Source organism: Ixodes scapularis, unplaced genomic scaffold, assembly GCF_016920785.2.
Source record: "Ixodes scapularis isolate PalLabHiFi unplaced genomic scaffold, ASM1692078v2 PGA_scaffold0__279_contigs__length_252992795, whole genome shotgun sequence".
Classification (NCBI taxonomy): Eukaryota; Metazoa; Arthropoda; class Arachnida; order Ixodida; family Ixodidae; genus Ixodes; species Ixodes scapularis.
Genome location: NW_024609835.1, coordinates 192,100,131 through 192,172,219, shown reverse-complemented (window position 1 = coordinate 192,172,219; position 72,089 = coordinate 192,100,131). Strand labels below are relative to the sequence as shown.

The window sequence follows — 72,089 nt, the reverse complement described above, 5'->3', positions numbered from 1 at the left end:
TGAAACTAATGTAGGAAATAGTGACTGCGATGTCATTATTTCTGTCCTCGCATAGCATCACAGTAAAAGCTTCGTCAGTGATGGGGGCACCCCTGCCGGCACTATCGCAGTATGTTTATCTTTTTTTTTGCGTTTTGTGTAAGGTTTAAAGTTCGGCGCCTGCTCTCAGCCTTTTATGTTATCCTCGTCGGCTCATTCCGCAGGCACCGCGTTGCGTCGCTTGCGTTTTTATCGATACGATAAGAGCTTTTCGGCAATATTGTGCAAATAGCGTGATGCATCGGTAAACGCAAAGTCATCGGCAGGTTCTGCCCAAGAAAACACAACAGGAACGGCGCCGACAGGAGGCGACAACATCCAACGCCAAGATTTATAGCTTACAACGAATGCTGACACTCACATCACATGTAAGATCGTTACTCTGACGCTACGTAAGGAGAGGTAGGGACGTTATCTTTTGACTAAATTAGTTTAGGTTTAAAGAAACTTAAACAACTAAAATATTTTGCCCAATGGCGCGCAAAATGCTTACAAGTTTATTACGACTTGCGGTTGGAGCATACAACCTGAATCTGGGAGATCAATTTTGTAACTGCAATATGCCGTCTAAGGGCCTTATATAAACCGGTATTAAAATCTATTCGTAAATTCTCCGCGTAATTGCACAAAAAACCTCGTTTCTAATGGTCGGCAAGTTAGGCAACCTAATACAAAGAGTAAAGTGTAAAAATGCATTTATTTCTCTTCTTTCTTTCAAATTTGGTGCAACTAATAAACGACATCCGTATACTCTAATTAATTCTGACACAGACTGACACCGCAAATGTGCAGCAACCCGGTAATAAGATAATATATTGCGAGACCTTTCAATAGCAACCTTTCACGATTTATATAAAGTTAGTGTAATTTGTGTTTAAAATGCACGATTTATCTAATAAGTGCATTGACATATGTCCAGATTCAAATAAACATTTATTGTTCATTTCGCGTAACCAAACATATAAATAGGTTATATAGTCTAAACTTTTAAAAAAAGATGAGCAACGTCACGATGGTAAGAATCGTTAACGAGCAATGTTTTTGTCTCTAGAGCAATATTTAAGTGGCGTAGTTTTTAACTTTCTTTTGAAACAAAATGAAAACTGTTTTTTTTTTGTGAAGGCTGAACCACTGCCAGTAGGCCAGTGTAATAAAAACTGAAGTAAAAATTGAAAACAGAGTTATCATTAATGGAACTACTCACTATAACCTTCCTTAAGTTTCGCTTTTTTCAGATTGAGATCTTGCTGGAAAATATTTAACATATGCATTATAAATAGTTGCATTCTTGGAGAACCAGTTCCAATTTTATTAAACAAATAAGAAAGGAAACGGAAATAAATACAGGCAAGAGCCATATCCTTGCCGTCTTGGAGGAGCGGGGATAAGTGCATTTAATGTCACGGAAAGCATCTTGTGTTGAAATGATATTCGCTGGGACTGCCTAAGATGGACAGGTGAACTTAAACATATGACGTTATGTTGACAGTTTAGGGTAACTATGCGTACGTTTGGAGAACTTTACGCCACTTTAACATACTGGAGTCATTCATTAAACCGCATCCCGCGACCTTTAGCATGTGGTCCGTGCTGTAGCGCGTTGATTTGCGTCTTTAACATTTCGTAGCGTCACTGTAAGATTTATTTTCTTCATCGCCGTGTCGCTTCTTTATAGTAAAAATTCAATTTAGGACAAGCCGGCAGGTTCCTTGCGCCGACAAGTTTCTGGTGTTATGAATAATATTGAAAAATAAGAAAGAAGTTGGTGTCTTCAGCATTTCCCTCTTAAGAAATATGACGTACGAAAGCGAATCCCAGTGCAAAAATAATAAAAAAAAAATCTTGAATACGTCAAGTTCTGAATAATTCTGTGGTGGCGTAGCCTTTTCCAACTTTAATGAAGGAAAGACATCACAGGTTATTAAGACATTTAAGTATTGCATAAATATCCGCAAAGTTCGCAGAATATTTTTCTGGCAGCAGCCGTTCGCTTCATAATGTCTGAATGCGTGTGGTTTGTACTTACAGTAATGCTAACAGCATGCTTTGAAGGTGAGTGCAAATTTGACATGAGTGTGGATGTTCAGATATAAGATGAATTTAATATACGATGTCGACGATTTAATGACAGCTTACGTTCATCCTAATGTTCAATTTTGGAGGCACTCCGTTTTTAGACGACTATTTGCTCTCCATAACATATTTGTACTCAATGAGATTAAGTCTTTTATTGTGGTAAACCATGAAAGTAATCTTGTACGTGCGTTAAATAAAAAAGCTACATTGTTCATTTGAATGTTTATGAATAAATGTCACGCATTTCGCTGATTCTGGAAGTAATTTCTTCTGCCACAATATTCACCCCTACGCTTCACATTTATTGCCCTCATGCACTGAATTTGTGACAGTATTAGGTAATGATTTATGTAAACCAGACATAGAAGAGGCACCCTTTATTGATGAAAGTGAAACGAATCATTTCCACAGTGCTTTCCGCCCTCCTTTTAAAAAGCAGGAATTAGTCGAAAAATTGCGAATACTTGAACGTTGTATTTGTAGCTTGGAATTCCGTCGAGATTTATATATATGTACACATTGTTAACACAATCAAAATGAGGGTTAAACTTTGAAAAAATTTGTTTTACTTTCGTTTATTCAGCTTTCTTCAGTAAGTAATGATTACTAATTGAGTCTAAAGTTTGCATCCAGCAATGTTATGATGCTTGTTTTCAACTAATTATGACTAATGATTGCGTAAATTGCCGAGGTCGGGGTTCATATGTATCGAGCGTTTACAAACGTTTAAAGCGAAGTTTGACCGTTAGGGTGATATGGTGATATGGTATCTATTATCTGATATCAATTATCGGAACATTAAATTAAAATATGATATCTATTATCTGATATCAATTATCGGAACATTAAATTAAAATATTATTTCAATTTGTTTAAAGACATGTCTATTTTCTGTATCAGCTGGCCAACGTACATTCAGGAGACTAATTATTTGGATGTTAGCCAAAGGTTAAAAAAAATGAGAAATCATTCGAGCCTCGAGGTTCAACGTCGAACATCTCTAACTATGACGAAATCGCTTCTCACAGAACCTCTTGCGGAGGAGTTTGTTTTCCCGAGGATTCTCGAAGCGAGGGGTGCAGATTTGGAGAAGATGCTCCACATTCGAGATGGACTGACTCTCAGCTGAGAAAAAAAGCAAATTATTTTCGTAAACCTTTGTTTTCTTCTTGGGAGATGATGTGAAGTAATCCAACAGTTCGGTAAGTTCACATATCTGCCGTGGGTATATATGTAAAAATAGACTCGGGTTACTGCGTTTCAATGCAGTCGGTGAAACTGACAACGACACACTTACCCTGGTACAACTCCCCTCCTCGCTCTATGCTTCTCTGCATTTGGCAATTGCACGTAATGAATGACATTCGTTAAATATACATATGTTTCTTCACAAGAATTCGTTGCTGCCGCCCACCAATTTTTCGGGTAGTTTAAAATGATGTTTTACACAAAAAAGAAACATTGGTGTTTACGCAAAATACACTTTCTACCCAGGTCATGTTCCTGGGGGGATACGGTTATTACAATTTTCCACCCCTTAACTCATGCGAAGTAAGTTAGAGTTACTTGACTCAGATTTTTTTATGGTCATATTTTCGGGAATTGGGCAGAACCTGGAAATTTCAAATTATTCGCGGGTTCTAATTCTCGCGAATCGAGTGCAGCTTTCGTAGCGTTCGCATAATGCCCGAATCGTTTGCGGGACGTCTTTTTCGCGAATTGAAGGCGATTCGTGAAATTCGCGAAAAATAGGTTTCCGCGAATATTTAGTCGTTAACCGTATTCAGAAAATCTGAATTTTCTAAATACGTGTGCAGAAAATCTCTTGTTCGAAATATCATATTTCGAACAAGAGATTTTCTGCAGATGCTAAGGAGGCGTGCAACCTTCCAGTAGGCAAAAAACTCTACAGGGAGATTTAGATTATTGGACTGATCTGTATAAACTTCTCTTGACTTTTGCGCGATTAATATCAATCCCATATAACACTACCCTTTCAGGTTGTAAAAATATCAGTATTTGATGGTATAAACGTAAGACCTGAGCTCTGATCGGTACAGCTGCATGTACAGATGGCTTTCGCTGTGTCCCAGAAATACAATCACCGTGCTGCAGAACGGAGAGTGACGATTGATAAGTACTGGTTTAGTTTATTGTCCGAGATTTAAAAGACAATGGGAGTTACGGCTCCTGAAGGGTGCAAGCTGTGAGCTCTCATTAAAGTTCATAAGATTTTTCTGTGAGTGTTTATATTATATTTTAAACTAAAACTAGACATATATATATATATATATATATATATATATATATATAACGACAAAATATTTAGATACGTATATTTCTGTAAAAATCGTTTTGTACATAAAGCCTTCTGTACACTTACAACGAAATGGTAAGCATGGATCTGAATTCGGCACTGCCAAGAAGGTTGCAATTGATATGCTTCCTACCTTTCTATGATTTTGGTGTATTATACCTATTCAAAGTTTACAGTCATGACTTTTAGGGCTATAATGGTGTGTCGAAATAGCTCATGATGCGGTTATTAGTTCATGAAAGGTTGTTTCTAATGACGTCTGCAGCACTGCAATTAATTATCTCGCCTTGTTGCCAGCTGAATGCCAAGCAAATTGAAGAGAGTTTGTACCAGGACAGAAAATACGGCTCTTTTGTTGTTGGTTCAAGAATCGATTGGATATGTCCAAGTGGTATGATATATTCATGTCATTGCTCATGAAATTTGCTAATAAGATGTCATTACACTCTAAGCCATAAACTTTTTAATATCTTATTTTGAATCTTCCTTTGCAGAGGGGTATACTCGCTGACATCTTATCACTCATGCCAGCATTATCTTATCCCCAATCAAGTGACGGAATTGATGCTCACTTGATATCAACGCTTAATGATACGTCCATCCCAGTGTATGCTGATTATGGTAAGACCCACTTCACACTCTATTCATAAATGATAGCTACAAGAATTAGGCGTAATATTTTCTACCAGGTGAATAAAGCCCTGTTCGTTTTTTTATTGAACCAAATATTATCAAGATAAATATAATATTTTTATTGCGTGAAGTTTTCGGTGCCGCGCAGTTATTTCTCTTTGTTCTCGAATCCTATTTTCCGAAAACTTACAACTCAGGTGGATTATTGCTAGAATTTTTTTTCCTCAATTTTTGTAGCACGTGAACCTGACTTTGGTATTATGGTTACATACAAAATACGTGACGGTGTTAATAGATACTGTAAATCAAATAAATGATTACAAGAAGTCATATATTATGGTAGTAAAATGTTCCTACCAAGCGGAAACAGGCTATTTTGTTTTCACTCCGTTCTGAACGAAATATATGGCGAAAAAATGATTGGTCAGACATATGGAATTTTGTTTCAGTTTAAAGTTGATTAAACAAACGTAACATAACGACAATTTTGGGGCGATATCTACAGAGGTAAGTAAAATTTAAATGAGTTTAATTGACCATTGACGCGACTAAACGCAGGAACATTGTACGGAGCGTTAAACAGAATTAGAATTATTTAGTATTTATAGCGGTCAAAATATTATTACGTACATTGATTAAAATATTTGCTTTGGACGCTACAGTATAGATTATTACAATATTCTTCATTCGGTGCAGTTTCAATAGCAAACGTCAATAAAAACATCTCGAGTGATTATACTCGTGCTATGCCGAGCATGCCATTAAAAAAACGAAGCTCATGCTTCACGAGGAACGCTATCTGACCAATTGCTTTATGATCAATAGCAGTATTTAAAGTCAGCTTGCGTTTGTGCGGCGCAGTATGGAAGTCATCGTTAGGAATATTTATAAGTGATCATCTATACTTTTGGCATTCCGAAATGTATTCACTTATTCACTGAAGTCTTTAAAAACAGAACTACGGGTCATGTGTTTTGTTTCTTTTGAGCCGGTGGGCCCTAGTCAGGATGAGGTAAAACATACGAAGTTTTTTTTTCCGTATTTTAGTTCTATAATTTTGAACCGGTGTTTTATTTTCTTAATCAAATCCGGAATAAAAACAAAACGTGCAGAGGTATGGGCAAAGATTGAACATTTGTCTGGTTGTTAAAGTCCTTGAGAAGCCCAGCAAGCCAAAGTCGAGCTAAACGTTGCCATTCTCCAGGAACAGCTGGCATCTTGGCCCTAATTCACCAAACAAATGGCATAGTTAAGACTCACTCTGTGGTAGTTTGGATGTTATCTCGAATCGTTGGCCCTAAATCGCCAGTTAAGTGCAAGAGCTATGTACACTCTCACGTTATTCTACTCTCATCTGGCAACTTTGGGCCCACATCTACAAATACTTCTAAAGTGAGGTTTCACTTCCTTAAGGTTCCGCGGTCATCTGGCCGGTCTTCGCTAAAGTAGCCGAACAAGTATTAGAGTTAAGCATTCTGCCTGGTTGTTTTAATATTATCTGTGACCATTGGACCTAGATAGCTGAGCAATTGTCAAAGTTAGGAATAATTACTTCACAGTTCGTCTGGCCATCTTTGGGCCCAAATTGCCGCACAAATAACAGACTAATTCGGCACTCCAGTGGCTAACAAAGAAAGGTCGATATTTGGCAATCTGCTAAATCCCTCAATTAAGAATGATTAAAAAGCGCGACAGGACAACGGACACAGAAGGAGGCACAGACACAGCGCCACTTACAACTGAACTTTATTTCAGCAGTAGCTCAGTATATATTACCGGCAACAACACAAACAAGTTAGGAAGATATAAGATGCACATTGTAAAAATTTAAAAACAACATAAAAAACTAAAATTCCTGCATCACTCATAGGCACCCAGCCGAAACTAGTCGTGCATGGTCATGAAACTGCAATTCTTTTTCGGATAACGATAAAGAGGGTGCGCTGACAGATTGCAGCCCTAATCTAGCACTTTCTAAAGCCTCGAGTATTTCCCTTGTTGTTTTGTTTTTGTTCTTGTTTAGTACTGTAGAATCTGTAAAAATCGTGGCAATAGTGGGGGGCAGACTGGTCGCTGCCGAAATCAAAGATTGAAGGAACACCGTTACAAAGTTGATGCCGTCATATGAGGACACCTCGGTGTGCATTGCCGGAATTGTGGTTGTACTCCGATTTTCACAGATTCTACAGTATTGAACAAGAACAGAAACAAAACCGCAAGGGAAATACTCGAGGCTCGAGAAATTGCTAGATTACGGCTGCAATGTGTCAGCACCCTCTTTATCCTTATCCGAAAAAGAATTGCAGTTTCTTGACCAAGCATGACTAGTTTCGGGTGGGTGCCGATGAGTGATGCAGGAATTTGAGTCTTTTAATGTTGTTTTTAAGAATTTTACGATGGTGCATTTTATATCTTCCTAACTTGTTTGTGTTGTTGCCGGTAATATATACCGAGCAGCAGCGGAAATAAAGTTCAGTTGTAAGTAGTGCTGTGTCTGTGTCTCCTGTGTCCGTTGTCCTGTCGCACTTTTTAAACATTATGAATCACCAACTCGCCGAACCTTCAACCTTCAATTAAGATATATTTTCTCACTTAGGACTCAAGTATGGTACTTACATTTTCACTCTTGTGGCGGTCCAGACAGAAGTCAAACCTTGACATATCCCAGGATCGCCGAACTAGGGCTATAGTTAGTCAAATTACTCTGCCATAGACAAGCACCGTGAAGCAAAACCTTACAAGGCATAAGTTAGGCCCCTACTCTTCCTTCACTTCTATCAAGTTAGGCGGTTTCTTTCGTCATACCTGGGTAGAATTTAGACTTTTATTATAACGCACTGTGCACGCCCCAATAATGCTTTTGATGTGCAGGTGCGTGTTAGGTTTAGTATATATAAAAATAAAATGATTAAAATCAAGCTTTTTATTACGACGTTCCAATTTCCAATTTTACATTAGGGGGAAGACGGCGCCTGCAAAACATGCGACAAACAGTTCTTATTGAAACAAGAATATACTACGACTATCCTCTTCAAAAACAGAAACGAAGAAATCTCAATCAATATTTGTGAATTGAAATTAATAAGGTAAGCGTTTATGTAATGGAACTTTGGACGTTATGGATGTTATACAAACAAAGTTGCGGGCGTAATGGTTTGAGTTACGTCGTTACTTCCGTCGTGAGTGCACTTATCAATGTCAAGTTGTGAAGATATTGATTACACGACTGAAAAGACTACGCCACTCTTTTATCGCAATTGTGGTGAGGGCTTACGGCTCCCCTTTTGCGCAATCCCCAAGCTTCTTGGACATCTATGCCATGGCGCACGCTGTAAATTAGAATTTTCCTGAACATGCACGAACATCGGAATGTTTTTCAACAATGTTTAATATGGCAGTCAGGAAATTTAAGTAAGCTGTAATTGAACTTTACGACGCGTATGCAGCTTTCTTCCTGGTCTTCACAATTTGTTTGTGCAATGGGTCGTATGAATTACAATAAAAAAATTATTACTTTCTCTTTCCTTTACGATATATCGTAATGTTCCCCAATACCCCAGACCGCATTTACCATTTATTGATAGAGAAAATTTAGATAGAATTTTTATTTTCTTCTTTGAACCAATTTTCTGCAGAATTTCCCCAGAAGTTGGCCGTTAAAATAGTAAAATTGTGCTACGAAAACTGGTGACTGATTGCGAAAGATCTAACAAAGTGCTACATTTTTGTAAAAATTGTTTTTTTTTTTTATTTTAACACCAATTTTGATTTCAGTAATTAATACCGATTTCAACACGGCTCCTAAACCGATAAATAAAATATCGATTGATGTATTTTAATTGCTCAGCAAACTAAACGTGACGATTATCGCCTTATCACTTCTCAGCCGAGACCGATACGGTAAACGCGGCACTCGTATAATTTTCCTCCTAAGAATACATGTTCCTAACAAATAAAATGACCTGTAAACGTCAATGCGGCCGCAGTTTCTGCAGCCACGGGCCCATGCCGGCTCTCTTGGGTGCGTTTCTGACCGACACAAAAATTCAATCGGCAGTTGTTCTGTCTTCTACCTTTCTTGTGCGTGTTAATTTCACCTTCCGCTAGCACAGCTCAGCACAGTTTTATAAGATAACAAAATTCAGTTAAGAATCATTGGTGTATAAGACATGTTGGTGAGAGCAAAAAAAAAGTTGATTGAGTGCAAGTGGTTGATTATGTTAATGCTGAGTATATGCTACAAACGTTTTGATGGACGCTCGTTAAGCATATAGGACGATAACTTGATGTAAGTGATCGGTTACCATGTTTATGAACTGGTACTATTTTCCCAAGTTTCCAATCTTTTGGAGAGCCGCCACAAGACAGGGATTGCTAGAAGATTACTGAAAGATATGAACTGGCGATTACATCGATGTTCTTGAGGATTTTGGAGTTGATATTATCCGACTTGGCTGACGACGAACGCTTCAGTTTGTTAATCAGCGTAGTTATTCCAAGAGATGATATCGTTACAGGTGGCATGATATGCCTAGATACCTGAAGAGGTGTAGGTAGATTGTCAAGGTCTTCAGTCGGTGAACACAGATACAAAGAAGTCGTTTAGGGCCGTTGCACATTCACTGTCGATGATTGGGTCGTTATTGCTGTCGGTTAGTTTCAGTGATTGCGATTGACATTTTGGCGATAAAAATTGCCAAAATCAAGTTGAATTAGACCGAAGGATAGAGGGCATGCAATCAGATAGAAATTTTATATTGGCACGTTTGATATTTGCGGTATATTATTTTGAAATGTTTCCATGGGCATCCCAATCTTGGGTAAGCTCTGTTTGTTTAGCTTTTCGATAGAGTCGTTCCTTTTTGTTATTTAGCGACTTGAGAGTTTTATTAAGCCAGGGGTGGTTTTTGTCCGATTTAACGCAGACAGTCGGAATAAATATGTTGATGAGGTCGTTGAGCTTGGATCGAAATATATTCTAGTTTTCTTCAAAATTTCTGGAGCTAAATTTTCTACTAAAGTCATCGTAATACGCCTGCAATGCATGATTAAAGAATATGAAATCTCCTCTCTTGTAGTCTTTAATAAACGTATGTGTAGGCGCTTTTCTGTTAATGGGAAGCTACAATGTTATGTGCAGCATTTGATGATTGCTTAACCCTGGCGAATGAGTGATGTCCTGAATATGTTCTGGGGTGGTAGAAAATAAAAGATCAAGTATGTTGTCAAGTCTTGTTGGTTGCATGATGACTTGAGTGAACGTAAAATCACGAGTTAGATCGAAACATTTTCTAGATCCATTTTATGCAGATATCTGTGCGACTGTTAGATCTGTTCCATTGATATTTGGGAAGTTAAAATCGCCGAAAAGGAAGAATGACGCTTTACGGCGAGTGTTTCTAAGATTGTAGAGCGCGTTGCGCAGCTTATCAGTAAAGTCATTGTGCTTTCGGGTGCTCTGTAGCAGATTCCGATTATTATTTCGGAAATGGGTGATGTGAAGCATACCCACATTAGCTCAAGATTAGTATCGCGATTGATGCAGATGGAGGATATGTTATCCTTTATGGCAACTAGGACGCCACCGCCCCTTCTTAAGCGCCGGTCATGACGACAGATATTGTAGTTCAAGTGGGGTGGAAATACTCCAGGCGTGTGTTCACTTAACCAGGTGGTTTCTCTGAGGATCATAATGTCGGCTGCGCTATCGTCAATGAGGCTGTGTAGGTCATCCCGCTCGGGCATGACGCTACGTATATTAGTGAAGAAGACAGAGAACTGCAACCGCTTATCAGGTTTCTGTTTTATTGCGCAAGCTGTGAAGTTTTTTCGGGTATTACATAGTTAGCTGCGCGATTCAATGACTAAATCTGAGTTGGTGTCATATTTAGAGCATACGTTGCCTACATAGAGCCTATCGAGCCGTAGTTTGAAGTTTTTTCTGCAGCTTCTCACGATTAATAAAATGTTAGTTTAATTTTGTTTGAGATGCAACATTTATGGAATAGGGGATTTGACAAGTGTCCAAATTCAAACACAGCTTCCATTTGGCCTTTGGCGTCACCAAACATGTAAATAGGTTATATAGTCTGCAGCTTAAAATAAGAGCTTCTTCAAGACGCTTAGAGGTATTAAAAAGCATTATTGCTGTTATTAGGGCAAGATTAAAGTGGCATAGATTCGGTCTTTCTTTTCAAACAAATAAAAATAATTTCGGTGAAGGCTGAGCATAGAGTTATTATAATGTACGCTAGAGGTTCAACTGGCGCTAGAGTCTATGCGACTTCCGTGACGCAAATTGAAGCAGACAGCAACCAGTCTACTTTTCCAGTCTTCCTGTGTATTCCTATGGGAAAGCGCGCGTGCATTTTGTCTCTTCGCCGGAAAATAACACGGAACACTTTGGTTATTTGGGTCGTACCGAATAGTATGTACCTTGATTAACACTGTAAAAGTGTAATTGCTTTAGTTAGCGCATTTTTCTTCATCAGTGAACGATGTTTAACTTCGCTACATTTCAGTCCCCAACATGTGCTCCGCAGCAGGTGTGTAAAAACAAGCGACGATTCGAAGCAAAATTACAATCGAAAGGAATGCAGAGTGCGTTCAAGGCTCGTCAGCAATCCGGTGACGCTTATATATTGCTAATATGCCAGTCCTGTCACTATATAAAAATGACCCCGTCGTGCATGAGCGGATAAAAACATTCAAAACGTAGAGAAATAAAGTCCGTGGGCTATGAAAGGTGTCTTCGTATTGTTTTCTCTGGCGGGCAGCTTTTATCGGGCACTTGTTCTCAATGATTTCGAGCGTGCGAGTGATATTTTGAACGTAAAACAAGCAGCTTCGCTCAGAGCAGGAAGAATAAAACGGTACTTACTTATTTAAATTGGAATAGATTACGTGGCCTTCAATTAATTTTGATCGTATATGCACGTGTATGTTACTGATCCGGTGTTACTGCGTAGTTCTTGCCGTCTTTCTTAATTTTCAGATGTTCTTCGTTCGTTTGGCACGTATATCCCCCACGCTGAAAAGCGCCGACGTCGTGTTCGCGCTAACTGTGTCCGACAGTGCACATAAATACACGTTCGAAGTTGTTTTAGCACCGTTTTTAATGCGATGAATTTGAAAGAAAAACACCGTAACTGACCAATTATTTCGTCGGCATGACCGAGAAATGTTCTAAGCTACCTATTACGCATGAATTATTCAGGATATTTGCTCTTATGATCGAGCGCAGAGAGAAAATGCACTCACTTTTTCCCATAGAAATGTATTACCGGAAGTCAATTTTCGACTGGTTGCTGTCTGCTTCAATTTGCGTCAGCACACTAGCGCCACTTGAACCTCTAGCGTACATTATAATAACTCTATGAGGCTGAGCAGCTGTGAGTTGGCCAATTTAATGAAAACGGAACTAAAACGTTCAATACGAAAATTAACATTAATTTAAGCACTCACGAAAGCCTTACCCTAATTATACATTTTTTTTAAGATTGATATTTTGCGTCAACAAAATTCACGAATGCCTTTTATAATGGTAAGAAAGTAAGCGAAAATAAATAACGCAAAGAGCTACATCATCGCCGTCTAGGAGGGGAGGGGATAAGGCCATTCAAGTTCCCGCAAACCAGCTTGTGTTGAAATAATGTTCGCTGGGACTGCCCGAGACTGACAGTTGAACTTAAAAACGTCACGTCTTGTTGACAGTTTAGGTTTCCTTTGCGTGCATTTGGAGAATCTTATGTCACATTAACTTACCGCAGTCATTCGTTAAACCGCATCCCGCGACCTTTTGCGTATGCTCGGCGGTTTTGCACGTTGTTTGGCGCCTTCCTTTAAAATTTCGTCGCGCCAGTGTAAGATTGATTTTCTTCATCATCATGTCGCAGCATCATACTGAACATTCATTTTAGTGACGAGCAGGCAGGTGCGTTGCGCCGAGAGGCTTCTGGAAGTTTGATAAATATTAGAAAAATATTACGAAAGTGTTGTCCTTACCAACTCGCTCTTAAGAAATATGAGGTAGTGAACAAAATATTCAAACCGAACAAAATATTAAATAGGTCAAGCTCCTAATAAATCAGCGGTGTCGTAGCCTTTTCTAAATTTGGTAATAGAAAGCCTCTCCAGGTTATGAAGACCTTTCAGAAGTGTATAAATACTCGCAAACCTTCCAATATATTTTATCACCAGCAGATGTCCGCTTCACAATGCCTGAAGGTGTCTGCTTTGTACTCACTGTAATGCTAACAGGATGCTTTGGAGGTAAGTGCCAATTAGACGTGAGTGTGTACGTACACATATAGCATGAATTTGGTAGGCTATGTCGACGATGTAATGACAGCTCATGTGCAACCTAATATTCATCCTTGCAGGAACTCTAAATTTAGACTACTATCTGCTCTTTAGAAGATTTCTGGAATCAATGAGTATAATTTTTTGATAGTGGTAAACATTGAAAGTAATCTTGCATGTGCGTTAAAGCAAATAAGGAATACTAAATTGTTTACTTTAATGTTTTTATATAAATATCACGCATTTGCTCATCCTGGAAGTAATTTTCTCCGACACTTCGTTCCCGCATACGCTTGATTTTTTATTGATCTCTTATACTGAATTTGTGATAGGATTACGTAGCAATGTGAGTAAAGCATAAATAAAAGAGGAACCCTTTATTTAAAAAAGGGGAAACAAAACTGTTCCACACTGCTTTTCGCCCGCCTCTAAAGTGAAGTTTGACCGTTAACGACATCGCTAAAACAGTGCTGCTACCACCTTGCAGGTAAGGTTTCAGATTTTCTTGATAATTTTGTTGACCGACTAATACACTCATTCTGCACGTTTGATAGTTTACTGTTATATTAAACTAACAGTGATATATATTAAGTGAACACTAAATCAAAGTGGTATAATAATATTTGAGAAATGTATAGGCTTTTTTTTTTTGGTAGAAGTAGCGCAACGCATATTCAGTAGTCAAACGTTTTAGTAGTTTGCCAGAGGTTTAAGAATTCGAGAAATCATTCGTTCCACGAGGTTCAACGTTCAACATCTCTAACAATGACGAATTCGTTCCTAGCAGAAACGTCTGTGGAGGAGATTGTTTACCCGAGAATTCTCGAAGCGAGGGGTGCAAATGGAGAGAAGATGCTCCACATTCGAGATGGGCTTACCCTGAGCTTAGAAAAGAGCACAGTGTTTTCCGAAAACTTCACTTTCACAAAGGGCGATGATGTGAACTACTCTAACAGTTCTGTAAGTAAATATATTTGACGTATGTTTATCCCTTAAAATAGACTCCGGTAAATGCGATCCTATGCAGTGGTTTAAGATTTCAATGGCACACTTACCAGGGTACAACTCCCCGCCTTTCTCTGGGCTTCTCTGCATTTGTCAATTCTACGTTTTGAATGGCACTCCCATACATATTTATGTCTCTTCGTAATAACTGGTTGGTGCCGCCCACCTATATTTCAGTGCGTTCCAAATTATGTTTTACACATAAAACAACCTTGGCCTTCACGCAAGACATAATTTTCACCCGGGTTAACCTCTCGGGGGGGGGGGGGGGGGAGGGGGGGGAGGGGGGGGGAGGGGGAGGGGGGGGAGGGGGGGAGGGGGAGGGGGGTGCGGTTAGCTACGATTTTTCAACTCTCCAATCATAGGCAATAAATTTTCGGTCACTCGGCTTTAAACACATATGCGGTGTTCAATATTTCGCAGGGGGAGATTTACTGCAAATGCTAAGAAGGCGTGCAACCGTCGAGTAGGCAAAGTATCTACAGGGAGAAGGTGATTATTGGAATAGTGTCTTTTACTTTCGGCTGACTTCTGTGGGATTATTGGCAATCCCATATAACACAGCCCCTTCTGCCCGTAAGAAATTCACATTTTTTGGCATAAACTTTAGATCTTAGCTGTGATCATAACAACTGCATGTGCAGAGGGCTTTCGCAGTATCCGAGAAATGCAATCACCACGTTGCTGCACGAATGCTGACGGTTGATAAGTACTGGTTTAGTTCACTGTCTGAGATTCTATTACAACTGTAGTGACGCCTACTCAAGGACGCTGGCTCTACACTTTAATAAAGTTCTTCCAGCTTTTTTGTGAATGTTAATATTATATTTTTAGCTCAAGATTAACTTTCCTAAATATATATATATATATATATATATATATATATATATATTGTCACGGGTGGTGAGTCGTGACCAATAAACAAGAAATGAACAGAAATAAATAAACGTTTAATGTGGCGAACTTGTGCCATAAATAAAGAAGGAAACAGAAGAAAGCAGAGCGTCGCGGGCGTCGAAGTCGGCGTGTCAGCAGAATCGAGCGCTAGGGCGAGACTGACTCGACAAGGTCGCGGGCGGCCTCTTATCTAGAGTGCGCAGCTATCTCGAAGATTCGGCGAAAGCGGTTCGAGCGTCGCGTGATCGGGGCGAGAATGAACACGCACTTTCTAGAAAACAAAAGCAGGGATAAATGATAGAAGTTACGTGCGGTACATGAATAAACGGGAACTTTCTGGAGGCCCGTGACCGAGCGTTGCTTCCTCAGCCTTGCGCGCGGCATTACTCCCCCCTTTAAAAGTGCATCGCCCCGATGCAGTGTAAAACAAATAAAAATAAAAAAAGAACGATAAACTAAAGAGTCTTTTGGAGCACAAAAGGTCCACAGTCCTATCGAGCGTAGTACGGCTTCAGGCGCACGACGTGGACGACCTCAGGTCGTGGTGGGCGGCGTGACGATGTTCGTGTTCCGTCGGGCATCACCTCGTAGTTCAGCTCGCCGAGGCGACGAAGTACCTTGTATGCTCCAAAGTACCGTTTCAGCAGTTTCTCACTGAGGCCGCGGCGACGGATGGGCGTCCATACCCACACCCTATCTCCGGGCTTGAAGTGGACGTCCCTGCGTCGAAGGTTGTAGCGGCCGGCGTCGACGCGTTGCTGGTCTTGAATCAGGAGTCGGGCGAGCTGGCGAACTTCTTCGGCGCGTTGAGCAACCGCCTGGGCGTCGTCGCTCTCGTTGTCAGATGGCTCATGGGGCAGCATGGCGTCCAGCATGGTCGTTACCTTCCGACCATGTACCAGCTGGAAAGGGGTGAATCCAGTGGTCTCTTGAACCGCCGTATTGTAGGCGAACGTGACGTAGGGCAGCACCTCGTCCCACGTCTTGTGCTCTACGTCGACGTACAGTCGGGGACAAAAGTCTCCAGGACGTGCGAGCTGCGGCTGAAACGCATCGGTCTGCCATCTGCCGGCGGGTGGCCTGGTTTCGAGATCACACAAAAGCGCATGCGCGTCCTACTCTGCCTGGAAACATGTCTGTTTTCCCGCTCTTCTGCGGCACAGTGCCTAACTCGGAATCGGGCGCGTGGTACCGCCTCGTAGATAGCGCTGGCGGCTGACGAGCGTCTGCTACACATTCCGAAACTCGAGATACCGCCTGGGGCATTTCGCCGCATTTCGCCGTGTCAGCGCACCTTGCTTTATAACCCGTTGAGCTTATCGCTCAGTTGAGATGCCGTGACTTCTTGCTTGATAGGTGCCATGTCAGTAAGCGCTATTTCCGAGGCGGTACCACGCGCCCGATTCCGAGTTAGGCGCCGCGCCGCAGAAGAGCGGGAAAGCGCACATGTTGGCAGGCACAGTAGGACGCGCATGCGCTTTTCTGTGATCTCGAAACCAGGCGACCCACCGGCAGATGGCAGAGCAATGCGTTTCAGTCGCAGCTCGCGTGTCCTGGAGACTTTTGTCCCCGACTGTACATAGAGATCATATCGGCGATTGTCTTGTTGAGTCGCTCCGTCAGCCCGTTGGTCTGCGGGTGGTACGCAGTTGTACGACGATGGCTGGTGTGACTGAGTCGGAAGATTTCTTGGGTCAGTTGTGCCATGAACGATGATCCGCGATCTGTAATCAGAACTTCTGGAGCGCCGTGCCGGAGGACGATGGACTCAATGAAAAACTTAGCAACTTCCACAGCAGTCCCCGAAAGAAGAGCTTTCGTTTCGGCGTACCGCGTGAGATAATCTGTGGCGACGATGATCCAGCGGTTCCCCGACGTCGAAGGCGGAAAAGGACCAAGTAGATCCATTCCGATCTGCTGGAAGGGTGCAGTTGGAGGAGAAATAGGCTGCAGGAGTCCGGCCGGCCTCGTCGGAGGTTTCTTGCGTCGCTGGCACTCGTGGCATGATCGTGTGTACAGGTGGACGGTCTTGGGGAGCTTGGGCCAGTAATACTTTTCACGAATACGGGCCAGTGTCCGGCTGTATCCAAGGTCTCCGGACGTCGGGTCGTCGTGACATGCTTGAAAGATCTCCCCTCGAAGGTCGGTCGGGATTACCAGCAGCCACGGCGAGTTGTTGTTCCCGAAGTTCTCTTTGTAGAAGTTGTTGTTGTTCCCGAAGTTCTCCTTGTCGAATGGTGAAGGTCGGCACGGCTCGTGAGAAAACACGGGGTACGGTACCGCCGCGCCCTTCCAGGTGCTCGATTAGGGCTCGCAGCTCCGGATAGTCTCGTTGACGTCGTGCCATGTCATCGGTGTTCACTGCCCCTAGAAAGCACTCGTCATCATCGTCGTCGCTGCTGCCGGAAGGTGTTTCGACAGGGGCCCTGGACAGGCAGTCAGCGTCGCTGTGCTTGTGTCCTGACTTGTAAACCACAGTCATGTTGAACTCTTGTAGCCGGAGGCTCCACCGAGCGAGGCGCCCTGACGGGTCCTTGAGGTTCGCAAGCCAGCAGAGCGAGTGGTGGTCCGTGACTACGCGGAACGGGCTTCCGTACAAGTACGGACGAAACTTCGTGATTGCCCAGACGACCGCAAGGTATTCTTTCTCAGTCGCGGAGTAATTTCTTTCTGCCTTGGACAGTGTACGACTTGCGTAGGCGATGACTCGTTCGGTGCCTTCTTGTACTTGAACTAGTACCGCCCCAAGTCCTGCGTTACTTGCGTCAGTGTGAATCTCGGTGTCCGCATCCTGATCGAAATGTCCAAGAACCGGAGGCGTCTGGAGTCGTCGCTTCAGCTCGTCGAATGCCCGCTGTTGTTTCTCGGCCCATTCCAACCTCTCGGCGTCCTTCGTGAGGTTTGTGAGCGGTGCGGAAATCCGTGCGAAATCCCGAACGAAGCGACGATAGTAGGCGCAAAGTCCAAGGAATCTTCGCACGGCCTCTTTGTCTGTCGGCACTGGAAATGACGCGACGGCGCGAGTCTTCTCAGGGTCTGGGCGTACGCCTTCGTTGCTAACCACGTGACCTAGAAACTTCAGTTCGTCATAGGCGAACCGACATTTTGACGGCTTGAGGGTGAGTCCAGCGGTCCGTATGGCTTGAAGAACAGCTCGGAGTCGTCGCAAGTGCTCGTCGAAGTCGCTGGAAAACACCAGGACGTCATCGAGGTAGACCAGACAGCTCTGCCACTTCAGTCCTGCCAGTACGGTGTCCATAACAGGCTGGAAAGTTGCTGGCGCCGTACATAGTCCGAAGGGCATTACCTTGAACTCGTACAGCCCATCCGGCGTGACGAAAGCTGTCTTCTCTCGGTCCCGTTCGTCGACTTCGATCTGCCAGTAGCCGCTCTTCAGGTCCATCGATGAGAAGTATCGAGAGTGGCGCAGCCGGTCTAACGTGTCGTCGATTCGGGGGAGTGGGTAGACGTCTTTCTTCGTCACCGCGTTCAGCTGCCGGTAGTCCACGCAGAACCGAAGCGTTCCGTCCTTCTTCTTAACCAGTACGACTGGAGAGGCCCACGGACTGCTTGATGGTTGGATTATGTCGTCGTTCAGCATCTCTTGAACTTGCTCCTGGATCACCTCCCTTTCTTTAACGGAGACTCTGTACGGTGATCGATGCACAGGGCGCGCGTCGTCCTCGGTAATGATGCGATGCTTCGCAACGGCTGTCTGGCGTACCTTCGACGACGTCGCAAAGCAGTCACGGTATTCGGCGAGGAGGTTAATCAGCTGCCCCTCGTTTCGGGTCCGGAAGCTTAGGGTCGATGTCGAGTTGCGCTGGCGACGTACTGTCTTGCTGAGGTGGCGAGGATTCATCAGTAATGGCGGCGATTTCGGCGGAGTTTCGGAGATCCTCGATGTGGCCAACGGCTGCACCTTTTGTGAGGTGTTGCGTTTCATTCCGGAAGTTCGTCACGAGGGCCACACTGCGGCCATCCTGAAGCTCAGCTACTCCTCGTGCGACGCCTATTCCTCTTCCCAGGAGCAACTGGAGGTTACCTTCCAGAAGAACTTCGCTACGGGTAGCTGCATCGGTCACGACAGGTACGACAACACTTGATCGCGGCGGCAGATTCACGTGGTCGGCAGCGACTCGGACGGCGGCTGACGCAGTTTGGAGTTTCTCTGAAGGCGGAACAGGTGTCCGCAGCGTCAATCTGTTTTCTCCAAGGTCGATGACGGCGCCGTATTCACACAAAAAGTCCATGCCGAGAATGATGTCTCTGGAACAGTCTTGTAGAATGACGAATTTCACAGGACACGTCTCGCCGTTAATTTCGGCGCGAGCAGTGCACCTTCCGACAGGCGTGATGAGGTGTCCTCCGGCGGTTCGTATCTGCGGTCCATCCCACGGCGTCGTGACTTTTCGAAGGTGACGAGAGAGCCTCCCACTCAATACTGAGTAGTCTGCCCCGGTGTCAACGAGTGCCGATGCGTTTTGGCCATCGATAACAACGTTTACGTTGTTGGACACCGTTGCAGGCGCGTCGGTGCAATGCGGGGCGTCGAGAGAGTGGGAGCGCTCCGGCGTTCTTGGAGGCTGTTTGCTTCCGTCGTTTTCGGCAACGTCACCTCCAGGCGTTGCCGCACTCAGTTTTCCCGACGACGCAGGGGAGACAGGCTCTCTCGGCCGGATCGTGGCGCTGGGGAGGCTGAACGTCGTGGTGATGGGGAGCGGGCTTCACGGCGGAGAGACGACACTGGGGAGGGCGAACGTCGGAGGTACTCCTCGATGTCGTGAGGGCGTTCGCCGTACCTCGGGCGTGGGTCGTTCGGGTGGAACCCACGCAGGCCCATTTGCCGGTAGGGACAACGACGGTAGATATGGTCGGCCTCCCCGCAGTGGTAGCACAACGGGCGTCGATCGGCCGTCCTCCACACGTCGGTCTTTCGTGGAGCAGCTTGTTCTGGGTGGACGTACGACCGATCTTCATGGCGTCGTGAATACTGCGGCGCTAGAGGTTCACGTCGAGGTGGCGCCGTATACGGGTGAGCAGGGGGCGGTGGTCGTCGGGTAGCTGCGGCGTAGCTCAGCTTCGGTGGTTCAGGAGCGGCGCTGGCGAGAACTTCTGGCTGCAGCGCCTGCTGAGGTTCTTCCCGGACAATCTCGGCGACTGAGGGCGTAGTCAGGCTTGTGGCAGCAGGTAGCAACTTCTTCAACTCCTCCTGGATGGCTTCACGGATAAGGTCACGGATGCCGGGGAGGGTGGTGCCCAGGTCGGATCCAGATGTCGCTAGAGTAGTTACGCCAGGGTGTCGTTGGTAGTGTCTGGCGCGGGCTAGCAAGGCCCGTTCCATATTTGTCGCCTCCGTGATGAACTCGTCGACTGTTGTTGGGGGATTCCGGATGAGACCGCCGAAAATCTCGCTTTTCACTCCCCTCATCAGGTGGTGCAGCCTCTTCTCCTCGGTAGTCTGAGGATCGGCGCGGGCGCTTAGGCGGAGAACATCCTCCACGAAGCCGGTAATGCTATCGTTGGGGCCTTGAGTCCTGGTACGAAGTAAGTCTTCGGCTCTCTCTCGGCGGTGCTAGTTGACAAATGTCGCCTTCAGCTGGCTCTTGAAAATGTCCCAGGATGTCAATGAAGACTCGTGATTTTCGTACCAGCTTCTGGCAGTCCCCTCGAGCGAGAAATACACGTTTTGCAGCCGTTGCTCGTTGGTCCAGCTATTGTGGCGGGCGACGCGTTCGAATTGGTCGATCCAATCTTCAACGTCTTCGTACTGCTCGCCTTGGAATGGAGCCGGTGTCCGAGGAGCGACGGGTAGGTAGACGACGGCAGGAGCGGCGGGGGTCTGTGAGTGGTTGGCCATCGTCGGCTGCCTGGTCCTGGGTGGTAGAAGTCCGTACTCCGCGTTTAGCCCTTGGGTGCGGCGACTTGATCGAGTCTTGATCTGGTCTTCGTTGGGTCCTCGGGAGCTTGGATTCGGACTTGTACTGCGGGAACTCGGAGGGCTGCGCTGCACGAACATGCGGTGCCCAGCACCTCCACCAGAATGTCATGGGTGGTGAGTCGTGACCAATAAACAAGAAATAAACAGAAATAAATAAACGTTTAATGTGGCGAACTTGTGCCAAAAGTAAAGAAGGAAACAGAAGAAAGCAGAGCGTCGCGGGCGTCGAAGTCGGCGTGTCAGCAGAATCGAGCGCTAGGGCGAGACTTACTCGACAAGGTCGCGGGCGGCCTCTTATCTAGAGTGCGCCGCTATCTCGAAGATTCGGCGAAAGCGGTTCGAGCGTCGCGTGATCGGGGCGAGAATGAACACGCACTTTCTAGAAAACAAAGGCAGGGATAAATGACAGAAGTTACGTGCGGTACATGAATAAACGGGAACTTTCTGGAGGACCGTGACCGAGCGTTTCTTCCTCAGCCTTGCGCGCGGCAATATATATATATATATATATATATATATATATATATATATATATATATATATATATATATATATATATATATAGATAAAGAAAATATAGCGTAGGATGCCGAAGACTATAAAGTAAGAAAGTCGCACTTCGAAACGTTGTTGGAGTTTTAAAGCATTTAGTGAGTCGACGTTTCGGCCTGAGACAGGCCTTCTTCAAGACTGGTTGCCAGAGTCGGTTACAGGGTTGTTTTCGGTTTCCCCACCCGGGCCACGTCACCTGTCAGATCACGTGTAAAAATGCCCAAGTAAAAGAGCCCAAGTGAAAAAACGCTGCTGTACTCCCCCCCACTCCACGCACGGCCGCAGCAGACGCCGCCAGCCATCGGAGCAAACCAAAGGCCACGTCAGACTTCGTGACCCCAGGAACGTCACGTGCGGAAGGAGCAGTAACGTTCACATAGTTGGATCGGCCCAGATGGCCAGCAACGCACGCCGCGGAAGGACGCAAAGTCAAACAAAACAAAAAAAAGGGGGAGGAATGTAATAAGCGCACACAGTAAATAACGCCAAACGCATAGACAAAACCCCTACATAGAGAAAGAGAAGATGAAATAAGCACACAGAGTAAATCAATGCGCATGGACAAAACCCCTGCAATAAAAAAAAAATAAAAAAAGGCGTACGCATTAAATTAGGCAAGTACTTTCGTAAAAAAACAATATCAACATGTAACATTTTGTATGCTTATAACAAACTCGTTAACATTGATCTGAATTCGGCATTGCCATGGTGTTTGTAATTTATATGGTCATGATGCTGTTATGAGCTCATGAAATATGTTTTTAATGACGTCCATAGCACTGAAATTACTACTATCGTGTTGTTTCCAGCTGAATGTCAAGGAAATTGAGGACAATTTATATCAGGACAGGGAACACGGCTCCTCTGTTGTGCTCCAAGAATCCAATGGATATCTCCAAGTGGTATGCAATAATCGTGTCATTACTGATGAAATTCGTGAATAAAATATTATTGCGCTCTAAGGAATAAGCATTTTAATATCTTATTACGAACTAACCTTTGCAGAGCGGTATCCTCACTTACGCCTTATCTATTGAGCCTGTATTATCTAATCCCCGATCAAAAGAGGGAATCGTTGCTCATTTGATATCCAAGTTTAATGATACTTCAATCCCAATGTATGATGATGCTGGTAAGAACCTCTTCACAATATAATCATAAATGATATCTACAGACATAGGTACATTATTTTCCACCAGGTGAATAAGACCCTGATCAGTTCTTTGATCAGACTGTTTTTTAGTTAAGTATACAACTTTTTTTTGTGTGTAATTTTCGATACTGCGCAGTTGTTTTCATGTGTTGTCGATTTGTTTTTTAAGAATTACAACTCAGGTAGATTATTTTTATATTTTATTTCCTTCAATATTTGGTGCTATATATGTTATTATATATGAAACACGTAAATGGGATGATAAGTATTATAAATCAAGTAAATGAATACAATAGGTAAAAGATTTTTCTTGTGAACTGTTGCTACCAAGCGGAAGCTCGCTATTTTGTTTTTACTACCTCCTCAACAAATAAATGGCTACAAAATGATTCGTCAGATATTGGCAATTTTTTTTTATTTTACAGTTAATTATACAAACTTAGCGGAACGACGATTTGGGGGCAATATCCACAGAGGTGAGTAAAATTGAAAAGTTTTTTAATTCATCGTTGTCGCGACTAAACGCGTTAATTCTATTCAGAAAACTCAACAACATTAGATACCTTGGGAACCAAATATTTTACGAATATTGATTAAAATACCTGCTTTCAACGCTACACTATAGATTATGATGATCTTCTTCATTCGGCGCATTTTCGATACTAATGATCAATAACAGAACTTCAAGTTATTTTGTTCATTCTATGCAGAACAAGTTATGAACAGAACGAAGCTTATACATCTCGAGGAACACTTTTAGACCCTTTGCTTTATCTTCAGTTGCAGTATTTAAAATTCATATAGCGTTTGTGCGGCGCAATATGGGAGCCATCGTTTTGAATATTTATAAGCGATCATTTATGCTTTTTGACGATATATATAGTACTCACTTCTTCACTAAAATCTTGAAAAAGCGCAATTAAGGAGCATTTTTCTTGGTTTCTTTCGAACCGGTGGGTTCTAGCCACGAATGCGTGAAGTATTTAATTTTGTTTTTAATTATTTTTATTACGAATTTTTAAACGCCATTTTTTTGCTTTTGATCGGTTGTTTAATGCTTTGAGACAGCGAACAAGCCCGATACGGGCTAAACGTCACATTTGGAACCAGTCTGGGCATGTTGGCCCTAATTAATAATAATAATAATAATAATAATAATAATAGCTTTATTTACCATGGATAAGCATGGTGGGGGCTGTGGAAAAAAGCTGTCCAAGCAGCTTGACTGGTCCTCAGCCCCCCTCAGGTACACACAGTGGCGACAAAGACATCTAAAAAGAGCACAAGAAATTATATAAAAATACAAGGTACTTTTATCATAACAATGACCAACAGACAACTATCAGCAATGCATCAAGCAAGAATAACACTTGCCTATAAAAGAAATGGGGAAGTTGTACACAAGAAAGGGAAAACTATCCAAAATATTCTAAGATGCTTCAACACAGTATATATATATATACACATACACACATCATATACATGTATATATATACATATACACACGCACACAAACATGCATACACATACATACAAATACACAAACATACGTACATATACACATACATAGATACAAAACAAATGCCTAGTTAGAATTCACTCCGTGGTATTTTGTGTGTCATCCGGTATCTTTTGCCCAAAATCGCCAAACAAGTGCCAGGGTTAGGCTTACTATCATCTAGTTCATTTTACATCTGGCAACTTTGTGCCTAAATATCCAAACAACTTTCAAAGTGAGGTCTTTTTACTGATGGTTTGCGGTCATCTGGCCGTTCTGGACCAAAATAGTCAAGGAAGTGCCAGAGTTAGGCTGTCTCGTTTAAAATTAAGCTTCTCTAGCAGTTAGTTTGGTTGCGATCTGGCATATTCCAACCTAAATCTGTCGAAAACGTGATAGAGTTGGCATATTTTTTTGCAAGTTAGGTGCCAATTTGCCGATTTCGTTCTAAATCACCAAGCACGTGTTAATGTTAGTTTATATTTTCTGGTCGTCCGTTCAACATCTGATACTTCTCCACCTTGTGCAAGCATGTGCTGTCACTTTGACAGACGACTGGGTCAAGATCACTGGGATCGAGACAAATTGGCTAAAAACAACACTCGCGCATGGCCTCTCCCTCCTTTTTCAACATCAAAAACATGGGTTACATTTTGTTGGCCCATTGAGCCGCTGTGACCAAGATACGGCTCCTATGAACCTCGCGCGTGTACATATTGTGGGTTATCTATGATTACGAAGTTGATACAAAGGCACCATCTTGCCTCTCTGCTCGGTATGAAGCAAGAAAGAGGGATGCCAAATCCATTTACTTCCGAACCAGTATTTCTGCAGTGCCAGAGTTAGGCAATCAGGGCGGATCCTGCTGGCACCGGTTCATTTATATGTTGGGATAAACGACGGATGGTCCATTGATAGGGTGAGGGTAGCCTGTCCCGTATTTAAAAAAGAAAAAAAAAAATATTTTTACGTAATTTAAGGTCGACCTCGACATTTTTATATTAGTTTGGGCATCTCTTGATTCTTCTAACCTAAGGTGGGCGAAATATTTTGCCGAAGCTGCTCAAGACATCTCTAATTTGGTAGCTGCAGAATGCACAGGATATTTTTTCCCGCGCGTAGGTACACGTGCCGTTCCACAGGAGATTCACATATTACCCAAAAGACGCCCCGCCCCATGAGACTGGTTCGACGTTACGGCAACTGCTTCCATGCAGTGAGCGCTGCTCGAAACTGACGTAAAGGGGTTTTCTCGACAGCTACCATTATCATGAGACGTGTTGGAAAAGCCAGCATATCTTTCTGCATATCTTGCGTTGTGACTGATCACTGTTAAGACCTTCTGATAAAAAAAAAAACAAGCGGTCGTGGCTATGAGGTTTACGCCTGCTTCACACTCAACGGACCCCAAATCAAATTTTAACGACTGCTTTTTTTTGCATTAGGCGATATTGGGGAGAATGACGGCATTTGTAAATCGTGCGTCGAATGTTTTTTTTTTTTTTTTATTGTTCTTTAAGTGTACTGTAAGTAACACTTTTGTGGCTAACCAAACAAAAGCCAACCTTCAGCGTGTCTCTGGGGTTTCCTTTTATTTGTTCGCACTAATTGGGCACTCCAGTGGCTGACAGGAGAAACGTCAATATTTGGCATTCTCTTGAATTCCGAAATTAGGACTTACCTTTGCAGTTTGTGTCAGTTACAGCACCTTCACTGGCACTCTTGTGGGGGTCCAGAGAAACAACGATCTTTGACATGCCCAGCCATTGCCGTACTAGGGCTATAGCTATTTAAAGTACCTCGCCGTAGGCAAGCGCCATGGAGCATGACCTTAGAAGGCATACGTTAGGCCCCTACGTCTTCCACACTTTAGCCAGATTAGCCGTTTTTTTACATGTATTTGGGCGGAATGTTGATCTTTATTATAATGCATTGTGCACTTCTCAATCATGCTTAAAATCACCTAAAAATGTTTTTAACAGTATGGTGGGGACACGCGTGTCGAGAAATAAATTTTACGAGAAAAAATATTTAGGGCAATATCAACAGTGGCAGATTTATTTTAAATTCTGGGCGCGAAGTCCATGACGTAACGAAGTAGTAATTCGTTCAACAAAATGGTAATTCGCTCTGTCCCTCTCTACGTGAAGGCGAAGGCGATCCACCTCTCCTTTACGCGGCCATAATACCGAGAAAGAAAATTAAAGGAGCGGAGGTGACTACCTACAAAATCACACCTCGCGTGGTCAATATTGCTGAATTTTGTTTGTTTTCGTTCGCGTAGAAATTATTTTCTTGACACGCGTGTCCCAATTATAGTGTTTAAAAAATATTTTTAGAGACCCTTTAAGTTTAGTTTGAAAGTGCAATGTTTATAAAAATATAATAAATGTATTAAAATTAAGTTTTTTTATTATAATTTTCCACTTTCAAATTTTATTTTAGTAGCAAGACGACGCCGGCGCAACTTGCCACCTACAGTTACGATTGAAACGAGAATAGTCTACGATGATGCTCTTCACAAACTGAAAGGAAAATATCTCACTAGATACTTGGCGATTCTAATGAGTACGGTAAGCATCTATATCATGGACCTTGGGACGTTAATGATGTTATTGAAACAAAGTTACAGGAGTAATTTTTTGAGTCTCGTCTTTACTTGCATCATCGGGACACTTACCAATGCCAAGTTGTCTTGATATTGATGACATGACTGAAATGACTGGATCACGTTTTTAAGTTTAGTTGTATAAGTGTGTAAATGTATTGGGTAGTCTCGAAGATTTGTGGACATCAACGCCACGGCTCATTCACTATATTAGAATCTCAACTGAACATCCACGAACATCGCAACGTCCTCTGGGAGTCATTTATATGAGAGCCATAAAATATAAGTAAGCTGTAATTATATTTTACGAAGCGTATAAAGTGTTATTCCTAAGGATTCACATTTTTTCTCCATTGAATTTAATGGGTTACATTTACCAAATTGGTAATTTTGCTTTTCTTGACAAAATATCGTAATGTCCTCCATGACCCGGGACTGTAATCAAATGTGACTTATAGAACTAAATTTAATTAGACTTGAAATTTTTATACCAATTTTCCTCTGAATGTCCCAAGAACTTGGAAAACGCAATATTAAAATCGTTCTACGAAAAGCAGTTATTGCTAAAAGTTTCTTTAATAAATATCTGCTTTCGAACATTTTTTTCTTTCGATTTTAACACTAATTGTAATTTAAGCCGAAACACCCACAATTCCCCAGTTTAGAACAAACGTAATGTATCTGCATCACCCCCAAAAAATATTTTAGGCATCACAGACTGCTCAATATAGTGTGTTTTGCTGTGATGCGGGTTATAATGACTACACTATAGCCCACTGTAACCTTATGAATCATACGATAAAGGAAAGGAGTACGAAGTAAACTTTTTTCCCGGGAAACATACGACTTGAAGCAAAGACACAGCCGAAAAGTGAGCCAGCTGCCAAACATTAGTTTTGCTGAAGACTCATCGGCTAACCTTGCCTCTCAATAATTGTGAGGTTACCACAGCATGAAACCTCTTACAGTATACGCGACAATATACGCGACTGGTTCAGTCGCGTATATTGTCGCGAAATTTTGCTCGCACGAGTGTTTTATTTTATGCTTTTACCTTCTCGAGAGTTCGTTCGTCTCCACGGAACGGCCCTTGTGTCCGACCGGGGTCGGGGATCCCCAAAGGGGGGCAAATCTGAAAGCTGTAACGGTACACTTAGTTCCTAGACCCCCGCGTCGGAGATGTTCTGATTTATGCACGTCTGTTTTTGGAATCTCTACTTTGGAGGTGGTTTTCCTCGGTGAAAGACTTCTCTGCCGTCGTATTGCTTTGTCTTGTTTTAACATATTTTTGAACTTCGTCTGAAATGTGTTTTGTCTTGGGTATGCGCTTGGTTTTGTCATGCTTATGTTGGCTTTGGGCTTTGAGGCTATTGATTGATGCCAAGAAAAAGCCATCTTGATGGGTCCTTCCAAACTTTCTGATTTGGTGGACTGGAGGACCCTGGAATGCCGCTAAACTCAATATAATCGGCCACCGAAGGGCCAAAAGGGACTTGGCGCCAGGGCACCATGCCGTGAACATCAGCCTACCTCTGGTAGCCAACCTGCACGTCCGATCCCCCTTCCTCTGTGGAGTCTTCCGCACGATAGCTCGCAAACTTGGGACCCTTTACGGCTGTGGAGGAGTTCGGCTCGACCGCCCTTGTGTGTATCCTTGTTTGTCGAGTTCGTCTGTGGTAGGGGCACCCGCTAAAGGTGTCTCGAGGAGGATGGCAGGGGAACTCTCCAGAGGTTAGGAGTATGTCTAAATATTTTGTCCCCAAAATTAATTGACGAATTGGCGATATTTGTTACAAAAAAGGATATCACATATTATTTAAATAAGCCATTACTTGTTAGCATCAGTATCTTTCATCAGCAAAGAAGATTCCTATTTTCTTCGTTACAACGTAGTATTGCCGCGCGCGCAGCTGGCCAAGTAGGCAGCGCGCGCGTGGCCTAACGGTTATGGTGCCTGTCTCCCACGCGGAAAGCCAGGGTTCGATTTCCGAAAGAGGCGCATCTTTTGTTAATCCTGCTATTGAGTGTTCTGGGAAATTCGAGAATCGTGTTGCTTGTTCGAAGTCCGAATGGGTTCTATGCGTCGAACCTTCTACGCCGATTATTCCAGAAGCCCACGCATCTACATAAGGGGCTCCGCGCTGCAAGCCGCAGTCCGTTTCGCCCCAGCGTTCGATTCTGCTATTACGCCGACTTCGACGCCCGCGACGCTCTTCTGCTATCGTCTGTTTCTTTTTCATTTCGGGCACAAGTTCGCCCCATTCAAAAGTTAGCTGCCTCAGTTATTCTTTGTTTCATTAACTCTCCATTCGTGACATTTTGGTGGAGGTGCGGGTTACCGCATGTCCGTGCAGCGCTGCCCTCCGAGGTCGCGCAGTGCAAGTCCGAACCCAAGTTCCCAAAGACTTAACGAAGGCCTGACCGAGATCTGATCAAGTCGCCGCCACCTTGGCCCACCCCCAGTATTAGGACTCTTGCCACCCAAGGCCAAGCGAACAAAGAAGACGGCGATGGCCGGCCAGGCCCAGACCCCGGGCGCTTCTGCCGTCGTATACCTGCCCTTCACACCCCGAATTTTGACGCCTTTCCACGTAGACGCCCGCAACGACATCGAGGACTGGCTGCAACACTATGAACGTGTGCCCGCGAAAACGGGTGGTCAGCTGAGCACTGCTTGCAGAACATCTACTTCGCGCTGGAAGGGACTGCGAGGTACTGGCTGGAAAAAACACTAGGCTTCTTTAACTTCGTGGGAGGTGTCTAAGCAACAACTAAAGAAGACGTTCACCAGCCAACACCGGCGCGGCCGAAGACATCCTTCGAACCAGAAACCAAGGCCCAAATGAGAGCAGCACCCGTTGGTCGAGGATGTTCTGCGCCCGAGCTCACGCGCCGACCTTCAGGCTACGGAGGAGAAGGAGCTGCGCCACTTGATGACTGGTGTGAAAAGCGAAATTTTCGTCGGTCTAATTCGCAATCCGCCTACAACAGTCGGAGAGTTTATCACGGAGGCAACAAATATTGAACGGGCTCTACCAGCGCGCGCCAGACGCTACCAGCGACACCCTGGCGTAACTAGCCTGGCGACATCCGTATCCGACTTTGGTTCCAACCTCCCCTGCATCAGAGACATCATCCGTGATCTCATCCAGGAGGAGCTGAAGAAGCTGCTGCCCACAACTGCATGCCCGGCCTCGTTTTTAATCGCCGGATCGTGCGGGAAGAAGTCCTGAGAGCCATCCAACCAAAGGCTCCCATGAGCGTGGCAGCCACCGAGGAACCGACGCTAACCTACGCCGCAATGGTTCGACGAGCACCACCAACCCCACGTCCGTACATGGCGCATCCCCGACGTGAACAGCCAGCGCCGCAGTATCCCCGACACCAAGAAGTTCGGGCGCACGTCCGCCCAGAACATGCTGCGCCGAGAAAAACAAACGTGTGGAGGACGGCCGATCGACGCCCGTTGTGCTACCACTTCGGGGAAGCCGACCATATCTACCGCCGTTGCCCCTGCCGGCAACTTTGGCTACGTGGGTAAAACCCGAACGACTCACGCCCCAGGTACGGCGAACGCCCTCCCGGCATTGAGGAGTACCTCCGACGCTCGTCCACCTCAGCAAAGCCTCTCCGCCGTGAATCCTGCTCCCCATCGCCACGACGTTCGGCGTCTCCAGCGCCACGACCCCGCCGAGAAAGCCTGTGCTCCCCCTGATGAGATTTGGAGGGGGGGGGGAGGGGGAGGGGGGCAGAGCCCCTCCGGGCCCGGGCCATAAACCTTACCGAGGCGCTGTTTACGTGCCATGTAACGAGCATCTATAGTAGTGGCATGTAAACAAGATAGCGCCCACGTTGCCTTTATTGCACGTCAAAAGATCCCCAGGTGGTCGAAATTAATCCTCAGTCCTCCGGTGGGGCGTGCCAGATGCCCGTCGTTGGTTTGGCACGTAAAACCCCCAAATTTGATTGACGTTGCCTTTATTGAAAATATCCATGGGAAATGGAATCCCAGCGTGCTTTCGTTTGCTTCAATCTCCAGTTCTGGCAAAAAGCTGACGCGCAGCTCCCCCCCCCCCCCCCCGGAGAACTTCTCAGCCTGCCCCCCTCCCCCCCCCCCCCCCTGGGAAAATGGAAAGTCTAAGCCGCTGACGCCACCTCCTGACACTTCTTAATAGTCCCGACTATCCATAGAGTAGTATACGTCCTTGATGTCTAAAACTGTCACATCACACCTTCTCCCATGATGCGGATTCAATATATGAATCAATTGCTCAGTGTTTTTTGTCACAATAGACTGCTGAATTCCACTCCTGACAGGCATTTCTGGATAAAAATCGACGACACCTACTGCCAAGCTCAATTTTCGTTCATAACCACTCTAACAATTACACCAGGATGTAATTGCTAGAATTGTACACTAGCCTCCTCTATGCGGAGAAAGCCTGGCACATCGACGACGGAGCCATCCGGCACGCGGTTGCAGCAAAAACGAGAGGAGGAGCTCGCGGATGTGTGACAAATATGGTAGCGCAGAGCAGAAAAGGCAGAGATAGTATGCGAGCGCTTGGGTCAGGAGCGGCCGCTCCCCGAACCACGTTTGTTTTCGTGTTTTCGTCACCGTCGTTTTTGTACATTGGGAGCAACGGCTGCGGTGACTCAGAACGGCACTGACAACAACGCACCATGCCGGTGGCGGCAACGGAGTTGTCGGCGTGCCAGCGGAGTGCGTCGTCGTCGGACCATCGTATCGTGACGCGGAAGAACCATGCAGTTTTGGCGAAACGAAACCGACGGCCGCGATCGTTCAAGGACCGTTGCGGAGATGCGGACCCAGGGAGGAACGGGAAAGGCTTGACGTTGAGTCTCTCCTCCACGATACCGAAAAGAAAAGAGAGAGGGAAAAAAATAGTGTTTTTGTGTTTGGCCGCTCGCTCTTGTGTGGCGCTAGCAGGCAATTTTCCCTCCACTACCGATTGCCCTACTTTCCTTTCCCACTTATGGCGACCGCCTCTTCTCGCGTCGCGCCAGGCTTTCTCCATATAGAGGAGGCTATGGTTGAGGTCAAGCTGTAAGGAAGATTTAACCCGGCTTCTCTGGAAAAACTGGTTGTGAAGAATGTTGTGTGTGTGGTTGACTACTATAGAGAATCTCTCATAGCTTTATATCAGTTGCAAATAGGTTTGGTGTAAATTTAGTCTCCAAAGCGCAGTACAAGTTTGAAAGATTAGCCCTCTATTTTGGGTGGCCCTTAGGGGTGCCAGAAAAAAGTATACAAACCCAGACCTCACTTGTCAGGCAGGAGTGGTGCACGACATTCCGTTGCGGTGTCATACTGACTGTCATCCTCAATGGGTGGGGGGGGGGGGGGGGGGTACCAGATTTTGCACAAAGAGAAAAAAAGTGGTAGGAGAGGTCTGAGGGAGACAATAAGTATTTTTACCTCTCGCAACTGTGTAAGCACACCGCACACCGTCTTTAGCATTGGACAGTCATATGAAGCGTTTTCAGTGCGTCTAAGGTCTTGTTTTGTGGATTTTCTAAGCATAGTAAGGGTTGAGCTGGAGATGCTTGTTATCGCATGTGGTTGGTCCGCCCTCATGCGATAACGAGCTGGAGTTGCCCGTTATCGCATGTGGCTGGTCAGTGTGGCTGGTTGGTATGAAAGGATCGCCATGAATCATTTAGGGCCTGGACGTGTGCATAAGAACTTTCGTGTTCAAATATACTAGAAGCTGTGTTATAGACTTGTTGTTTTGTCTGCTTTTATGGTTTCGTGTGTCCGGTTCCTATAGACCTACTCCATTTATTGAGATATTTACATGAGTAAAATTGAAAGGGAAAAAACGTACAGACACGCCAATATATTTTTATACGCATTGTATTGTAGGTGAGACACATAAGAATCAGAAGAAAAAATAGTGCCAATACTACGCATACATCTCTCCCCGTCTCCCCCCCCTCCCTCAAAAAAATAAATAAAGAAAATAAAATAAAGAAAATATCCGGCGCTGGCGGCGCGCCGCATTTATTGCGTGCCGGCGGCGGCGGCGGCGGCGTGCTGGCTGTGTGCCGCATTTATTGCGTGGCAGCGGCGGCGGCGGCGGCGTGCTGGCTGTGCGAATTTCGGCGGTGGCGCAGAGCGGCGAGAGCAAAACAGGCGGCGGCGGCAACACGGCGAGGCATAGCGGCGCACAGGTCTAGTTTTGCCGCGCTCTACCTCCTATACCATGTTACCACGAATGCTGTAGGCTGATCTGTTTCCAAAGTCGCTGCGGTTGCTTCCTTTACGCTGCGCAGACGGAGACGGTACACGCCGGCTGGTGAAACAGGCACCGCGAAGCATGTTACAGGGTGGCGCCTCTCAATCGCTCCGGCCCATGGGCATTTTTGGGTTGGTTGTAAGAAAATGTATTGCGAATTTTCCCTTCAATTCTACCTTCCACCTGTCTGCTGTCAGTTTGTCTTTTTCTGTCCACCCCGTAGCATTTTGATTTTTGTATCACAAGATTGTCAAGAAATGGTATGTGCACGCCCCATTATGGCAACCATGTTGCGTCAATTTGGCCATATTTTTCGCTTCACAACTTGAAATCCACAGATATATTGTAGTATGTTTTTTTGCAGATTATGTTAGTACACATTAGAAACGTTAATTCGGAAAGTTTAAAAATGGACTTTATTTTAAAAAAAATCACAATACTGCGCATTTAGTTAAAGGCTTCTGTGTAGCCAATTCTTGTTAATTTCTCCCGCTAACCAGGACAACAATATTCCATGCAGAGATGAGCTATACACAAGGCAACACATTGGCAAAGTTTGAAGGCCTTAACTTTTATATATACGGAAACAAATAAGCTTCAGTCCAGAGCGTTATTGCAAATAGTTCAGTATTTGCGATTTTGATTCTCAAACTAACGACCCTAAGAGTCGTTGATTAACACATTTAGTCAATCCCTCCTATGCCTAATTTGTCAAGAAAAGTTTTTAGACCCTTAGCCGAAACAGTTTTTTGGGGAAGCCTCCCGAAATTCCGAAATCGCGCGATACGCAAAACACGCACGTGACTGAGAAGACGCTTATAATTTAGTTTTTTTATATTTTTTCAGGCAAGGATTGGTTTTATTTTTGGGGGCATGGAGCCAACAACGTTTTTCTTTTTTCATCAAAAATAACAGTGGTTACCAGACATGGTTGCTCGATCTCATTTGGAAAACGCCCCATGGTTTGTCAGACAGATTTCTGTCCAACACACACTTTATTAAATTATTTATAGAGCTATTTATAATTAAGTTAATAACAGTATTCATAAAATTCAAGTAAATTTAAAGCATACATCAAAGTAAACCTTAATCAAAAACATTTCTGGTACACTTCACAAAAAAATACTCCAACCGTGGCATTTCATGGCGTCACGAGAAGCAGAAAGTGTTTAAACAATTTTACAAGCGACGGCTCAACATTGATTCGCATCTTTAGGCCAAAGGGCCTGCTCCCCATCGCGAAAGATCTCAAATAATGTAACAACGCGAATTCTTTGCATGAGTGATATGAACCCAAGAACAAAGTTTACTCTTGCATGTCACGTGTACTGTATATTTGCTTTTCTTCTACGAGAAGGCCTAGTCGGTAGTTTCACGCTTTGGCTACGGGAAGTAGACTTGCTGCCGCAAAGACGAGTTCTGATAAAAACATCATAATTTAATAGTTCTCTTAGGTTACAGAACTCTCACAGATACGTAAAAAGCCGGGTGTGCACCATATTTTTGTTAGGTATACCAATGTGGCAGTTTTCATCTTTTAACAGTGCTCTTAGACTGAGTACATAACATTTAGCTTATGGAGAAAATTGAACACATCCAATTACACCAAACGTTACTATTTATATTCAAGGGATAACCTGACACGGAGTAACAAATACGTAATCAACATTTTTTGTCTACTATGGATGTTGATATAAGGAATAATTTCGTCGTCGTTCATTGGAGGGATTTCATAACATTTGCAAAGTGTTTCAATTATAATTTCCGGAACACGTGTAAATATTTTCTGTGAACTCGTAATTATGAGCATACAAATTTGTTTTTCATTTTAATCTGATGTTTTTTTTTACTACTTCAGCATGCGAATTCAAGGAAAGGGAACGTATGAAGAGTTGTTTGCTCGCGTTTTGTCAAAAGCGGAATGGGGTTCCGCAATAATTTCACAGACCGATATGTCTTCCTGGATTGATAGCCTCAAAATAGCCTTGAGACTTGAACCGATTCGGCAAAGTGAAGTTTTCAGCTTGTCATAGTTTATTGTGATCAACAGAATTCTCTATTTTACAGGTAAACCTGCTGTACAGTACGTTGAAAAACCCAAGGCCTCGTTTTGTCATTGTTGGCATCGATAAACTAAAGGTACTTAATATATTGCTATAATATCGATCGGTGACTTAAAATGCTAATTCCAAATGCATTGCAATCTGTTTCAGAGTGAAGCATACTTAAAGTTATCTCCAGGCAGACGTTTGAAGGTTTGCAGCAGTATAAACCCACTTAATTATTATGTATCCCGATCATGGCGGTCTGGTGCTCATGATGTTGTGGCATTTGTCTCAGGGTGAGAACATAAAACCTAACACAATTACACGTCAACACTACTCAAATCATCTTCAAGACAAGTAGTATGCTGACTTCCCAACTTACATGTTTCAAGAACAAGTATAAACATTTTATTTTTGGCCTGTTTATTTAAACTACAGATGGCAGAAAACTGGAGATTTGAGACAATGTGAGGCTCGCTGAGGCTTAGAAAGACAATAATGAGAGTTTATTTTTGTGGAAAAAAATTCTTCACTAACGTTATAGCGACAGGCATCCACAATGAAACTTCTTATGTTGGGTTTTAGCTGAGTAAGTCAAGTGTGATATGAAATAAAACGATCTTTCTTAACATAGGCGTCCCAAGTCACGAGGCACAATATAAAACGAACCGTAAAAATCGACGCCTGCAACTAGCCATCGGAACTCTTCGTCAAAGGTGTATGTAACAGGTCAATGTTCTCTTGTAAAATTACAAAGCGCACCTCCCTTTCTGTAAGCACTTGGGCTAAGCAACTTGACAAGGTAAACGACGCGCGGCGACGCAGAAGACCAAGTCGAGTGGCGGGCGCGCTTGGCGCTCGTATTGATAAACGCCACTATCTCCTTTGCAAAACGGCTCGCGACCGCCGTGCTTTATTAAAACGAAGATGATCTTTTGTAGTTTATCTTTGGTTAAAATATAAATGCAGACAATATAAGCAAAACTTAAAGTCGTGCAGACGGATTTCGTCTGCACGTCGTCTGCTTTCCTTCGCTGGTCGTCTGTACCTTGCGACCCTGCTCCAGACGCTATCAATCAATACGCGCACCAAACACGCCCCGCAAATCGACTTCGTCGTCTGCGTCGCCGCCCGACCTTTACCTTAACAAGTTTCTTGGCCCTATATTTTCGGAAAGGGAGCTACGATTTATAATTTTACAAGAAAGAAACCGACCTGTGAAGTACACCTTTGGCGAAACGTTTAGATTACAACGTACAGGCGACGATTTTTACGATTTATTTTATATCGAGCCTGGTCCTTTAGTGTTCAGTGTGTTCTATTGTTCAGTATGTTCTATTTACCAGCCATTTCTGGATTTTCGATGCTAGACCTAACAGGATATTTCATCATAAGTATATGTGTGTTTCTGTGTTTTACTTTACAATTCAGGTAACACCGTATTCTCAATCTTTCGCAGCATCATATCAAGACAGTGCTCAAGCATTGGGGACGCGTCATTTTTTGCGGGGCGATATTTTTCTAAACTGAAAAGTCATTTTTAAAATAAGCGCAGTAGTAACTTCTCGGTTTATTTTCAACAATAAAATGGCGTGTCAATCAGTTCAACCGCACTACTGTTTTTATATTATGTATAGATAGAAGAATGCGACAGGAGAATTTTTTAATCTACATATATATGATGACACATTTTAATGCGCTTTTTTGCAAGGATTAAGTGCGTCTAGATTTAGGAGGATCGTTTGTATTGTAAAATGGAAGATAAAATAAATTCTTGGATATCTTAACGTCGGTTTCGTTTTCCCTGCGGAATCGTCATAGCCGTATATCCTCACAATATAAGGGTGGTTATCTTCTCATCTCATTTTAAAACACACAAAATATACAATTCGCCTCATCATTTGTCACGAATGACAAATGATGAGGCGAAGAATAACTAAAGAAACCAAACGTTTAATGAGGCGAACTTGTGCCCAAATAATAGAACAGAAAAAGGATAGCGTCGCAGGCGTCGATGGCGGCGAAACAGCAGAATCGAACGCTAAGGCGAGACTGACTCGACAAGGTCGTAGGCGGCCTCTTATCTAGAGTGAGTCACTATCTCGAAGATTCGGCGGGGAAGGTTCGAGCGTAGCGTGCTCGGGGCGAGAATGAACAGGCACTTTCTAGAACAACAAAAGAAGGGATAAACGATAGAAGTTATGTTCGCAGCAAGAATAAACGAGAACCTTCTGCAAGTCCTGCGCGCGGCATTATCCCCCCCCCCCCCCCCTTTAAAAGCGCATCGTCCCGATGCAGCAAAAACCGAAAACAAGCAGACAGAAATAACGGTAAACCAGAGTCATTTGGAACACGTAAGGTCCACAGCCCTATCGAGCGCAGTACGCCTTCATGCGCACAACGTGGACGAATTGTCGTCGTGGAGGGCGGCGTGATGAAGTACGTGTTCCATCGGGCATCACCTCGTAGTTCAGACCTCCGAGTCGACGAAGCACTTTGTAGGGTCTAAAGTAGCGCTTCAGTAGTTTCTTGCTGAGACTACGGCGGCGGATTGGTGTCCACACCCACACCCGGTCTCCGGGTTGAAAGTGGACGTCACGGCGACGAAGGTTATACCGGCGTACGTCGACTCGCTGTTGCTCTTGAATCTTGATTCTTGCCAGTTGGCGAGCTTCCTCCGCGCGTTGAGAGATCAATTGAGCGTCGTCGTTGCCATCATCGGTTGGCACGTGAGGCAGCATGGCGTCCAGCATCGTGGTAACCGTCCGGCCGTGTACCAGTTGTAACGGCGTCATCCCTGTGGTTTCTTCTACCGCTGTGCTGAACGCAAATGTAACGTACGGCAACACCTCGTCCCACGTCTTCTGCTCCACGTCGACGTACATGGAGACACTGTCGGCGATGGTCTTGTTCAGCCGCTCTGTTAGCCCGTTGGTCTGCGGGTGATAAGTGGTGGTTCGTCGATGGCTGGTGTGACTCAGCCGAAGTACCTCTTGAGTCAGCTGTGCCAGGAAAGATGACCCTAGATTTGTGATCGGCACTTCAGGTGCGCCGTGTCGAAGGAGAATAAACTCGATGAAAAACTTGGCGACTTCCACCGCTGTTCCCGATGGAAGGGCTTTCGTCTCGGCGTATCGTGTAAGATAATCGGTCGCGACAATAATCCAGCGGTTTCCTTGCGTCGATGTTGGAAACAGCCCAAGCAAATCTATTCCGACCTGCTGGAAGAGCGTAGTCGGGGCAGATATCGGATGCAGGAGTCCTGCTGGCATTGTCGGAGGCTTCTTATGTTGTTGGCACTCATGGCACGACCGTGTGTAAAGATGGACGGTTTTCGGGAGTCTCGCACGGTTTTCGGGAGTCTTGTCACGAATCCGGGCGAGCGTCCTGCTGTAGCCAAGGTGTCCAGCCGTCGGGGGGTCGTGACATGCTTGAAAGATTTCTTCTCGCTGGCTGGCCGGAACAACCAGCAGCCAGGCAGGGTTGCTCGTTCCGAAGTTCTTCTTGAAGAGAACGCCTCGCCGCAGAACGAAGCTTGACAAGTCTCGGGCCAAGACTCGCGGAACTGAACTTCCTTTGCCTTCGAGGTGGTCGATCACGGCGCGAAGTTCCGAGTCGTCTCGTTGAAGTGCTCCCATGTCGGCATCTGTAACTGCGCCGAGAAAACGGGCGTCATCGTCGTCGTCAATGCTTTTGGGAGGAGATTCGACTGGGGCCCTAGACAAACAGTCGGCGTCTTTATGCTTGCAACTAGACATATGCACAATGGTCAAGTCGAATTCTTGCAGTCGCAGACTCCAGCGAGCGAGGCAACCTGACGGGTCCTTGAGGTTGGCGAGCCAAGAGAGAGCGTGGTGGTCCGTGACAACGCGAAACGGGATCCCGTACAGGTACGGGCGGAACTTGGTTAACCCCCAGATGACTGCGAGACATTCCTTGTTGGTCGTCGAGTAATTCTTCTCTGCCTTGGACAGTGCCCTGCTTCCGTAAGCGATCGCCCTCGATGCTCCGTCTTGTCTTTGGACAAGTACCGCGCCGAGCCCGGCGTTGCTGGCGTCCGTGTGAACTTCCGTTTCCGCTGATGGATCGAAGTGTCCGAGGATAGGGGGCGACTGGAGCCTTTCCTTCAGTTCGTTGAACGCTTGTTCTTGTTCGCCCCCCCAATGGAAGTTCACGTCGTCCTTGGTCAGATGTGTGAGCGGTGCAGAATTTTTGGCAAAATTGCGAACGAAACGTCTGTAGTAAGCGCAGAGCCCAAGAAATCTTCTTACGGCTTTCTTGTCTGATGGCTTCGGAAATTCGGCAACAGCGAATGACTTGGCAGGATCAGGGCTTACACCCTGAGCACCCACGACATGGCCCAGGAATTTGAGCTCGCCATAAGCGAGTCGACATTTTGACGGCTTTAGTGTAGTCCAGCGTTCTGGATAGCCAGTAGCACGGCTCGCAAACGTCTCAGGTGCCCGTCGAAGTCGCTTGCGAATGCCACGACGTCGTCGAGATAGAAGAGGCACCTTAGCCATTTCAAGCCGGAAAAAAAGGTGTCCATTACGCGCTGGAACGTCGCCGGTGCTCTGCACAGTCCGAACGGCATCACTTTAAATTCGTACAGTCCGTCCGGCGTGACGAAGGCAGTCTTCTCACGATCCCGTTCGTCGACCTCAATCTGCCAGTACCCACTCTTCAGGTCCATCGACGAAAAGTATCTTGCATGGCGCAGCCGGTCCAGAGTGTCGTCGATGCGTGGCAGCGGGTAGACGTCCTTGTTCGTTAGGGCGTTTAGTCGGTGATAGTCCACGCAAAACCGAAGAGTCCCGTCTCTTTTTTTCACCAGGACTACCGGTGAAGTTCACGGACTGCTTGAGGGCTGGACAATGTCGTCATCGAGCATTTCTTGGACCTGCTTCTGGATGACTTCTGTTTCTTTGACAGAGACACGGTACGGCGACCGATGGACAGGAAGCGCGTTGTCTTCAGTGAAAATTCGGTGTTTTCCAACTGTCGTTTGGCGCACTTTTGACGACGTGGAGAAGCACTTATTGAAGTCGGCGAGAAGGTCACTGAGTTGTCGTCGTTGTGGGGTTGGCAGGGTTGGGTCGATGTCAAACTGCGAAGGCGGCGATGTCTTGACTGGCCACGAAGAGAGGTCTTCTGATATTCCGATGATTGCGGCTGAGTGCGGGAGTTCCTCGGCGTGACCCACGGCGGTGGCTTTCGTGAGGTGCTGGGCCTACTGTCGGAAGTTCGTTACGAGTGAGACAGTGTGTCCGTCTTGGAGCTCCGCGACGCCTCTTGCGATGCCGATCCCTCTTCCTAGAAGCAACTGGTGGCTTCCTTCGAGCAAAACGTCGCCGCAAAAAGTCTCATCGACCCCGACGGGTACGAAAACACTTGACCGCGACGGGAGGTTCACGTGGTTCGCGAGGACTCGTACTGCGATTGACGTCGCTTTGGGGTCCTCCTGTGGTGGAGCAGGCTATCGAAGCGTCAGCCGGTTTGCTCCGAGGTCGATGACGGCGCCATACTCGCAGAGAAAGTCCATTCCGAGGATTATGTCCCTCGAACAGTCTTGCAGAACGCAAAACTTGACAGGGCACGTCTCACCGTGGATCTCCACGCGACCAGTGCATCTCCCGACCGCTGTGATGAGGTGCCCTCCGGCGGTTCGTATTTGAGGTCCATCCCACGGCGTCGTGACTTTGCGAAGGCGGAGGGAGAGCCTCCCACTCAAGACTGAGTAGTCTGCTCCGGTGTCCACGAGCGCGGATGCGTCATGGCCGTCGATGACGACGTTTAGGTTATTGGACACCGCTGCAGGGGCGTCGTTTCGATCTCTGCTAGCGTTCGAGTGGAAGCCCTTTGACGTTCTTGAAGGATCTTGGCATCGGTCATCTTCAGCAACTCCACCTCCAGGGGTTGCCGCGCCTAGTTTCCCCGGCAAGGAGCGAGGGGTGACAGGCTTTCACGTCGGGGTCGGTGCATCGGGGAAGGTGGACGTCGTGGCGACGGCGATCGGAACTCTCGGCGGGACGCAGGCTCGGGGGACTGAGGTCGTCGCAGGTACTCGTCGATCTCCCGAGGTCGCTCATCATAACGGGGGCGCGGGTCGTTCGGGTGGAACCCGCGCAGCCCAAGTCGTCGGTATGGGCATCGGCGGTAGGTGTGGTCTGCTTCCCCGCAATGGAAGCACAGAGGGCGTCGGTCGGGCGTTCGCTACACGTCGGTTTTACGGGATGCGCGAGGCTCCGGGCGGGCGTACTGCACCGGGTCGTCGTGGCGTCTGTCGTGCTGCGGCGCAGGAGACTGACGTCGGGGCGGCGCGACATAGGTGCGAGGAGGAGGCGGTGGCTGTTGGGCCACCGCGACGTGTGTCAACGTGGGCTCCTCGGTGGCTGCCACGAGTACGGGAGGCTCTGGTTGGATGGCTCTCTGAACTTCTTCCCGCACGACCTCGGCGATGGAGAGCGAGGCCGGGCAAGCGGCAGCGGGCAGCAGCTTTTTCAATTCCTCCTGGACGACTTCACGGAAAATGTTACGGATGCCGGGGAGGGCGGTGCCCAGGTCGGATCCAGATGTCGTCTGAGTAGTTACGCCATGTTGTCGTTGGTAGTGTCTGGCGCGTGCTAGCAGGGCCCGTTTACTATTTGTCGCCTCCGTGACGAACTCGTCGACTGTTTTCGGGGGATTGCGGATGAGAACGCCGAATATCTCGCTTTTGACACCACCCATCAAGTGGTGCAGCTTCTTCTCCTCTGTTGCCTGAGCATCGACGCGGACGCTCAGGCGTAGAACATCCTCGACGAAGCTGGTGATGCTCTTATTTAGGCCTTGGGTTCTTGTTCGCAGAAGATCTTCGGCCCTCTCACGTCGGTGTTGGCAGGCAAACGTCTTGTTCAGTTCTTGCTTGCACAGTTCCCACGACGTCAAAGAAGCCTCGTGGTTTTCCAGCCTGTGCCTCGCAGTTCCTTCCAGCGAAAAGTAAATGTTCTGCAAACAGTGCTCACCTGACCACCGGTTATGGCGGGCCACACGTTCATAATGTTGCAGCCTGTCCTCGATCTCCTCGTGGGCGTCTCCGTGGAAAGGCGGCGGATTTTTGGTTGCGACGGGCAGGTATATGACGACAGAAGCGGCTGGGATCTGCGCCTGGTTGGCCATCGTCCTCTTCTTCGGCTTGGGCTTGTCCAGAAGCAAACCGTATTCAGGATCCTCTCCCTTGGTGCGGCGGCTGGTGCGAGTTTCAGGTTCCGCGTAGAGTGGTCTTTTCACCGGGCTTGGAATCGAACTGGCACTGCGGGCTCCTGGAGGGGAACGCTGCACGGACATGCGGTACCCCGCACCTCCACCAAAATGTCACGAATGGCAAATGATGAGGCGAAGAATAACTAAAGAAACTAAACGTTTAATGAGGCGAACTTGTGCCCAAATAACAGAACAGAAAAAGTATAGCGTCGCAGCCGTCGATGGCGGCGAAACAGCAGAATCGAACGCTAAGGCGAGACTGACTCGACAAGGTCGCGGGCGGCCTCGTATCTAGAGTGAGTCACTATCTCGAAGATTCGGCGGGGGGAGCGGACGTGTCGCGTCGAGCTCCGCCGTTTGATCGCCCAGATTTGCCTTTTCGGAAACGATCGCGACACAGCTCAACATTCGGACCATCCCAGGAGGGCCACCGGACCATATCGACACATTCTGTGACCGAGTGAGTTTTGCGTTTCCGCCTTATCTCTACTTCTTGCTCGTCCCCAACAACGAAGGAAGCTAGGCCTCGGGCCTAGCGCCCGGTGTGCTCGCCGACGGCATGGCCGTGCCTGCGGCGGCCTCGCACCTGCTTTCAAACGCGCCGCTGAACGCCGGAATAGAAGACAAAGATATCACCCCTGCCACTAGATCTACCTCGAATTCAATCGACTGGACTTCTGCTCTGGAATCGCCATCGAAGATAGCCACGACTTCACCGCCCGAGTCTCTTGTCATCCGAGCAACTGTTCGACGGAAGAAAACCGAGACTCCGCACCAACGCCATGACCCACCTCGAAGCGCTTAAGACACCCGAGTACATCCAGTGTCGCTGCAAGTCTGTGCGAAGCCAGCGAGGACGACGGTGCCGACACCGAAATGGAGCATGTCGCTCATCCTACTGCTACTCTCGACACCGCAGATCACCACACCGTTTCGTGTGAGTCACCCCCACTCGTTGTGTCTCAAGTGACGCCTGGCCCCACAGCCTCTAAGTCAACAGCCGCCGCTGGCAAGGACAGCAAAGATGGCGACGCTGACGACGCTGAAGTAGGCTGGGAAACGGCGTGCTACCGCAAACAGAGACCCCCTCAGCAGCGGCACTTCCTCGGCGCACCACTCTCGCCCTTGTCCTCATCAGACCACCCAGATTCTGCCACTGACGAAAGACCCAAATTGTATTCCGTTCCCGGAACGGGTAAGACCTCACTCGTATTCCTGCCTGCACGATCCAGCGCGGTTTCTACGCCACGTTGGGTCTACATGCCTCAGCCTGTGACACGAAAGACACGCCGTACTTCCGAATAGGTAAAGCCACCGACAGAATCTCCGTTACGGTACGAAACCGTACGCACGCTGATCAGCTCCTCGCAATGCGCACCCTCACTGCCCACGACCGGGCAGTTGACGTTGTGGCTCACGAAGCCATGACCGGCGACTCCATCCGTGGCGTTGTGCACGGCATCAACCCAGAAGACACCTCCGAAACGTTTCTCCGAGCCCTCCGCAGCAACTCACACGCAATATTTAACGCCAGGCCGCTCGACAAGAATGAACTAGCATTGGTGACATTTCAAGGACATCGACCCAAAGAACTTTCTTATATTACGACGTGATCATCAGCGTTACGCCCTATTCTCCTACAACCGTGGTTTGTCGGCGATGTCACGGCCTGGGCCACAAAGAACATGTCTGCACCCAATCGGCAAGGTGCCCTGACAGCGGCTGTATTGTAAGCGACGACCGCTTCTGTGAACGCACGTACTGCGCTAAGTACCGCGTCACCACGCACCTCGCCACAGACCCCAAGTGTCCGGCCAAGCGCAAGGTTGACCAGCAGCTCCAAAAGCGCACTCGGCGGACGGCACGAACCACCACCGCAGACCTCTGTACCCCTTGTGTGGACCACCACAGAGGGTGCAAAGCCCGATGTGCCACCGCCGGCACATCACGATCCCGAAGCAGACCCCGAACTCAAGACTCTTAAACCGTGGTCGGTGGCGAGGATTCCGTTGAGAACTTTCCACCGCTGATCACCACATCCAACCGATTTTCGGCCCTAGAGGTTGACGACGTACCAAGCGAAGCCGCACCCTCGTATCGCAGAAATAGAAGTCGCAGTCGGCAGAAACAACCACAACAGCAGCATCAGCCAAGTCGCCCCACAAGCCGTCAACGTAGTTCTGGTGACGGAGGACTCCGAGGCGCTATGCGACGGTCGGCTTAAGATCACCGCGGCTCCCTACAACCGACTTTCAGCAAACCCAAGACATATTGTCACGGGTGGTGACCAAACAAATACAGGAAATAAACAGGAAGAAATAAACGTTTAATGTGGCGAACTTGTGCCAAAAGTAAAAGGGTACAAAGATAATAACAGAGCGTCGCGGGCGTCGAAGTCGGCGTAGCAGCACAGTCACGCTGGGGTGAAACTGACTCCGCTCGCCTTGCGGAATCCCGTGTACCCCGGGGGTTTCTGGATCGTTCGGCGTAGAAGGTTCGGCGCGTAGAACATTCTAACCTCGAATCAGCAAGACGGTTCTTCAATTCACCAGAACATCAAATTACACTGTCAAGAGAAATGTGTAGCCGCGGCCAGGAATTGAACCCTGGCCTTCTGCGTGGGAGGCAAGCGCGACAACCGTTAGGCCACGCGCGCGCTGCCTACTGGGCCAGTTGCGCGCGCGACATTACTCCCCCCTTTAAGAAGTGCATCGTCTCGATGCAACCTAAAAACAAAACGAAGCAAATAAAACAGAACGGAAAACTAAAGAGTCATTTGGAACACATAAGGTCCACAGTCCTATCGAGCGTAGTACGGCTTCAGTCGTACGGCGCGGACGACTTCCGGTCGTGGAGGGCGGCGTGACGAAGTCCGTGTTCCGTCGGGCATCACCTCGTAGTTCAGATCCCCGAGTCGACGAAGCACTTTGTCAGGTCCAAATTAACGTTTCAGGAGCTTCTCGCTGAGACCGCGGCGGCGAATCGGTGTCCACACCCACACCCTGTCTCCGGGCTGGGAGTGGACATCCCGACGACGAAGGTTGTAGCGGCCAGTGTCGACAGGTTGTTGAACCTTAATCCGGAGTCTGGCGAGCTGACGGACTTCTTTTGCCCTTTGGGCAACTACCTCGGCGTCGTCGCTTGCGTCGACAGCCGGTTCGTGGGGTAACATAGCGTCCAGCATTGTCATTACCTTGCGCCCATGCACCAGTTGAAAGGGTGTCACTCCGGTGGTCTCTTGTACAGCCGTGTTGTAGGCAAATGTGACGTACGGCAGCACCTCGTCCCATGTCTTGTGCTCCACGTCGACGTACATGGAGATCATGTCGGCGATGCTCTTGTTGAGTCTCTCCGTTAGCCCGTTGGTCTGCGGGTGGTACGCCGTGGTGCGGCAATGGCTGGTGTGGCTGAGACGAAGGACTTCTTGCGTTAGCTGGGCCATGAATGATGATCCACGGTCTGAGATCAGGACTTCGGGAGCGCCGTGCCGGAGGACGATGGACTCGATGAAAAACTTCGGGACCTCAACAGCCGTTCCTGATGGAAGGGCTTTTGTCTCGGCGTACCGCGTGAGGTAATCGGTTGCGACGATGGTCCATCGGTTTCCTTGCGTCGACGGAGGGAAAGGACCGACTAAATCTATACCGATTTGCTGAAATGGGGCAGATGGCGGCGCAATAAGCTGAAGAAGTCCTGCCGGTCTCGTTGGTGGCTTCTTCCATCGTTGACACTCGTGGCAAGATCGGGTGTAGTGGTGCACTGTCTTCGCAAGCTTGGGCCAGTAGTACTTTTCGCGTATCCTGGCAAGAGTCCTGCTGTAAGCAAGGTGTCCCGCCATCGGGTCATCGTGGCAGGCCTGAAAAATTTCTTTTTGAAAACTGGAAGGGACCACCAACAGCAAGCCGTGCTGTTGTCGCTGAAGTTCTCCTTGTAGAGCACACCTTGTCGGATGGATAAGGTTGGCAGTGTTCGTACAAAACCGCGGGGAACGGCGCTTCCTTGTCCCTCCAGGTGCTCAATGAGTGCTCGTAGCTCAGGGTCGTCTTGTTGGAGTGCTGCCATGTCGCTGACATCCAGAGCGCCGAGGAAACCCTCATCGTCGTCTTCTTTGGTGCAGGAAGGACCGGCCTCGACTGGGGCCCTCGACAGGCAGTCGGCGTCATTGTGCTTCCGGCCGGACTTGTACACCACGGTCATGTCGAACTCCTGCAGTCGTAGGCTCCACCGGGCGAGGCGTCCGGAGGGGTCCTTCAGATTCGCGAGCCAGCAGAGGAAGTGGTGGTCTGTGACCACGCGAAAAGGACTTACATACAAATATGGGCGAAACTTTGTTATTTCCCAGACGACAGCGAGGCGCTCCTTTTCAGTAGTTGAATAGTTCCTCTCCGCATTAGACGGCGTCCGACTTGCGTATGCGATGGCTCGCTCTGCGCCGTCCTGTGCTTGGACTAGTACCGCACCCAGTCCGGTGTTACTGGCGTCGGTGTGGATCTCGGTTTCAGCAAACTGGTCGAAGTGGCCAAGAATCGGGGTGTCTGGATTCTTCGTTTGATCTCGTCGAATGACCTCTGGTGCTCTTCTGTCCACTCGAACTTTACGGCGTCCTTCGTGAGGTGTGTCGGCGGTGCGAATAGTTTGGCGAAGTCTCGAGTAAAGCGCCTGTAGTAGGCACAGAGTCCGAGAAATCTTCTCACTGCCTTCTTGTCGGACGGCAGCGCAAATGCAGCTACGGCGCGAGTCTTCGCGGGGTCAGGTAGGACACCTTTGTTGCTCACGACGTGGCCGAGGAAATTTAGTTCCCCATAGGCGAACCGACACTTTGTTGGCTTGAGAGACAGGCCGGCGGTCTTGATGGCTTGAAGCACGGCTTGAAGCACGGCTCGAAGTCGTCTGAGGTGTTCATCAAAATCTCGCGAGAATACCACGAGATCGTCCAGGTAGACGAGGAAGCTCAGCCATTTCAGACCTGCCAGCACGGTGTCCATGACTCGCTGGAAGGTGGCTGGTGCTGTACAAAGTCCGAATGTCATCACCTTGAATTCGTACAGTCCGTCGGGAGTGACGAAGGCAGTTTTCTCTCGGTCACGTTCATCAACTTCAATCTGCCAGTAACCACTCTTCAGGTCCATCGACGAAAAATATCGGGAGTGGCGCAGTCGGTCCAACGTATCGTCGATGCGGGGGAGCGGATAGACGCCCTTCTTCGTCACAGCGTTCAGTCGACGATAGTCCACGCAGAATCGCAGGGTTCCGTCCTTCTTCTTTACAAGCACGACTGGGGACGCCAATGGACTTCTTGAGGGTTGAAGGATGTCGTCGTCGAGCATCTCCTGAACTTGATCTTGAATCACTTTCCTTTCCTCTAGGGAGACTCGATACGACGACTGGTGGACAGGGAGTGCGTCGTCGTCGGTAATACTGCGATGTTTCGCCATTGGTGTTTGGCGAACTTTCGATGTAGTGGCAAAAGGGTCAATGTATTCGGCGAGGAGATCAACCAGTTGCCGGTGCTTCGAAGCTGGGAGCTCGGGGTCGATGTCGAGCGGCGGCGGCGTCGTGCTCTTCTGCTGTGGCGACGAGATTTCCTCGGAGACTGCGGTGACCACGGCTGGCGCTTGAAGCTCCTCGACGTAGCCCATAGTGGTACCCTTCGTTAGGTGCTGCGGTTCCTCTCGAAAGTTTGTCACGAGAACAGTTGTTCGTCCTTCTTGAATATCCGTTACGCCTCGTGCGACCCAATTCCTTTTTCAAGGAGCAGTTGGACGCTGCCTTCCTGAAGAGCTTCACCGTGCATGGCTGCGTCGGTTATGACGGGGACGAAACACTCGACCTCGGTGGCAGATTCACAAGGTCGGCTATAACTCGGATCGCGGATGACGTAGTTTTGGCCTCCACCGGCGGCAGAACAGGCTTTCGCAGCGTCAACTGGTTTGCCCCGAGGTCGATGACGGCGCCATAGTCGCAGAGAAAGTCCATTCAGAGGATTACGTCCCTCGAACAGTCTTGAAGAACGACGAACTTGACAGGTTCACGTCTCACCATGTATCTCGACGCGAGCAGTACATCTCCCGACTGGTATAATGAGGTGTCCTCCGGCGGTTCCTATTTGTGGTCCATCCCACGGCGTGGTGACTTTTCGAAGGCGGCGGGAGAGCCTCCCACTTAAGACTGGGTAGTCTGCTCCGGTGTCCACGAGTGCCGATGCGTTGAGGCCGTCGATCACAACGTTCAGGTTGTTGGACACCGATGCAGAAGCGTCGTTGTGATGCGTGGCGTCGGGAGAGTGGGAGCGTTCCGTCGTTCTTGCAGGCTCTTTACGTCGGTTGTCTTCGGCAACTCCACCTCCAGGGGTTGCCGCGCTAGTTTCCCCGGCGAGGAGCGAGGGGTGACAGGCCTTGACGTCGGGGTCGGTGCATCGGCGAAGCTGGACGTCGCGGTGATGGCGACCGGAAGTCTCGGCGGGAGGCAGGCTCGGGGGACTGGGGTCGTCGCAGGTACTCGTCGATCTCCCGAGGGCGTTCACCATATCGGGGGCACTTGTCGTTTGGGTGGAACCCGCGCAGCCCGAGTCGTCGGTATGGGGATCGGCGGTACAGATGGTCGGCTTCCCCGCAGTGGTAGCAGAGCGGGCGTCGGTCGGCCGTTCGCCACACATCGGTCTTCCGGGGTGTACGGGGCTCCCGGCTGGCGTACTGGAGCTGGTCGTCGCGGCGTCGGTCGTGCCGCGGTGCATGAGACTGGCGTCGGGGCGGCGCGACATAGGCGCGAGGAGGAGGCGGTTGCCGTCGGGCCACTGCTGCGCAGGTCACGGTGGGCTCCTCGAGTGCAGCTACGTTGGCAGGAGCCTCCATTTGAATTGCCCGCTGAACCCCGTCGCGGACAACTTCGGCTATTGAGACCGAAGCCGGCTGGTGGGTAGCAGGCAGGAGCTTCTTAACTCCCTCCGGGACGACGTCCCGGATGATCTCGCGAATGCTTGGAATGCTGGAGCAAAGGTCGCAAGCGGACGGCGGAACCGCGCGAACGCCGGGTAGCCTGTGGTAGTGGCTGGCTCGGGCTTGCAGTGCACGCTCAATGTTCGTCGCCTCGGTTACAAATCCTTGTATCGTCGTCGGTTGTTTGCGTACGAGGCCACCGAAAATGTCGTCCTTCACGCCGCGCATCAGGATACGCAGCTTCTTTTCCTCGGTGGACTGTGGGTCGGCGCGGCTGCTCAGGCGGAGGACGTCTTCAACGAATCTGGTGACCGTTTCGTTGGGCCCTTCAGTGCGTACTTGAAGGAGGTCTTCCGCGCGCTGTTGTCGTGTCTGGTTCGTGAATGTCTCCTTCAGGCCAGCGATACAGGTGTCCCACGACGTAAGCGACGCCTCGTGGTTCTCGAACCACTGCCTCGCGGTACCCTCCAAGGAGAGGTAGAGGTTTTGGAGGCGCTGCTCAGTGGTACATCCAATATGACGTGCTACACGTTCGTAGTACAGAAGCCAGTCCTCTACATCTTCGTGGATCTCGCCATGGAAGGTCGTCGGGGTTCGCTGGGCAACAGGCAGGTAGACGACGACGGCGGCGGTCGGGGACTGCGATTGCTGGTCGTCCATCGTCGGCCTCGTTGGCTGCCTGGTCCTGGGTGGCAGAAGTCCATATTCCGGGTGTAGTCCTTGGGTTCGGCGACTGGTCCGAGTTTCAGGTTCCGCGTTGAGCGGTCTTCTCACAGGGCTAGGAATCGGGCTTGCACTGCGGGCCTTGGGAGGGGAACGCTGCACGGGCATACGGTACCCCGCACCTCCACCAAAATGTCACGTGTGGTGACCTAAAAAACAGGAAATAGACAGGAAAAAATAAAAGTTTAATGTGGCGAACTTGTGCCAAAAATAAAAGGGTACAAAGATAATAACAGAGCGTCGCCGGCGTCGAAGTCGGCGTAGCAGCACAGTCGAACGCTGGGGCGAAACTGACTTTGCTCGCCTTGTGGAATCTCATGTACCCCGTGGGTTTCTGGATAGTTCGGCGTAGAAGGCTCGGCGCGTAGAACATTCTAACCTCGAATCAGCAAGACGGTTCTTGAATTCACTAGAACATCAAATTACACTGTCAACAAAAATGTGTTGCCGCGGCCAGGAATCGAACCCTGGCCTTCTGCGTGGGATGCAAGCTCGATAACCGTTAGGCCACGTGCGCGCTGCCTACTTCGCCAGCTGCGCGCGCGGCAATATTAGCAGGCCACGATGAACATGCTCAAGACCGGCTATTTCACTGACTGCAACTCTGAAGCACAGGCCTCGAGAGAAGAGCTCCGATCTATTTCTGAGGCCGAAAAAACAGCATCAGAGACACTTTTGAAACTCGAGGACGAGGCCAAACAATTTGAACTACGCAAAGTACGACTCCAACAAAGACTTGAGACGGAAGCTCAGAAACGTGGGCTTCGCAAGGCGGAACTCATGAGGCGACTACGCCAACACGACGGAGTGGCCTCAGCCCACGAGAGAACCAACAGATTGCTCTTTCTCAGTGCACCGCCCTGCAACAGCAGCATTCCCTACAGCAGGAGCAACAGCATGCCCAGGGGCATTACCCACAGCAACAGCAGCCTTAGCAACAACAACAGACACAGCAACAGCATCCCCAACGACAGCAAGAGCATCTCCAGCAGCAGCTGCCGCCTCAGAAACAGCAGGAGTCCCAGCTCTTACCGCCGCCCGTACCTCCGAGTAGCTCTTCACCACAGTCACAATATATCACCATAGATCAACTGCATGCCCTGTTTGCTCAGCAGCAGCAGCAGCAACAAAAACAGCAGCAAGAACAGCTACAGCAACAGATACAGAAACTGCAGCAGCTCGTGTCTCTCGCACTTTCGGACCGTACGACAGCACTCTCCACGCAGGTACCACCGCGACTTCTACCACCGCATCAAGATGGCGTCCTCACTCAATAAGCCTGCTCTCAAGATCTTGCAGTGAAACTCTCGTGGCCTTGCGAAACGGAGAGGTGAGCTTCTCGAGCGTGTCTCCGACGCCCAATACTCTTCGACATACTCCTGCTGCAAGAGACGCATGCCGGCAGTGTGCAACTCCCAGGGTACGACGGACACCACAACCCCACTGTCGAGCACAAATTCCCAAAGAAACGGCACCCAAATCCCCCAACACCTGAGAGTGTTATTCGCGCGCAAGCCGGCGTCTACGTATGCCGCAACATGCCCCACGTCAAGCTGGACACGGCGGCATGGTGCACACCCACCCAAAAAGTCACCGCTGTGCGCATCGCCCTCGACGGGACTGAGTGAAGGCTTCTCGTCGTCTCGGCATACTGCCGCCCCTACACCGGCAAGACGACACCGTGCGACTTTTCCTGAATGAAGACCTTGCGCGACGCATACCCTACCGACTACACGGTACTCGGAGGAGACCTGAATACACACTACGAAGCATGGAGCTCCTGCTCAACCACACAGCGCGGGCACGACCTCAGTTCTGCCCTTGAGTCTACCGACCTGGCAATCGTGAACGACCTAAACCGGCCAACGCGTTACGGTACGAATACCCGACGAAGCGATAGCGTCCTTGACCTTACCCTTGCATCCCCCCTTACTGCCGGCCTTCTTACTTGGACAATCCTCGACGAAGTTGCCTGGGGCAGTGATCATTCCCCTATTGCCATAGATATCCCCATGTGCAAACGGAAGCGCACCACACGCTCCACTATAACAGTCATCTGGGACCGATTTCGGGAGACCATCGAGGACAGAATCACCCTATACGATACCTCCGCCATCTCCACTCTCCTGACGACAGCTGCGACCTTTGCAACGAAAACGCGAGAGGTGTGCGAGGGTATACCCACCCCGGATACGCATCTTCTCTCGCTATGGGAGCGACGTACTAAGGCGCTTACGAAATATCGAAGCACTAAACGCCAATGCTACCTCCACAGAGTCAATCGTCTTACACGCCAAGCTGACAAATATGCCAATACTCTAAGGCTAGAGCGGTGGACCGCACACTGCGAGTCTTTCGACAAGAGCACTCAGCTGAGTACAGTGTGGAGTACTTACAACGCAATGTACGGCAAGCGCACCCAGACCCACACCGTCCCTGTCATAGCACTGTTCTCGGACGAAAGAACCAAGGACATCCTCGATAAGCTCGGGGCAATCTTCTTCCCCCAGCCGAACAAAACCCCGCCAACCGGCGAATATTTTCCCAAGTACAACGACGTGGCTGACGTCCAATATCCTGGAAACCAACCCTTCACCGAATGGGAACTTGATGCGGCTATCTCCCAATGCCGCCTCCGAAGCGCGCCCGGCCCCGACGGAATCACCGCGGCGATGCTGCGTAATGCACCTCGAGGCGCCCGTGAAGCCATCCTCCGTTGGTTTAACTCAATCTGGCACACAGGGCTGCTCCCTGACGACTGGAAGACCTCTTGGGTAACACCGATCCCAAGCCAGGCAAGCCACCGAGAGACCCCAAAAACGTGCGGCCCATATCGCTCACATCTATCATGGGCGAACTCATGGAGCGTATGGTCCTCGCCCGCGTTCAGTGGCAGGCGGAACAGCTCAATATATTCCACCCCACCCAAACGGGTTTTCGTAAGAACCTCGGTACACACGACAGCCTGGCAATGATTTACAAAAAAGTCGTCGACCGCCACGTCACTAGCACACAGCTTCGGGTCCTTGTCACGGTGGATATTCGAAAAGCCTTTGACTCCGTTCCCCACGCATCGATCGTCTCTGCCATGTCCGAGCAAGGCCTGGACGGCAAACAGCTCCATTTTGTGCGTTCCTTCCTTAATGGCCGCCAGTACGTGGTTAAGTCAGGATGCGGCCCCGATGCAGTGGCTAGCAACACGAGGCTGAACCACGTCGGCGTACCCCAAGGAGCGGTACTTTCTCCGACGCTGTTTAACATCGTCATGGCCCCCCTTCTCTGGACCTTACACGGAATTCCGCACCTCCGCGCCTCGGCATACGCCGACGACATTACTACTTGGACTTGCGAAGGCAACTCCTCCACGTAACGAATTGCGCTCCAACAGGGCCTAGAAGCCATCAATAACCATCTGCACCACGTCGGGCTCGCACCATCACCAGAGAAGACCAAGTATACCGTCTTCGGCAAGGGACATGCGAACCTCGATCTCGGCCTTAAGTTCAATAATCAACCCGTGGGCAAAGCTCCCAGCATCAAGACCTTAGGTGTCCACTTTGGCTACGGCCCACACGTCACCACAGAATGGGTCAAGACAATCTCCGAAACCTGGAAACAAGGCCTACACCTAATCCGACGCATCTCGCATCGGCTCGGTGGCGCAGGCGAACGCACTGCCAAGCTCCTCGTCACTTCAGTCCTCGTATCGAAAGTCGTCTACGCGGCCTGTTTTTACCGCCTCAAGCGCACACATTGGGAAAAGCTCAATACCCTTTACAACGAGGCCCGCCGTACCATCCTCGGACTTCCTCGCATCACGCGCATCGCCGAAGTCCGGAAATGCCTTCACCTCATCGATCTCAAAGACACCCTAGAGAAGCAGATCAAGCTGCATGCCGCCCGCCTCCAGCATACACCTCAAGGCCGCGCGATAGCACGCTAGCTCGGAGTCGCTGTCTCCACCGACAACGACTTCCCCCCCGCCAAGCCACCCTGGGAACTGATCGATCTCACACAACACTCCAGTCCACTTCCTCTTAACATGAATAGCAAACGCCATGCGCCAAGACGAGAACATTACGTTCGACAACACCACGCTGAGCTCAACCTTCTTCTTCAGGATTCGTCCAACACTGTAGCTTATACCGACGCGGCTTGCCACAGCTCCGGCGCATCTGCAGTGGCTGCAGTTTTCTCCGCCCACACCCGACGTCCCTCGATTCTCCCTCCGTGTACACGAAGACCTACAACTCACCTTCCTCTCCGGAACTTGCCGAGGCGCGTGCTGTGCTCCTCGCACTCCGGACTCACGAAACCCATGCGCGTGAGGCGCCCGACCTCGCTCCCCGTGACGGCACTCTCACGATCTATACTGACTCCCAATACGTCATCCGTGCCCTTAAGAAGCAACACCTGACACACAGCCCCACAGTCTCGCGCATCTTCCAGACTGCCCTCGGCCTATACCGGAACTACGCCATCCGCACATGTATCCGCTGGATACCAGGGCACGCGGGCGTCGCCGGTAACGAGCGGGCCCACGGAGCCGTGATGGAGGAGATGAATAAGCCTCAACTTGCCCCTCCTCGCAGTCTCCCACCTCCCTCTCGCTGTCGCCGTCTCCTGACTCTACCGCAGATGAGACCGCCTACGATCCTGATGAAGAGATGCGCCTCCTCAAACTTCAATGGAGACGCCGCCTCGCTTCTTCCTGGACTCTGGAGCAGTTCCCGATTTCCGGCGGGGTCTTCCGGCGATCACAGATAGTGCTCCTACGTCGGATCCGTACCGGAGGGGCCCTCACTCCCTATCTGCTTCAATTGTTTGACACCAACCGCAAGCGAGAAGCTGATCCATATTATCCTACCCCGGACCCCAGCTGCCAGTGCTGCAAAGACCCGGAGTCCTTACCCAGGCTTCATCATTTAATTTGGGACTGCGCAGCAATGGCAGCACACCGCACCGCAGCCTGGTCCTTTCTGCGCGACGATGAACGCCCGACTTGCTATGATGACTGGATGCACCCCCCCGGTGATTGCGAGCGCCGGTCGCGAATCCTGACCTCGCTCCTCGACTTTGTGTGGCGAAGTGGGCTAGCAACTTCGATGTAACCCTCATCCCCCTTCCCCCTTTTCATCTAGGGACTTAGACGCCACGCCATAGCTGCGACCGCGTCGCACGGACTTTTGTTCCTGGTGTAATCCCTTGGTTCAATAAACGTCTTAACAACAACATTCGGCGGGGAAAGTTCGAGCGTGGTGTGCTCAGGGCGATTATGAGCACGCACTTTCTAGAACAACAAAAGCAGGGATAAACGACAGAAGTAATGTTCGCAGCAAGAATAAACAAGAACTTTCTGCAAGTCTGCGCGCGGCAATATATAATTGCAAGCGGCTCCTAGATACACGATGCGCGTTTTGTTTGTCCCGACTTTATTCATGGAGTGTAAGGTACAATTAGAAAATTTTGAGGACTTCTCCACATTTTAATTGCTACAAAGTATAGTGGTCCTGATAAAGAAAATAAGGCAATAAAAGAGATATCATTTTCGACGGAAGAGAAGTCTCGTTTAAAAGTTTTGATTAGGTTTAAAAATACCTTGACATAATAAAGATGGACATGAATGCATCAGGAACCGGTGGCCTTACAATGTCGTCCGTTGTGAGAACTAACAGAAGACAATCCTCTGAAATAATATTATATGTCCAGTGTGGAAGCGTGTCTGAGTTCGACAATCTGGGAAAGTATATCCACTTCTCTTTTTTTGTTTACTGAACGTCTTAGTAGTGCAAACTTTAGATAAAGCAGGATCCCAGCACCAGTCAGTTACTACCTTGGGGGTAGGGGTGCGGATGAAGGAAATCAACCAAAATATTAAAGGCAGTCACATTGTGTGTAGCTCTGCCGAGACAACAGCCAGTACTAGTCTCGGTGAAAAAATGGGGCACTCCTATAGTTCATCCACCGTTATATGACGAGAACGCCAGAACTCCGTCGATTTGTTAGAGTGCACTGCTACAACTAAACCTAATCAATTTTCCGTTCAATCATCCTCTCACTCCATCCCCAAATATTTTTCTGTGCGCTCATGTGGCGCACAATGGTGTTAATACAGCAATGCACGAGGTTTAACGCTTTGTTTCTTCCAATGAACGTTTTGCTGAAACTCGAACTGACACCAATGCTAAGTGGATATTCAGTGTTCGGTTATTGGAGCTTTTTTCCCGACTAATTACAAAACATTTTTTTGCCGTGAAAGGAATCCTCTCCACACTCAGCTGGTTACAAGCTGAGTTTCGGGTATGTACGCTGGTCAGATTTAGAGTGATTGCTCGACGTGCACCACTGCCTTTCTCTGACATTACGGAATTGTAAAACGGATGGGAATCCGGATGTTAATTTTGGCATCACCTTTATTTACGTTTTCCTTAAAAGCTTTTAAAATTAAAACAAAAAAGATAGGGACTGATCTTCTTTGACGAATAAAGCCGGCATTGTTTGACCACGCCGAATCATTTTTTTTTGCACCCCTTAGAGTAGGCTGTAGATTTGGCATGCGAATATACGAGTTGTTTCAAGCAGCACTGTACGGCTGTATATTTATATACAAAATTGTAACAGAAACTCTGGTATTACGTATTTAACTCCTCTTTCTTCCGGTTTTGATTCGACTATACGAGGCTTTGAGAGAAATATCTGGTTTCTTAGATTAAAATTAAACAACACCCAGTCTAGCTTTCTTTTACATACTAATATACCTTAAGGTGTTTTGATCAGATGGCAAGCTTTCAAATCTTACCGTTAACCGATTCAAAAATATAAATACATTTTTGCGGATTTCAAAATTTAGTTTGCGTCCAACGGGATTTGCAAATCGATAGATCTTAATGTCCCGTGCTACCAAAATCTGGACTCGCTTTTATATTGTAAATTTGGAAATCTCATGTATGTTCCCGCATAAAATAACTGCGCGTTTTCAAACGTAGGCATTTGGTACAAACAGAAGGCTTTAAAACCTCTGCATCTTGTGCCAACCTCAATGTTTGCAATATTGTCATCTTATATATTTGGGCAGAAACTAAGCGTTCGAGAATGCGTAGGTTATTTTTGGGCGTGACCTAGACAGAGGTTTTTTTTCTTCAATTGCCCAGTGAAAAAAAAAAAAGAGTGGTGTTCATGGGTGAAAATATTAATGCATAATAGATATTGCCTTAGCACCCGCATGAGATACGTGAAGAGCCATAATTTGAGCAGACACGTGTGATTATTGTTTCAGAGCGTAATGTATTTGTTTTTTTTTATTAAAATGCTATAATTTACCTACCCTTCCTTCTTGTTTTCAGTTTGCCGTTTAGTCCGAAGGACAGAGCAATAGGTACGTTAATCCAGTCATATTTGCTTTTAATAAAACGATGGCTGTGCTTTTGATAGCCCACCCGCCCGGAGAGTGAGAGGTCCAGAGTTGAATTTCTGATTCCGCCGTTCAATTTGACTTTTGGCGGTTTTTTGAAACTTTTGATTCATTCAATCAAGTGCGATTAATTCATCTGCACATTTTGAATAATATTTATATATATAAATCTAGTTCATTTACGCGCTAAATGCAGTACCATGTTGAGTTTTAAATATTATTTAATGAGCAAAACTATTATCCTGCACTTTCTTAGATTGGATACCACAGCATCCCGACGACGCACCCTTGACCTCACCCGGCCTTTGCGCGAAGTTGATTTTCGCGATTCTGAAAACATCAAAATATCGGTCCTGATAGCACAATAATTGTTATAATGATATTTATTTTCAGGATGCACTTTTATCTGTGGTGTCTGCTCGTACCAGAAAGTAACCGTTCAATCGCTTCGAGGATTATCCCAAGGAACAGCTGCACTACTTATAGCCCATGAGCTTGGTCACCAGTAAGTTTCTTTTTGAATGCTTTATGTTTACCCTACATAAATAGCACACAACAACTTTATTATCGAAAATATAATTTCACAGGACCAGAAACACCCCATATAATTTTTTACTCAACACTCGCGGACTGCGTTAGGGTACCGTGCCATGCATATATATATATATATATATATATATATATATATATATATATATATATATATATATATATATATATATATATATATATAGTCTTGTGAATTTCAACAAATAAAGTAACCTTACCATAATATTGTGTGCTTAAAAACAGAGTCTGGGGGTTAAAATTCTGTTTGAAACATATTCAAAACATAAACAAGTACAGCCGAAGAGGTTGTTTCTTTTTTACGAAACACTTTTATCAGTAGGAAACAATGAATAAACGAATTTTATGTGAAGAGTGAACTATGCTTTGAATCATCTTCATTTTTTTCATGACCTTCATTGCATGAGATTAAACACCGTGCCTTCTTGACAAACCGTAAATAAAAACAAGTAACCCTACAGGTCAAACCCCATTCGGCGGATGCTTTTTCTAGTTATTAATGTTATCCACAATTTTGTGAATGTCCCTCTGCGTCTGAAACCAACAGGACCAGAAAACACCAGTAAGACTTAAAGTTTATTGTTGAAATCTTGCAACTAATGAGAACGCATATTTATTATGAATGCAGTTGAAGTGGTTTCAAGTGAAAATAATGAAAAAAAACAACGTTACTCGGATTAAACTGAATGTGGTACTGACATCTTCGTCTTCGGCATCTGTAGCAAACAAAAATATAATCGTACTTCTTTTTTAGAGGTAAACACATTCACCCTTTCATTCACGAACCTATACAGTATCTGTAAGTCGCAGTGACAAAAATGCTCGAGCTACTGAAGGTCATGCGATATTATTAAAAACAACGCAAAAGGACGGTACGAAATTAGAAGGGGTACACAGGACAGACGCAGGATAGATCTGGTGTGACTTCTGTTGTGTCATTTTGCTATATTTTAATAATGGTGTTCAACAACCATCTAGCAATCAACAAGCAACAACCAACTACCCAAGCAATTTGCCGTTTTACAGAATCAAGGCAGCGTAAAACACCTTCGCTAGGAGGGAGTTGGACACCAACGACTCGATTTTTTATGTGTTTTATGTCATCGGTTAGTATATACTGACTGCTAAAACAAAAATGATCTATTGCATATCGCAATTCTTAAATATTGCAAACGGAGTTCCGCGTACCTCCTCGTGGCGATCGTGACAGCATCCGTTCATTCCTCAAGTTAGTCGTTAAACAGTAACCATTAAAAAATCATCCCGCTAAAAAAAAAAATAAAAAAGTGAGGCGGTATATATTTTTTGTTTTGTTTCTGAGATAAAAAGTGTTTTCCTCCGGCATCATCTGCTTAAGAATTAACCCCTTAATGCCGTGCGTGTCCATACGGTCACGCTTATCAGGAAATACAATCTGTCTTCACTAATAATAATATATCAGCAGAAACTTTCAACTGTTTGTGTAGTTGAATAAACCATGATTCACTATAAGCTCACCAGGTGCCAGCACCTTCCCATCTTTTAGCGTCCTGTTGTGGGAGTAACCGAAAGCAGAGCTCGTCTTTCAAAGTTGGCGCAATGACACGCTCACGTGAGTAAGCTTTATTTTAAGTTCTCAACAAGCTTTCCGCGAAGGTTTTCCCGTAATTGACAGGACATGGCTTTATTTGACCTCTGGATAAAGTAGCGGGCTGATCGGGACCGTTTGTAGGCAGAACCAGTCGTTGTCATTTGCATGTTACCATACGGTCACGCTTGGCCTTCGACTACTGTTTTATTTTTTGTTTTGATAGGCTCCTCTTTTGGCCTTTGTTCAGGTTGACACTGCAAGAAATAAAAGAAATACTTGAAAACAACGAGGGAGACGTGTCTGACATCTACATTGAACCTCCTGAATATAAAATCTACTCAGATGAAGACTGCTGATGAAGATTCCGGTTGATCGCTTGACAACCTGAGTGGCAGGCAGCTGAGGACCTGTGCTGAGTCCGTGCTGGCAGATGGATGGCGAATTGGAGGCAATGACGCCGATGTAACAGAAGAGGACAATTACAACCAATGTGACCCATTAAGTGCGTCCTCTCCTTGTGCACAAGGAACTAATAAAAAAAGACGCACATTCATCGATGAACTGCTGGAGACCTGCAAGAAAACGATGTGATATTTCCTGACTCTGACTTCAATTACTACAGTGATTTGTCACTTGTTCAGTTGTTTGCGCTTTTTTATGATGACACAGACGTTAGATTTTTGGTCAAAGAATCGAGAAAGTACTACCCTATTTCTGAATCGACTTGACCCAAAATTAACTCCAGAGGACATAAGGTGCTTCCTTGGTGTGTTGATTCTGTCCGGATACAACAGCTTCCACGAAAAAAAAATTTACTGGGACACTGGCAGTGACATGCAGAATGAGATGGTCTACAATGCCATGCGTAGAAACGGGTTTATATAAATAACGTTGTTTGTATATTTTGCTGACAACGCAAACTTGAACAAGGACGACAAGGTGGCAAAGCTGCTGCCTTTGATGGATCTCCTGAAGAAGACGTGTATGAGCAATTCAGAACCGTGCTCCAGCTCAATTACGATGAAAATATGATTGCGTATCATAGGCCAACATGGATCCAAGCAGTTCCTCCGTGGAAAACCGATTCGCTTCGAATATAAATCGAGGTGCTTCAACAGAAAAAACGAATACCTCGTGAACTTCGAAGTGCATCAAGGGACCATACCGGCAGCTAACAAACACTTTGGGAAGGCAGCTACGTTAATGCTGCACATTATCAACGAACTACCAGAATAAATCTGTCACACTCCCTTCTCTTTCACTGTGAAAACGTACTCACTGGCATGAACCTTTTCAGTCATCTAAAAAAACAAGGTTGCGGAGGAACGGGTACGGTGCGTCAAGACCGTGTTCCAAAGGATCGACCAATCGGTCGGGCAGAAGTCATGAAGCGCAAGCCGCGCGGAACTCAGGAACATATGCTAAGAGACGATATGATTCTCGTAGTGCGCTGGGTGGACAGTTGTATTGCTACGGTTGCGTTCACAGTTGATGGAGTGGAGACAGTGTCTTCCGGGAACCGGTATTCCTGCACTGAGAGGAATCGCGTCAAGGTGTACCCTCTGAACTTTCTTGCTCAGTACAACAAATTAATAAGGAGAGGGGGATAGGGCTTGTACTGACTTAATGGACTCTAGCATTGGGGATTATCGAATTCGGATTCGCGGCAAAATATGGAGGTGGCCGATATCCACTCGGCTTTGTAATGTAGCCATTAACAACGGGTGGGCGCTAATTCAGGGCAATGGATCCACCTTCTCGCAGCTTGACTACCGAAGTGTAGTTGCAGAGGCGTATCTTATGCGCTCACAGAACAAACCGAAATGAGCGGGCAAACCATTAGCATCAAAAACATGCGGCCGATTCCTCGTTGACATACGCTTCGACCAAGTTGCACACTCCGTTTGCCTGGTTCCCGGGAACAAGCCACGAAGGTGTGCAGGGGAGAACTGTGTCAGTGTTGTGCGCACGCAGTGCTCGAATTGTGATGTCGGCATGTGTGTTCCGTGCTTTGAAGAATATCTTACCCACTGACCACAGCATCATCAATAACAGAAATGTTCCTTGTGTGCAATAAACGTGCGTGCAATAAAAATATGCAGTCTTTGTTTAATCTTGCGCAGTTCAAACGCCTAGTATTACCCTATGGTCACGTTCAATATCTACTATACTATATAGAGGTTAAGTATATTCTTGCTGTATACCAAGTCTTTAGAGGGTGCTGATTTCTAATATCAACAATTATACTTAGAAATTGAAAAAAAACTGATTCAGTACTCAGTGGTTCAAAATAAAGATATTAATCGAATCCCGGTGAATAAAACGGAACAAGAAAAAATATGGGCTTTTTTTTTTTTTTTTTTTTTTTTTTGGGGGGGGGGGGGGGTTTGGCGATCTTCATGTTTTATCACAAACACAATTTATGCAAAGTACAGGTCTCCATTTAGGAGCTTAAAAACACAACCCAAGTGCAGTACCCGCAGGCGACGCCTGAGCGCACCGTACTCTTAAAGTCACCGTTTAAAAAAAACAGCCTAACCCTACTGAACACAAAGAAGGAAAAAGCTGTCCAAACTTCTCTTTAAATATTCATAAAAAAGTTAAAATACTTGGAGGCTCTATTTGTACAGATATATATATATATATATATATATATATATATATATATATATATATATATATATATATATATATATATATATATATATATATATATATATATATATATATATATATATAAAAGCGTTTCCAGAGAGTGTTTACAAACCATACTTTTTAGCCTTACAATGTACTCCGGGGACCGATACGAGTCATCCCTGCAGTTGAGCGCTGCGAAAGTCTAGACTCCGCACATGCTCATCGCAGCGCCACTCTCAAAGGTCATGTGTCACTCACATGTAATTTAATTGGCTTCGAGGCCTGATAGCATTCTTTAAATTTATCAAAAGTTAAGACAGAGCAAAACGGCTGATTGGTCTCCGGGAGCTCGATGTTCGACACTGTATCGATCTTGTTCCAGCTCGACACAATTTCCAGTCTCTCATATGGTTCTCGAATCGGGTGCCGGTTCGGTTTGAGATCCTGGTAAAAAAAGTACCGTACTTATCGTTTTAGTTTGTGCTGTTCATGCTTTTGCTCCTGTCTTTGTCACTAAAACATGCAGATTGGGAATGGAACACGAAGGAGATCGTGCAAGTTACTTTACGCCAGGAAATGCTGGTCTTTACTGCGGCCCGAGTGCAGGATTTGTGATGACACCTGTATTGAATATGCCAGGACGCTCTGTATTTTCTTACTGCGTTTATGACCAGATGAAAGGCTGCCTAATGTAAGATATTTTTATATATTTCTCGCAACTACAATTCCCCAAGATAGTGGATACTCGTTGATCTTCCAGTTATTATATTACCTTTCTTAAAGTGAATGCTGCTGTGTTTTGTACAGAATATGAGAATAAAAAAAAATAAAAGGGAAAAACGCGTGCGAAGTTGAAGGTTTGTGATTATCTTTATCTTAATAGCAGGTTAGGCTAGTCTGTCTGCAGTAGTATTTGTGATCGATTGATTTGTAAGCATAAGTAAATTTGAAAGTGTTGAGAGTGCGTTGTGTACGTCATGGTATTTAAAATCAACCAGAAAACAAACACAGATGCAAAAACACCCCAAAGCTGACGTATGGTTTGTTGGTGTATCATTGCATTGGCTCCCTGGCCATCGACATTATAACAAAACTCGAACCCTTCTATGCAGTTTTCTGTTTTTTTTCACCACGTTAAATTTGTCTGAAAAGCTGTCTAGTTTTAGTGTTGTCTTAAGCCATCAAGTAAGTGGCTATCTACGGTGACAACTAGGAAAAGAAAAAAATAGGTTAGCGTCTAACTACTTAACTCTAAGCTCTTAACATTTTGTGAAATATCCACCTTTATTTCTTCTTGTAAGCGCAGAGGACGTCCACGATTGACCCTTTATACTTTAACCCTGTAATCCAATAGACCACTTTCGATAGATTCCACTCTGTTGGAAGTTGCGGAATCGCTGTTCAATGGCGGACTAAAACCGCAACTTCACGGCCCAGTTTTTGTGTTGCGCTGGATAAGTAGGTAAAAACGCACTCACAGAAAATGCTGATGAGCGGAGTGACGTAGCACTCTCTACGCTCTTTGATTAAGTCGTACGCTCCTGGCGCTGACCGCGCTCCGACGTTCGCCATCTTACGAAATGACTTCCACGCTCCACGATATCACTTCTTTGACCATTGTACAGTGGTTCCTGGGGGGGGGGGGGGGGGGGGCTATGTTCGACAAATGTTTCGTTTCTCCTAAAAAGAAACGGAAATGACGGAAGTGACGATATCGCGTCTGATTGGCTAAAGGCTCAAATGACGAAAGTTCCCTCTTTCGTCATTTCAGCCTCGAACCAATCAGACGCGATATCATCACTTACGTCACTTCCGTTTCTCTTTAAGAGAAACAAAACATTTGTCGAACATAGCCCCCCTGGTTCCCACCTTCTAATAAACGGTACGTGGCTTTAAAGAGGGGCTCATTGCATTTTTACGTTTTTCTGATTTTTGCGTGGAGTCCTCGGGCTTAGGACATTTTAATACTTTGTTGCATTTGTTTTTTTAAGTCTGAGGGAGTGAATGAAAGGAAAAGATAGAATCTTTCCTTCTACTGTGAGCTCTTTAGCTTTTGGCCATAAAATGGGGCATAGTTTTGTTAAAGGCGAACTTTTTGAGGTAAATTTCGGTCTTTTTAACAAAAGCTTATTTGTTCGGTGTTTCAATCTCTTTACTACCTTACTTGGGTCAATAAAAGCTAAAGCCAACCAAAAATAGAATTTTGTTTTGAATAGCTTTTAGAAGGGAGCACCTAAAAAAACACTAAATGGCATCTAATATATTCTGCAAAGAGCGAAGCACTTATAAACGTTTACCATGTTGGTGAACTGGGGACTTCACCTTGCATTCAAGGATACATGTTGTTTAAATCCTAGTCGATCACGAGACACACCGTGATGGGACATATTTTACTTTTAGGACAAGTATATTAAGTTTTCGAGCCCTGGTAAACGTCTCTTTACAGTGTGGTACGATTTGGCGGATATTCGTAGCTGATATTGTTTTTCGCAACCTGATGCAGACACTGAGCTATAGACAGAAACGAATGACTCAGAAATAGAAGCGAACGAAACAAACAATCACCAAAAGAGCGTTTAGGAATGTATTTGGTGCAATAAAAAAGGTTAAAAAAACTGGTGACTACATTGAAGTCGTTTATTTGAAATGTTATTTTCACCGGATATAGCGCAGTTGGGAATCCACTATACGCACCGCTTTTCTTTGCACATTACGTTATTGGTTTTTTATCATGTGTTTTTGAATTTCTAGGGCCGTGTTGTGACCAAAAGCTTTTATTCTGGATATGAATATGATATTCTAATCTACACCAAAGCACGAGTTTTCAAGTCTTGTGCTTTTTACAACTGACATTATGGGAGCATTCAACTACTGGAATCTAATAGAAGGCAAACTAATCTTAGAAATTTTCACTTTTTAAAGAGAAAAGAGAATGGATTTGGCTCTAGAGACGCACAATGTTTTGAAGCGTTTATAAAGTGCTTGTGATGAAAAATATTTTCCTACCCTTATTTATTTGAACACAGAGCTAGCTAACGGATGCAGACACGATAATAATTTCCCATCAACGCAGAAAGTACATCTTGCTTGTTTTTGCTAAAGAGAGGCAATGCATGGTGCAATGCGTCATATAAAGTAACCTGCAACACCGAGTGCTCTAGCCAACCAACTCTACTCATGCAAACGTAGCGTCAGGTACACCAGCATTCGCTTAGAGAACACCCATTATCAACGGCAAAGCGATCTGTTTAAAAAGTGGTCGAGTGCTGTGTCAATACGTGTATGCGTCTCGCCTAAGTAGCTGACATCAATCTACCCCCTAATTATTTTTAATTTTTTGCTCTTAAAGAACAAAAGTATTTTCGCGTATATATTTTTTAAATGTTATGCTGCTGTTGAGCGTTTGCATTTATTGGCATCTGATGCTTGGGACATTCGTGGCCACACGTGTTAACACTTATGAAACAATAACAACTTTTTTAAAGTGTAGATTGAACAATATGTACCTCTGCAGCAGAGGATGTCAAAATAAAGATGTTTTGAGAAAAGGGCAGCATTCCACTTGGTACTAAAAGTGTTGCAGTAAAAAATCATTATCTTGCATATGAATTCTAGGAAGATTTAAAGCTCGCGGTGAGAGCCAAGGTGCACCAAAGTCTCTACTCGTAGAGCAAAATAAAAAAAAAAGAAGCTGGCGGTGCCAAAATGCGGACGATATCCCTACCATCAGCATTATCGTAACGTCTGTAAGTTTTTGCGCCTGCTGCAAGTGTGGTAAAGTTAGTACACCCCCCGCTTTCCACGTCCTGGTATTTGCTGATTTCAAAGCTTTCGGTGGTGTTCATCAAGCTTTTGCTGTATTAAGTGGTTATTTTCCACTAACAAAATATTATTATCGTATGCTATTTTATTGCTTCAATAATTATTGTGTTCAATTTTGCATTCATTCACGTCCGTGATGGCTTCCTTTTTGTTTCCTGTTGTATTTTTCTTTCTGAAAGACATACTTGTAGGAATTTAGTTCTACTTCTGGCAACGCTCGATATTTTTAGAAATATTTTTTTCCAGACTTAAAACGGCCCTCATGGGCGTAAAAAAGGAGCTTGTGCTGGTGAGCTATACGTACCCGGGACATAATGTTTGAGGATAATCCTTGCCAGAAGTCCGTTAATTAAATAAATGTGTTAAATAACATTCGAATTTCTCAAATAAATACATTATTGTATTGAAAATCTTGCTGTGCGTCACCGAAAACTACTGAACAAGTCAATATTAGTAACAATTGTAGCGCTTGTGAAGCACGGTAGTGTGCTAAGTTATCACCTCTGCAAGACATGCAAGGCAATAGGCTCCAAAACGCGCTTGCAAGGCTTTTTCAAATTTCTATCCTCCGCAATTTTGCCCTGTTAAATTAGTGCTTGTGGCACGAGTGGTAATCTTAACGGACTGCCATATTTTCAACACACTCAGAATATTTTTAGATCCTGACATTATTTTTAATGCTATCCCATAATCCCAAGATGTTGTCCGTCCCTCCGGCCGTTCGAGCCTCTTCCTCTAGTTTGGCGGGAACGATCTCATCCCGTAATGTCAAATGAAGTAACGTAAACTATACACCTTGGGAAAATTGACGGCACCTGACCGACATGTCAACACAGCTTACCCCTAAATTTTGTAAGAAAAATCACGGCATGTGCTAAAATATCAAATCAGATTCCCGGCTAAATTTAGCAGGAAATTCACGTCTTGTGACCCAGACACCCATCCCGTTTAGCCGCTAAATTTGGCGGGGGAAATCAACGTCACGTATCCATACGTCACGTTAGCTCAACAACAATTTTATTCTCCGGTTAAATTTAGCGGGGAAAGCATATTGCATGACACCGAGTTCCTCACCAATTCCCAAATAAAGGATTTCGTTTACATTAGAACTTTGAAGGTGAAGGTCGCTGCCAATTTTTTTTTCAGTTACGGATTTAGTGGTCTGCAATTGCACTGAGAAATTTTTTTACTTTTAACCGTAAGCTTACTTTCACTAATTAACAACCTACTTAACAAATTCTACCTTATTATAACACTTTTCGATACGACTATCTCCCCACATTATGTTCTGTACCTCTGTGTGTAAAACTCACATACACAAACCGCATTGATGTAGCTTTCATGTTTTTGTATTATATCGTTCATGACTAAAGACAGACAGTATATACTTATATAGCTCTAATTTTTATATTCGTTTAACACAATGTCGCCTATTTGATAAATTTACTGAGTTCAAGTTTTATCAATTTTGACGTTGCTGAATTATCGCCACAATGAGCTATGTACTTTTTGTGTATTATTTTCTGTTGTTTTATTACAGGCAGAAAAACCAATGGTGCCTTGCATAGACGGAAGAGGAAGATTACATAGTGTTAATACCGAAAAATCACTCGGTTATGTATAATTTGCACTGCAGAAAATAAACTTCAACTCTTTTAGGCATAGTACAATCCGAAACAATAAATATTATTAATCACACCATAACTGCGATTCTTTGAGGGGTCAATTGAAGACTTCCAAAATATGCCTGGCCAGGATTTCAAGACAATGCGGCCTAGTTTGATGTTTCGACGCCACGTGGCATATCAGCCTGACATAAAAGCATCGGCTTACACCTTTCTTGATCTGCCCTTCTCTGCATTGTTCCGGCCTATGCTTTTTTGTCTTCTGTTAGTCCGGCTGACGCTGTTTGTGACAAAATACTGCATCATGCGTCAGTTGTAAGCGGGAGGGGGGGGGGGGGGGGGGAGGGGTGGTGTTCGCAGAATAGGAGGAGCTTTGGGCTGTCAGCGAGGATTGCAGTTAATATTGTTTACACCAAGGTGCAGAAAATGTGTATATTATTTTATTTACCCCCTACCCTCAACCCCAAGAAAAATACTCAAAATTTTATTTCGTTGACGTACATTGTCATATATGGTTTTACATTGTACAATGACTACGATACGAGGCTTTTATTTGTTCCTTGCATATGCTTATGCTTAAACTGTGTGTGCGTGGTTAGTGCCGTTCGATTTCGCACTATGCTTGCTCAATCGGGGATAGACTCAGTATTTGGCTAGTCGTTTTAATTAATAACTAAGTATATATGTATGAAAACACTTGAGAAGCTAGCTTTTATGAGTTACCTGCGCTGCCTTCAAAAGCAGCAATCCCAAGATATTAAATAAGAACGCACTCAGGTCGACTAGTTTTTACCTTATAATAAACAAACATTTAAATTATCAGAACACTCACTAAGCTTGGGTATACTCACGAAAGTCTAGTTGAGGTTTTTGCTTCCAGAAAACAAGGCAAACGAAAGACTTGAGTCGTTCTTGTCCACTTTATATGTTCGCCGAAAATACTGCCGTGTCTCGACCCATTGCTGTAGGATATTCTTTGGGTAGCACCACAGTCCAATATAAACTTTCACTGACCTAAGACCTAGACATAGCAAGCTGATGTCTAGCCGGCTGCTTCTGCGTGTTCCGTGGTAGCGCTTTCCTCCACATCCATCTTCCGGACATCGTATTTGTGTCGCGTAAGCCTCTCTACGAAGCTCTTATTTTCGTCAACGTATGAGGCCTGGCAATCTTCTCATTGTATGCGATACACCAAACCTAGGGCCCTTTCTTTGGGGGGCCGATCCTTGGGGGGATGACTGATTGTTGACAGTGGCTTATGAGTCACCGTTATTCCGTAGCGATCGAGGACGCGGGAAAGGGACTCGCTGGTGCGGCTTTTGCAGGGCACACAGACAATAGGGAGTTGTAGTAGACCGTTCCCGCAGCCCGCTAAGCACCCGGATAGCGCTCCGTAATCCACCACGAGACCTTGAACTTTGCAGGGAAGGCTGGCGGCGCGCCTGCGCTGCTGCGGCGTTTCCTTCGGGGATAACGTAGCGGAGGAGAAAAACGATCTACTACAACTCCCTAATATCGGAGGGGAGATGCCGCTCCCTACGGCTGGAAGCCTTCACTTCCCGAGTATCCGAAGAATAAACCATGGAGGGTAACCGTTTTGCGGAGATTCGATGTTACACCTTTTATTTCCTCCTGGAGGCTCTTCTTTGTGGAGCAGGTGGTAACGGCGCGACTGAAGAGTGCAGAGCCAACATTGATATTGTACTTAATTTTTCAGGCCCCAGCTCAAATGACAGTTAATAATTCGACAGTGGTGGTATTTATTAGAAATTAAAGTAACTGCCAATTCAGTGTTGTATCCGAGTGCTTGACAGATTGCTGCCTCAGCGTCTAAATTTTTTATGCATCGGGTATCTTGAAGTCTGCAAAAACTGGTTCTCCTATATCATATTGCGACATTACCACGTAACGTTAAAATTTTAAATGCTGAACTATACTGTGTTTCATCTTAAAAAAAGACACTCCGGCGTTTTCTTGGTGATCTCCGATCTACTGGAAAATTTTCTTAAAGCAATAACAAACATCGCTGAAGTAAAAACCCCAGAATTGGCTGAAAATAATTTTTTAGAAAGTTTTGAAGTTACAATTCTGGTCCTCTCATTGTTTTACAAAGTTAAAACTAAACAGGCACCAATCAAAAGTAAACCGAAGACAGAGGTGCACCCTTTGGGCCGTAGACTATGTTCGTAAACGTTTGATAGCAGTTTCATGGTGTCATATAAATGATTTGGAAGGTCACTCCAGCACTCACGGAGCAGCACAAAAAAAAAAAAGATCGGCATAGGCCATTTATAGACAACCCGCTCTACCTGCAACCCTTTGATACCCTGACATCAAGGCACTGGAACGCGCGGGTATATATAAATCTGGGTTTTGGAATAATTTTTACTTGGTGATTTCACAACAAAAATTATGATTTTCGAGATACTATATAGCACACCGGAATGAGTAAAGCACGGTGATTCCAAAATTATGGTTATTATGGGTATCTTAAAAACTCCGCATTCAGACGCAGCCAACCAGAAGACAGATCAAACGCCGTTCAAAACGGAAGTCGGTAGGCCTTTTCTGTTTATGATTTTTTCAGCGGTGATAGATCACTCGGGGAAAACGTAACGAACAGCATAGCGGCCCTCTTTTGATTCTATGTGTTTAATCTCATCAAGCGGTAGCATTGGCTGCGTCTGAGTTTAAAGGAGCTGAGCAATCAATTCAGTGCTTTGCTTAAATAATTCAGGAGGTCGTGTCTCGACCTTTCTGAAGTAAAGAACATAGAACTGGTTTTGCCTGCTTGTCCTAGTTTTTGTTTTAAAAATTGACAAAGATTGATCCTTTCGGCACCTCTCAACCCGTACCCCTCCCACTTCTGGTGGCTGTTCGCGGTAGCAGATAAAGCTGACGGCTTTGCTGACAACGGATAGATTGCGCCACTAAACATCCGTGTAATAAAAGTTTTTTTTTTCGATTATACTAGGTTTTCGACTCATTTATATTTATGTCGGAACAAGATCTGCAGAAAAAATTACCTTTTATCGAGCAGGTATTTCCAGAACTTTCTATGCTTTTTCAAATTCCCCATTGACGTCAAGCCGTGTGCTTCTTATGGCAGCGGCTCGCGGCTGTAGGTCGGAAAATATTATAATATTTTCCTTGCGATTACGCGGCCGAATCACACCATTTCGAAGAAAAGGGATGTGTTTTCAGTCCTATGTCACAAGATTAACAATGTAAAAAGTAGAAGATGCTATATCATTCAATGCTAAAATTGCTGCACAGCTCCTTTAAGGCGAAACGAAGTATACGCGACTCAATAATATTAATTGTGTTCGATCGCGTTCATCCCAACAGTGAGAGGGGTGAGTAAAAAACGTTGACACCACCTTGAATATCGCGCATGCGCAACAGTCGGACTAATAGCTCCGTTTCTTTTTTTTTTGCGTTTCTTATTGTTTTTTTTTTCTTTTCATGTTTTTGCAAAATAGAAATACAAACACACACAAAAAAAGGAAAATTGAAGCACGAGAAGCATATACAAGGACTTATCCAACGGGATATAAGGTGGGTCTGGAACTGTCCGGATTCCACAAAAAGCACTCCACTCAGGCATTACGTGGTTCACAACGATGGCCCGAATTGAATCAGGGGGTCGCCTTATTTCATTCAACTCAACTGTGCGTGCATGCACACGTGTGGCAATTGCCAGAATGCCGCGCCTGCAATGACGTAAAGGCAATGACGCTGTTTAGAAAAGGACATGGTTTCTCCACACTGATTGCTGACATTGCACGTGCCCAGAAAGCAGCTTCGAGTAAAGAGCACGCTTCCGGATGCGCGGCACCGACAGCCGCGCCAATTTAGTGACGTGACGTCAGAGGCGTGCATCGAAGTTCGAGGGTGCATAGTTCGAATACCCGGCCTTAGCACGTGCTCGTTGCCATCCGGTTCTGTTGATCCGCGAGCACGCTCAAAGCTCCCAAAATTCCATCTTGTTTTCTTCCGGTGAAGCATTGCACAAGAGACGGGACTACCAAGCGACACGCATGCCTTTTTTATGTCATCAATGACCATAGGTGAAAGGCAACTGCCCCCCCCCCCCCCCCGCCAAAAAAGAAAAAAAAGCGCCATGTTTACGTATAGAATCATACAAAAAAGCCTAATATCACAATTCTTCTCTCGTAGTAGAGTACAAGACGTAAACAGCTTAAGAACTCTTAGCATCTGTATTCTCCTGA

General features: G+C 46.3%; 1 protein-coding gene across 1 annotated transcript; it reads left to right on the top strand.

Moving 5' to 3' along the window:
- Positions 1–14,131: 14,131 nt before the first annotated feature.
- LOC115328617 (snake venom metalloproteinase ACLF-like) lies at positions 14,132–63,105 on the top strand. Its single transcript, XM_029989927.2, has 10 exons — positions 14,132–14,326; positions 22,571–22,663; positions 22,767–22,893; positions 23,340–23,390; positions 26,858–26,985; positions 35,348–35,419; positions 35,494–35,621; positions 39,029–39,057; positions 58,030–58,141; positions 62,937–63,105. Exons 1-10 carry the CDS (start codon positions 14,132–14,134, stop codon positions 63,103–63,105), a joined length of 1,104 nt encoding a protein of 367 aa, XP_029845787.2.
- The last annotated feature ends 8,984 nt before the right edge of the window (positions 63,106–72,089 follow it).

Coding starts and splice junctions, on each gene's coding strand:
- LOC115328617 (XM_029989927.2), top strand. CDS start 14,132: ATGACGAATTCGTTCCTAGCAGAAACGTCTGTGGAGGAGATTGTTTAC. Junction 14,327..22,570: donor TGAACTACTCTAACAGTTCT/GTAAGTAAATAT, acceptor TGTTGTTTCCAG/CTGAATGTCAAGGAAATTGA. Junction 22,894..23,339: donor CCCAATGTATGATGATGCTG/GTAAGAACCTCT, acceptor TTTATTTTACAG/TTAATTATACAAACTTAGCG.